A 72,089-nucleotide genomic window follows, 5' to 3' on the forward strand; every position below is an offset into this window, starting at 1 on the left:
TCCAGCTGTGGTCATAAATCCACTGAACTGTCCTTTAGTTTTTGGATGTAAAACCAAGTCTTAAATAGCAAACATTCAAGTAGGTAGGGGTTATTAGTCATGTATGACGCATGACCATGTCAATGCCACCAACTCTGCTGCAGACTATGAGAACCTCTTCTTGTGTCAGGTCAAAGAGTTTGCCCAACAATAAACCTCTTTTTTTCTTCTCTGGTTGCATTTAATTCAACTGACTGATTATTTATTTTACGTTTCAACCTGAGCAGACAGCGTAGTTTTAATCAAGAAGCAGAAAGTATCTATCGACCATAGCTCTTATTGAAATTAAATCCGAGACAGAACAAGGAATGTTTCAAACACAGCTGCAAAATATGTGGCGCTCATTCAAGTGATGAAGAGCAGGCCTTAAGGAGCTGCACACTGCACCGCTCTCTGCTGTCAAAAGTTGGCTTATTTAAAATGAATGGGATGTCAAAAAGTGATTTCTGTGTGACTAATGTGGAGCGAATATTTGTTTTGAAAACCACAAAGAAGCAGTTAAGAAGGGAGTCAGCATTTACGACTGACATCATTCTACTGCATCCTATTTCTTGACACCATATTACAAGGAGAATTTTCACAGCTGCAAGTCTATGATGTGTCTCTACTCCTCATATGCTGACACCATACCACTCAGAGATAGACAGAAGCACAGCACTATTCTCAAACTATTTTTCTACACAACTGGGTAGGAATATACAAAGGTATCATCACTCCTGAGTACATGTAGGTTAAGGTCTAGACTTGCCCGTCTATGTGATTTATGAGAGGTTGAACATTTACACCTTGGCTTTCCCTTACTGTCTGACCAAGTCATTCATCAGGCTCCATATAATGAATGGACTTGTTCTTTGCGCTGGAGCTAACAAGACGGTGAGGTCCTTAGAGTTCAGTAAAACGAGATTACAACCACTGGTCAAGCCCAGGAAAAGAGAGCAACTCCTTCTGGAGTTGGAGAAGGAGCATGAGGCCGCTGAGGGGGGAGAGATTGGTGATGAAGGCAGCATTACTCTGAGTTTCTGCCACAAAGTCCCAGAAATGGCAATGCAAGATCGCAAAACGCTATTGTTAGCAGAGCAAAATGTCAAAGCCCATGATAGATGAATTGGCATGCAAAATAACCATAGTCTGCTACATTATTCATTTATATGAGAATATTTCATTTCATATCTTTTCACTGGGGCCTCTCCCAGGGAAGTCAGTGGTGGGTAACTGTGGACCTGTTGCAAAAAGCAGATAGCCCTGCCTATTCTATCAGATTGACACCTCCTGGGAGGGAAAGACTCAACACGTGTGGCCCCCAGTTATCAGCCCCTGTTTGCCAAAATTATATTATATGCAGAGTAGTCTGACAAGACGACGAGATTAGCCTGCAATTAAACAAACAAAAACTGATTTGAATTGGCAAAAAAAACAAAAACTCTCTTTGTGACTTTAAAACACAGATTTATGTCAAGTCGAGCAAAGGAATACAACTGCAAAGAAAGTATACAGATATTTTTAAAATGTATGCAGTAGTTGAATTGGTTGTCAAAAGACTGTAGAGGGCAAACAGGCAGACTTAAAAAAAAAAAAAACACAGAGCTGTGTTGACTCTAGTAGATGACATAAAGCAAAGAAAGAAAAAAAACAACAAGATTGAAGAATAGAAGAAAGTTATTCAAAATGATCACAGCTCTGACATTGGATAATATAATATATTGTGACAGATTTGGTCTGTACAAAGTCCTAAATATGCTAACAGTGCATTTTAAAAGTAATTTATTTATTTATTTTTTGGTTTACATTTACATTTTTTGCTCGGGTTTGGCCAATCCTCAGACAGTAATGCAGAGTTATTCATTACCGGCTACATCCCGTTAACAATATATCTGACTCCCTCCTCAGTCGCTTTACCTTTATGGGGCCACGATTAAGCAGACAGGTATCCATTACCTCGAAGCAGAGCAGTACACACTAGCTCTAGGCTTTATGTCACACACGATAATATATACAAAGCCCTGCGAATCTACCCTCTTGAAATCCCCCATGCCCTTTATCTGCCAATCCTATGACTTTCATTGGCTGACTTGAAGGATGATATCCCTAATGTTCATGACAAATTAATCCACAGGGGGAAAGCCAATGACAGTGAGCTGCCAGTGGGTCATCCCTTTGGCTAAGTCTGTCATTTCACATTTGCAGGGACTCATGTGCAGGACTGCATAACTAAGCAGCATATTTGTACAACCTGAATGGGGAAGCTGGTGCCTGTACATATGTACAGACACCCAGTAAGGAGTCCTAGAAGAGAAATTTAATTGGGCCTGGGTGTTCCACTTCAGAAGCAATAAGGATTTCTGAATGAAATGCGGCGGTGTACCTGTAAAGGCTATACAAGATCATTGCATGTAATACGACTGCATGGCTGCCCATTACATGTGTGTTATTAGGACACACCACGTTATTCACAAAATCCGTAACAAACGAACATAATAGGGCTGTATGAGCTAAACAACAGAGGTTTAGACACACTAATGTAACCAGCTCATCTTAAATTTTTGAATTCCTTGCAGAATAACAACCAATTTATTCTTGCCAGTTTATCACACAGAATTGTAAATAGAATAACCAAAGCATGAATGATACTTATTGTGGTGATTGTTTGCTGGAACATTGATCATGCTGGTACATGGTGGTGTTCTGTATAATTCTGGCTGGCTTGACAGCTGGATCCTTTTAAAAAATTCCCCGAACATTGTGCATTATCCAGAATTAAATTGGATGCTGTCCGTGTAGAAATGACAAGGACCATGACCAAGGCATGCTTTTATATTATGGCAAAAATAACATTCATGAATATAGTTTCATTTATAATAACTGTTACCGTTTTCCACTTCGAGCAGTTGCATGTATGGTAAACACACAGTAAATTAAGGCCATAACAACATCTGTGATTTCCAATTAGCCATGAACATGGTTATAAAATGACCTCTGGATACCTGAGCTTTCTCAATTTCAGACATATGGGCTGTGTCTGTCTGCAACATGGCTGAATTGCCAGAGGAACTGAAATATCAGATTGTGAGACTTCAAAAAGATGGGAAGGGATACAGCAAGATGAGTGACCAAATGAAAATCAATTAAAACACAGTAGCAGCAGTAATCAGGAAGTACAGAACGACCCATGATATTAGAGCTATAGTGGCCGTGCTCCTGAAATGACAGCGTGTTACTGAAAACCCAAAAATTGAGTTCTTATACAACTGAACTGTATTCTCATTTATATTTTGGAAGAAATATCTCTTGTCCCTGAAATGTAAATGTAAGAGATAGTAGGAAATCCTTGTCTGCAAAGTCAAGGATTTAGAGATGTAAGTCTGCAACATGACGTCCAACCAAGACACACACACACACACACACACACACACAAACATACAGCACCCTCCATAATCATTGGCACCCCTGGTTAAGATGTGTTAAAAGCCTTAAAATAAATTCAGTTTTTATTGCAGAAGCGTACTCTCACACTGAAAATTGTAGAAAAATGTAACCTTCAACTCAAATGAATTGTTGGCAAAAGGGGGCTGTACAAGTATTAACATCAATAACATCATTAATAATTGTGGCACACATGATTTGATGTAAAATAATTATTTTTTTAATGTGGGATTTTTTTTCACACTGAATAAATGCACTTGAATTAAAGGTTGAATTTTCCTTTTTTTCATTGTGGTCCTATATTATTTAGAAAAAAAACTGAATTTACTGGACGCTAAAGAACACATCCTAACTAATAATTATGGAGGGCGCTGTATGTGTATATAAGCGCTATATAAATCTGATCAATTATTAATTATTATTATTATTATAAAGGAATTATTTTATTTAAAAAACAAAAAAAACAACAAGTTCTAAACATCTCATTTTGATTCACAGATATGACTTTTCAGGTGTTTAATCTATACCTTGAGAGGAACTTTCAGTTTCATTTCCTTCAGTCAATGTTTAGTCACACTTTTACCCGTTGATTGGTTAGGTTTAGACACCAACACTATTTGGTTAGGTTAAGGAAAATCTGAAGGAAAATGTCGTACTTTTGGCTAAAACAGACCCTTTTATTACAACTTTCACAAAAAGCAATTTACTGCAACTTAGAAGTTTGGTTAGGTTGGGGAAAATATCATGGTTTGGCTTAAAATTCACTCCTTTCCCATCCCATATCTCACATAGGCAGACCTATCTCCACAGTGTTGTGTCAGTGCTGGAGAACAGTCTGGCTGCACCCCATTATCATTTCCAAAGCCTAAGCCCAGGAGCAATGGTACCACTACAAAAAATAGGAACAGGAGGAATTGTTTTGGTGGAACATTGGCATGCCAGAAGGCTAGGAGAAAGCCATGTGCCATGTCAACGTCAACCTCTATGGAAGTCATGCAAGAAAACCCCTTTGCTCTTGGGCACAAACTGCAAGGCTTTGCTAAACTTTAACTTTGAAACACATGAAGCCTGATGAATATTGAGCTCATTCTTTGGTCAGATGAGAAATTTAGAAATGTATTTATCTTGGTTCAGCATGCTTGGTGTGAACCTAGCCTAAGCTATCATAGTGAACGCATAGTCCCGACAGTGAAGCACAGAGTGTATTTGACCAAAAATGTATGATGTTCAGCATTAGAAAACAGTTTATTATCACTGTAGTTTAGCTTAAGAATGTCAAAAAATGAATATGGCCTTTACTTTTGTGATGCAGTTAATTGCCTCTTTCTTCACCATTTAAGTGAGATTTGCTTGAATGAAAGTCTCACATACCCTGTGTTCCCAGAGGTGAGAGTAGCAATATGCTGTCGTCTGTTGAGTGCTGAAAGAGCAAGAGACTACATGAAGCATACAGACACAGATGGAAGCACAGAAAGCGCATTTAGACTCATACACTATATGTCGACAGTAGCAGACAACAAACATTTTTACTTGCCTGAGCTTTGCCAAGCAGCATGTTGCGGTGAAACAGTTAAGAGCAACTGCCAGTCCTTGAAATTAATGCATCAGAGAAGCCGTGTAATGTGAACTATATAATTTCTAAGCAAAGCTAGTGGAAGTCAGTGGGGCCTACAAACAGTTCTAGCAGGTCTGATTCGAACTGTGGCCACTTCTTTTCACATATCCAAAATTTAAACAAGACCTCATAAAAGTCGACTGCTCAGGCCAAACAGGAAAGCTCCTATTTTGCTCAATTTTTTTTCAATTTCAGCTTATTGCTAGTGGTGCTGCATAGAAAGTGAATGCAGGGGGAATTTTGTGACTAATGTTGCATGGCAGAGACACTGTTTGATTTAAAACAAATCTGCCACCAAACATTGTTCACTAATCATAAACCATTTATAACAACAAAGGGTGATGCAGTTATGTTTGGCATTCATTGCTCTGCATTAAGCTGTTCCCTGCTTATCCAGCAACCATGCTGTTGGTATAGCAGAGGCATAATGAGCAGCAGCAGGGTAGCAACACTGTGCCGTGTTATCATTTTAAGAGCTACCATTGGCTCAAGTAGATAGGCTGGCACAGGTGGAGGCTGGGTAGGTGGAGATAAAGCTTTAACAAGCAACAGAGTGTGCAGCAGCAGTTGGTGTAGCAAGGATGTTTTTTTAGAATGGATGGTGGTTTGTGTACATAGTGATCAGCTGATAAATTAGCAGCACATAATATCTCTATCCTGCCTGAACAAACATAACGCTCCATGAAAATAAGAAAAGTACAACTGTCATTTGGCGCAAAGCGAAAGCACTTAGAGTTCATTAAACCATGAAACTGGAACCCCGAGTTGTTCATGATGATGTAGAAGAACTCTGTGATAGCTGAGTGTGGCTTTTATAATGATGTTAAACTGTGTGTGTGTGTGTGGAGGTACAAACAATTACTTTTTTAGTGCACATACTTATTGCTATATTTGTCATGAAAAACATTCAAAACAGTTCAACAGACCATATATTCTGGTAAAATATTCTCACATTTAAGCCATCTAATTCCTCCATACATCATCCGCACACCTACTTCGTCTTTAAAGTTTGGTTTCGTAAATGGAAGCGGTATAGTTTTTTGCTGTGTGATATTTTGCATGTGAGCTCTCCATTAATCCAGACACTAACGGCGCATATCTCTTACGTTCAAAATCTGGCTGCTCACTCACTGAGCAGTAACTACAAGCATGGATTGGTTTTGAACTTAGCTTTCAGGATTAATTATTCAGTGCATTTTTTTTGATGGACCTCTGAAACTGCTCCCCCTGTTGCAATATTAATTGCCTTGCCAAAATGTATTACAGATTTATTTTCAATCATTGAAGGGTGTCACCCCACCCCCACCCCACCACCTCACCACCCCCAACTGAAAAGGAGGAATGCAAACAGAGTGAGGAAAGTAAGGAGATTACTGACCCAATGATTGTGATTTCAAAAGACGAATGATGGAGGTGTCAACAAATTTATGAATTTGCGCTGGTGCCCATAAACATACACATCTCTCTCTCTCTCTCTCTCTCTCACTCACTCCCTTAGGCTAGAGTGGTACCAAGAGCACGAGGCTTAAAATGCATTTCAACCTGAGTCGCTGCCATTCCAAAACTCATTTTGAGTTCTTTATACGTCTTGCCGCCTGCTCTTTGTACAAAGATTGAGATTTCTTTATGTCCCTCCTTTTTGTTATTATTTCGCTTATATTATAAAGATATTGCTTTTATTTGACAGTCAAAAAATAGAGAGTGACATAAGAAGAAGAAACTGTAGACATCAGAGCTACATGCATCTTGTACCGCTGGAATATTTGATAACAAACGAGGTGTATTCCAATTAAAGACGCATTTTTCAGCAGGTGTAAGTAGGTTAAGACAAAGTAAGTTTAAAGTTTGTAAGATTTAGAAGTTGTTAGTGAAACCTGGTCTCCTCAGGGAGGTCATTCCAAAGCTTCATAGCCTTAATAGCCAAAGCAAGGTCACCCTGAGTTTTCAAATTAGATTTGGGTACAGCGAAGAGTGACCTTCCTGATGATCCCAGGCAGCAACTGCAGGCTCGTAGGGACTTAAAAGCTCAGTAATATAGCTGGAAGCGAGACCAGCGAGTGTGTTAAACATGAATAGTAGAATCTTAAAATCAACCCTGAACTCCAGATGCAGCCAGTGCAGCTCAGCCAGTGCATGTGTGATATGCCCTCTTTCCTCCTAAAAATAAGGATTCAAGCCGCAGCGTTCTGTAATTTAAGGCTGGTCCGGTTATGTTTCTTCGCACAGGTCTGTAATCAACCACAGTCATAAACAAGCAACGTAATAAAAGCTTAAAGAAGCTGTTTTGTGATCTCAGTTTGATGAAAACACAGAACACATAAAATGAAGAAGAAAAGCCAGTGCTGTTTGGGTCTTATGTGAAGCATAAAACACAGGATATTAAGAAGATCAATGGTATTTAGGTCATGCAAATGCACGACTGGAATATAAAATTTAACGGGCTAGAATGGAGCCCTGCGGAATCCCATGTCATCCCATCACAGGCTATGTGAATTTTTAAAACAGGAATAAAACCGGTTTAAAGCAGAATGTAGATGCACACATGCCATTTAACGATTTCATATAAAAATACATTTTAGTGATTCTTCTCTCCAGATTATACATTCACAAATTACATAGACGAGTGGGATATATTGATGGCTTCTTCAGGCATGGTTGAACAATTGACTTTTACAGTGAGTATGGTCAGTGCTTGATCTAAGCGAGCCATTAATACAGGTTAAGAGGTTGTAGGACAAGAATTCTAATACCTCTCAGAGGAAGCAAGCAAGGAGAGAGTCAAGTGGATGTGACAAGTGTTCTTTCTATATCAACATTATATCCGAGTGTAATGAATATATAGATATATGTATTTTCAAGGCAAATAAGTGACCTGAGATCAATTACAAAGCCATTCAGAAGAATGATCTATCCATAGAGGGTTGAATCACACTAAAAACAATCTTGTTTTTATGCCAGCTGTTTCCAGTTTGTTTGAAATGAAGCAATGGTAAATAACATCAGATCAAATGTGTGTTATGGGAATCGAGCATTAAAAAAAATAAAGAAATAAATAAAATCCTACTCACCTCTGACATTTGATGTAGCATGTTGAGAACAGCTTTCATTGAGACTATTTCTTAAGTAGAAAATGGTTTAAACTGTTCACAGCAAGGTCTGTGAATTAATGCTTTACTGAATTACTTATGAATGAAACACAAGATTCTGTCAGAGCAACAGATGTAGTATTACTGTGACTTTAGATGATTTGACAAAAATGTCTCCAACAGACTGCACAGTGCACCATCTGTCATGTTTTTCATCAGAGACTGGTAATTGCTTAACTTCAATTGTTTAAACTAATCTGTTCACAACTTTTGAAATAAGCAGTTTCCCTCAAATATTTAGTTAGAAAGGAGAGCAGAGCACATTTTCTAGTTATTTCTCTTCTGATACGTAGCCTGTATTTGTTTAAGTTACGTCTTTAATCTTTTTTTTCTTTTTTTTTATGGCACAACACAGATAGTGTTTAATAATTTCATACTTGATATAGATGCTACACACATATCCTTGGGGTGTTGTGGGTTGCAGGGAGGGGCATGCTTGTTTCACTGCAGATGTTTGCCTGAATTATGATCTGGGGAGTTTGTAGGCCGGGTCAGTGCTTTGGGCTCTTTGTCATGTTCCTCAAGCCGTTCCAGAGCAGTGTTTGTGGTGGGATGAACATGGACATGAATGCCAGAGGGTTTTCCAGTAGAATATTGGATTATAACGAGTGGATCAATGTTATTCACTCTATCAGCAGTTTTAATGTAGAGCCTGGTCCAAAAAAACAACAACAAAAAAGCCGGCTCATATCTGCAGCGTCCAGGAATATTAATAAGAAGAAATCGTTTATTAATGTAACAAACCGTCGCATTGTGATCCAGCTATCATTAGGCAGCCCAGGAATAGTGTCAACTACTCCAGTATTCTCCTGACAGAGGTCTTAAGTGTTTGGTTTCACGGCTGAGAAATACGGCGCATATATCGCCTGACCCTGACTGCACTGATGAATCATGCAGCACTGTAACAAAATGTACCCTGGGACCCATGTTAACAAGGAGAGTGAGGCCAACATGGAACACAAGTAACATAACCTTATGCTTAGCATTAACAATTAAATAACAAATGCCAATGGGACTTGCTCCTCCACTTCCCACACAACAATGAGCACAAGATAAAAAGAGGTAGATTATTATGAAAGAATGAAACTATGCCCCCAGTCTTTCATGCGGAATCAGGGAAATCTCAAGTTTTTTTTGTCATTGTTTCATGAACCATTAAGAGGTTCATAGGGGAGGGTAGTCGGTTTAGACTGTTAATTTGCTCTTTTTTGTTTTTTGTTTTTTTAAAATTCTGACTCAGTTGAATTTTTGTAAAAATTAAATGGAATTCATTTTTAAACCAGCAGCTGCTGACCCACTGATTAACTGAATGCTACAAGGAGGATGAATTAAACAGTTATATGAATATAAAAGCACAAGTGGTTCAAGATGTGTTGAATTTCAGATAATTGCACTTTATCTTTAAGTACAACATTTTGACATTTTGTACTTCACACTACGTGCGATAAGAAAGTTCTCGAGATCGCTGAAGTAAAACATTTATTGATTTGTTCAAGAAGTAAAACAAAAAACAAACAAACAAACAAAAAACAGCTCAACAGGATGCTGTGTTTCTTAAGATGTTAAAAAACACCATTTCATAGGGCACAGCTTGACAAGACCAATGTTTACTGGTGACCAAAGTTTTCTAGATGAAAACTAGAATGGAGAGGACTTAAACTACAGAGATTACAGCTAAAAATTACAATTATAATGACAATAAAAACAACTACTATGGACAAATCTAATTTACGGTGGTGTTTGTACGTTGTCATGGGAGCCGTATATTTTTTCCCTCTGCTTGTTGAAATTATTCACCTTTGGTAAAATCATAAAGATTTCAAATTCCAGTATCTGGTCCTACAGTGGAGGCTGATTACCATGAACATGGACTCAGCATCTTTTTTTTATTCAGAAAGACTGGTGAAAGAAATGCTGAATGGCAGATTGCACTGCATAACAAAGACACATGGCACAGCACACAGGCGGCTGTGGCTCAGACTTGATATCATGACTCCAGCTCTCCATATTTTTGAAGTGTGTGATGTGATGATGTGAACCTGCGTGACACTATCTAAATAATTCATGAACACATAAACTATATAGAATATGTATTTTAAAAATGTCAGTACAGCAAGACAAGATATACTGTAAATGATCTTAGAGGTGCTGTTTGGTGGATTTTCTTATCTTCGTACAGAGCCTGATGAGCTGTAACCCCGTTTCCTGTCTTTATGCTGACTGCCGAGGGTAGCTCCATATTTACTGCACAGGCATGAGTGTGCTATTAGTCTTCTCATCCAACTCTTGGTGAGAAAGTTTCCCAAATGGTTTTTGATTTCAGCAAATAAAAACAAGACCTCTCTTAGACTTCATCAAGCATTAAAAAAAAAAAGCATTCTGGGATTGTTAATGTGAATGTCAGCATACAGCGATACAGTATCTCCCCCCCTTCGTTTTCTTGCGTTCCAGCCTCCAGCTGTTGCGGTGAAGTGTTACACATGCTTCATAACATTGTGAGTGAATATCTGTGTATCTTTGTGTCAGTGTGATGGGGTGTGATTGTGCGCTTGGATAGTTATATTTGATTCACTGTGTAGGTCATGTCTGTATAACAGAGGATGTAACTGTCACAAGTCTGGTAAAGCAAGCCCCAAGTTGGTATGAGTGCGCCGTCTTATATGCAAAGCGCTGCAGAACTCGGCACGGTGTACAAATCAGTGAGCATATACAATAAGCACTGAGTACCTGAAACACTCTGCCTACCTTTCAGAGAGTAAAATGCTTTGACTTATTCCACAGGCTGCAGTGCAGTTACTGGGGGCTTACCTCTCTTTTCATGTAAATTACATTCTGCATTTTGACACAAAAAAATCAGCATTCGAATTACAGGGGAGCGGAGACTGGAAGATGGGGGGGCTTAACTTTTTTTTTTTTTTTTTTTTCTTAAGACCAGGGGTCAATTTAGGTTGCTGAGAACCGCAGTGGCTCCATGGAGTTTTTTTGATTAAATCTCTTTTCCCCCAATTATAAGTTTGCAAGATAATGCGGGGTTGTGTTTTGGAAACATTCTTTAGAGTAGCTTGACAAAGCTTCACCCCTGGCCTGCTCGGTCTACTCAATCATCATCACCTCATTACAAATGAACACAACATTGATACACAGCCATGGGTCCCGGAGACTCATGTTTCAGGATCTGATTAGCTTTGATGTTAATGAGAGCTTTGCCTCTATTGCTAACCCCCAAGGTATCTGGATGAAGCTCTCCATCATACTCTGCTGCATTCTGACACCCCTGCCCAGATGGTGGTGCAGTCTAACCCCCTCTATCTTTTTTTTTTTCCCACATGCTAAATACACCGTAGTGTTGCCCCTGGGCGTCGACAGTGCATATGGACACCATGAATACCTGCCTGATCTCATTATAGCAGACAAACACATAACTTCATAACAAAGGAGACAAAAAATGTTACGTGAACAGCTGGCTTGCCATCCTCACTTCATCTAAAACTTTGCTAATGGTTGGTTTAATTGATAGATTGATTTCTGCTTTCACAGCTGACCAAGAGCTGAAAGGAAACCGCGTCCATCCGTTCTGCTTTTCACATGAGCTAAATGCATTGCCTCACACTGAATTATTTTATCTAAGTTGGGTGATGATACAGTTGTTTGATGTTACTTTTTCCCAGCAGGAGTCAAAACCACGGAAAGCATATGGTACAGGAATAACAGCAGGTGAATGGAAACGTCCCCACAGGCTTTTGCCCATCACTTTGTAGTGCTCTAAGCTGGTTTCCTCTCTTCCTGCCACAGTTTCCTCATGTCCAGTACAAACAAGTGCATGACAGTCTAACGTAACAGATCTTGACCATAAAAAAAAACAAAAACAATTCAAAAATTTATAGGAAGGATCATGTGCTTATAAGTTAACTTTCCAAAATGGTGCTTACAAAGTTCTTCATATCTCTCTCTCTATATATATATAGATAGATAGATAGATAGATAGATAGATAGATAGATATAGACACAAAACGTTATGCAATAAATTTTCTAAGAAATGTCCAATAAAAAGGATACAAAAAAACAAACAAACAAAAAAAATGCAATCACGAGGCATACTAATAATTTATATAAGAAAAAAGGTATTCTATGCAAATGAGATGTTTTCTATTTGTGTCTTTTTCAGGTAGTCTATGAGCCTGTTCACACTGCAGCTTAATATTTCAAACATCTACAGTTCATTTCTAGACAGCTCAAACAGCACTGAACACTACGATCAAAAATGTGCCAGTTAACTTAAACAATTACTAAATAGACAGAGAATAGGTAGCATTTTTTTGGTTCATTTCTTTATCCTTCATGATAATGACTAGCTGCCCTATGGAGCATGTATAATTCAAGGTCAGAAAACATCTCTCTGTGAGATTGATCATTATGAGCGTATTTGACACACGGTCAGTACTTCTTAGCTACAGCCAAATCTCCTACCTATGCCAGTAAAACATGTATAAGCCATCCTTTCTAGGGTTTTGTATTAAGACTGTCTCGGCACTAATTCCCAGATACCTAATTCCCAGCCTTACCTTTGTAATATTCTTAATGAGCCCCTAAGCCCTGAGATCCCTCGTTCTGCTGTGTTCCACGTTCCCTTTGATCCTGACTATCCTTTTCCCAGCATCCTCGGGGGGTCTGTGCATAGTGTTACCTGACTGCGTGGTGCTAATACATAGAATATTCATCCATACCCTTCTGTCTGCACTATCTGTCCTCCACAACAGCAAAAGTCAAATACAGTTTTAGAATATTTCAGGGGGTGGCGTGGGGGGAATTCCACTTGCAGGCAGCGATAGCTCTCAAATAACATTAAACAATGATTACATGAGGTCAGTGAGATTCTTATTTTTCTTGGTTTCGGTAATGAGTGGTCCAGTTACATACTGCAGTTGCTGATAATAACTACATATTTATTTTTTTTACATTGTTACACTGGTAGACTGACAACAGCTCAGAGATCCCCTGAGCAAACAAACATAGTGCTTAGTCTAAGGAAGCCATTACTACCAACTGTATACAGAAACAGTACAGTTACCTTTTGTTTTTTAAATTTATTTATTTATGTAAGACCAACCAAGAATCGTTTTTCAATGCATATACTATGTCAGGGACTAAGGGCACAATGATAAGCTTACAACGTCACCAAGGTGAAAACAACTTACAGAAACCCCTAAACAGACTCAAGTCAGCAGAGGAGCAGATTGCCAGAGGAGGTGTGGGTTAAAACAGAAAAAACAAAAAACAGTATTGCATTACTAAAGTTACAGTTGAAATGAATACAAAAAAATAACTATACAGTTACAGCAATTTTACAAATTAATTGCATCTCCTAGTGTGCAACATGAAGTCTTGGTTTCACTCTGTCAGACTATAGAAATGGGTTTGAGAAAAAATATAATTAAAGTGATGTAAATGCAAGCAGGGTCATTTCATCAACTCTATCCATCTTTCCTGCTGTGATGTTTAAAAAAAAATAGCAAAACAAAAGTCTTTGGCCACAGTCCTGGCACTTCCATGCATCCACAAAATAGGAGGAGGAGATTATGAAGCCAGTTGCAGCTGGGGAATAGAAATCTACATGAAATGCTGATTTAAAGTGTTTTTAATGGAAGCATTATGCTAGCAGGCCAGTGTATTCCGTTTCATCCTCTGATTATATTCTTTCTAATTTGAAAATGTGGGACCTAGTAAATTACTGGCTGACTATAATACGATAAGCCTGAGTGTTATTGCTAAGGAAGAGTTAATGATACTCACTGGGACAAATTCCATGAACTCAACATTGGGAAACTGGTTTGATATAAATTGTACAACTTTTGTGAAAGGTTTTACAGTTTGGATTGTCCCTGCATTGTGTTGCATTGACCTGCTGCCACTCATTCAGCTTTTCATTTTGGAACACTTTATCCTGCTGAGTTTGTGTGTCTTTTACATTTTGATCTGTCCTGCACAAGTGCATCCGTGGTGTTTTTGTTTTGCATTGCCTTTTAGACCCTTGTGCTCCAGCACCTGCACTCGAGACATCCACGGTGAGTTTCCTGTCATGATTCGGCTCATTAGTGTTGGAGTATATTTGTCATTTGTTAGATTGTCTGGGTTGCTTTCGTTCCTCTTAGTGTTCTCACCTCTGAGGTTGCCTTGCCTGTTCTTGCCTGTTTCCTGCCTGCTTTCCTGTTACCAACCGTATGCCTGAACAATAAATAAGAGCAAAGTCTTTTAACCTCAGCTGTCCAACCGGCGACGCTTGGGTCCAATGTCTATCCACGATCGCTGCAGTGCAAATACTCAACCACAGGCACTGCAGCTAACCTTGTGCTGTGTGAGGCAGAGGTGCCTTTATCCCTGCACTGTACTGTATCATACCGGAGAGAAATGTCCCCCTCGCACTGCTGTTCAATCTGATATCTGACACTCAAGAGCACCGAAAGACAACAGGGAAATGGTCAGAACACCACTGGGACAAACTGACGTAAATCACATTTAACATTTACAACTGATCATCAAAGAATCATGGAAGTTCAGTGCTTTTTCAAGTTGCATAATTGAGGCTCTTTAAAGAGAAAATCAAAGAGCATCCCAGTATATGTCATCTAAATGCCACACTTATAGTCCATTTACAGCCATGTTTGGTGGCACCATTTGTGCAGTTTAATCATTTTGCAAGCTAATTTATTTTTAGTTATACAGATCACTATCACAAATTAAGCGGCTTTATAAACTTATAATGAAAAACTCCTCCCCCCAAAAACCATTTAAAAGGAAAAAAAAACAAAAAACACCTCAGGAACTTTTGAAAGACATGTGGTAGATGCCATGTGTGCAGACAAGCAACCCAGTAAGTTTACAATGTGGACAATCAAAATGGCTAAATTATTCTGAACGAACGGAGAATTTAATAAAGAGTACTGGTGATATAGTTCTTACCTAATAATCTTTTCCTGCTTTGTGGTCACTTAATCAAACTAATGATGTGTCTCTTGATATGTTAAATCCTAACATGATAAAGTCATTTTATCATATGAACTTCTGAAGTTGCCCTTTCACAGCAGGAGTCACCTTCTCACTAATAGAAATATTAGGTTCAGACAAGGAGTGGTGTCTGGGTAGAGCACGCAGATCGTACTGCTTCATTTAGAGCACATAGTCGGCTCATAATTTGGTAATAAGCAACTAAATCTCTTGCCATATCTTGAATTTGTGTGAATTGGCCCTCAGGTTAAATATTTTCACTTCCCTCTTTGTGTAAATGACATTACTGCTTCTCACCCTACGTTTGAATCCTTCTGGTTTTGTACGAGTCGCATTATAGAAACTTAATCTACACACTCGTTTGATCATTCTGTAAACAATGAGCTACTGCATCCACACATGGGCTCAACTGAGCATTGCTGCCAGGGTAGAGTCCATTTAATAGCAATGGATTCCGACATTTGCGTTTTCACATGCGGCTCCTCTGAGTGGTGTCAAGATAAGTTCACGGCTGCAGTGTATGTTTGAGAGCTCTATTAGTGCAGGCTTGCATTGTGTGGGGACACTGTAGTGACTTAAGGGAGCTATATTTTTTTATTTTTTTATTTATTTTTTGTTCTATTGTTCTTTAAACTTTAATTCCCACCCAACTTGCACTTTCTTACTCCTTGAGTTCTTTTTCTGACATAGTGTACTATTGGAGATGCTGCATCAAATCCACCAACAACAGGGGAAGACACAGCGAGAGGTGGAAAAAAGGTGTAAGCAAGGCAACAATTAGAAAAAAACACCTCAACGAAAATGAATCATGGCACTTTTGTAAGCTCACCTTCGAGCTGTTTAACTTCACTTTATTTTCACTGTTTCACTTTCTGTTGTTTTTGATTTACAATTTCAGAAAGTGACTAAATAAAAAGCAGTAAAATTGGTGGGTTGTACTGTTCATTTAACTCCTGCCTTAAATTACAGCATTAGTGAAAAGGATTTTCCTTTTTTTCAGTCTATCAGTTTTTAAATACTTCAAGGAGTCCCTTTTTTAAAAGCATGCAGAGTCATTTTTGTGAATTCTATGTGAACAAATATCATACGTTTTGTTTTTCCTCTGTTTGCAAAATCACTTGCCACTTAGGTGAATTTGAAGTTTCCTCAATATTCATCTTCCTTGCTTTATTTACATGGTTACGACTGGTGCATTTATCGTTCAAACAAACCTGAATATTCACTTGTCCTTGGCGGTTTTGTAGATTTAAATAACTGCAAAGTGCTTGCAGTGAATGCATGCAGGGACAAGCACAGCCCTTTGTGGCACCTTTTACATAAGCCTTTATACAAATGAGTTAAATACCAAATAGACACAGGTATCCCATAAACATTACCATCCTACTTTCTTTTCCCAGCTCATAATAGCCACAGAGATTTCTGCAGGAAGTGGAATGCAGCTGGGGAAATAGGTTGAGCTGAAGGAAAGTGTTTAGTTTGCATTGCGCCCAGTTGTAGCAGGAAGCTTCTCTGTTTCTTTTTTTTTTTTCTGTTGTGCAGTGTGAGGCTATCTACCCTCCCAGGCCTCTCTCCTCCACTCGTCTCCCTCATCACTAACGAACAAACTCTGCCAGGCCTTACCTCAGGCGGCCCCCTGTAATTATTCCCCAATGCCACAAACTGGTGAAATGGGTGTCCGTTACACACTGTGTGCCGAGCTAAGAAAAACAACAACTGTGGGGCCATTATTTGTCAATCAAACCCAGGGCCAAAACAAAATGCTGTCTGGTACACCCTGAGTCCTAGTTATCATCATTGAAAACTGTCAGACCAAAGAGCATTTTTATTGATTTCAGGATTTATTTATTTATTTTTATCATCCCGGCATTTTTCCCTGATCTCTGTTCAGCTTTGCCACTGAGTCTGTCCTACAATCGCATTGGCTTCTTTTGAACGGTACAGTGTGCAAAAGTTGTTGCTTTTATCAGTGTTGCAATACAAACAAAAACAAAAAAAACATTGCAAGTGGAGCTCGCGCACACACACACACACACAAACACACACACAAGCAGAGAAGAAGAACAATGACCAACTGTGATGTGTGACTGGAACACAAAGTTAAAAACATGGAAAGAAATTTTTTAAAATATTAATTTTACCCTTGGGCCACCACCGAGAGAAGCGTATAAATACATCTTTAAAAATCAATCAATCTCAAATCTGACAGTATATTTGCTCTTTCAGTGATTTCACACACGAGATGACACAAATTAGGAATGTGGTCATCAGGAAAAAAAGATTGAATGTATGTGTGTGTTTTTTTTTTTTTTAATTATTATTATTTTACCAGGACGAATCTTAACACAATCTTGAATCTCAACACAATAACTGTATCAGATCAGTTTCATCTGTCGTCCCTTGGCACAGGTCACTCATTTGCAAGCTGAAGATAAAGAAGAGCTGTCAGCGATGGTGAATTAAAACCTTCGCTTTGAAAAATAGAGATCGTAAAACATGGAATTCTGAAAAAAAAAATAAAAAATACAGAGTGTACCTTCAGTAATCTCAAAATCATTAAAAACAGATACTTTATCAGTAGAAGAAATTTCCAACCAGACACACTAATGTTTGCAGATATAATCAGTGAATCTTAGTTCTGTGACTGAAGATCTGAGTGTCCTTCAGTAATGTTCTCAAACTAGATTTACGAAGTGCTGTAGAAAAATGAACCGGCGGAATGACAGGGCTGCGCTAAACTTTTCTAACCAACACAACAAAGTTAGAATAAGTTCTGTGTTAAAACTTTGTGCAGAAATCAGAGAAAGGTTGTGGCTTTCTTCCCCCCTCTGTTTGTTCTGGGCTGAAGCACCTCAGCGATGGATGCATCAGGTCATGGCCCAAGTTGGATGAGCTGGATGGTTGATTCTGGTGTGGATGCAGCAGACTCGCTCAGCTCTAAAGCCGGTCCCAACAGGTTGATCTTTCCTGAGTTTGTCTAGTCTTTCAGACTGCTGTCGCTGATCAAACAGACTTTTGTCGTCATTTGCAAAGGTGGCAGATGTGCGGGTGATACAGGCACAGCAGGGGAGGTCATCACTTTGGCTGCAGGCAGAGTCTGTTAAAAGTTTCAGTAATGTGCTGCTTATGCACAAACACAGCTGCGGATGTTCTCCTTCGGTGGTTGTCAGAATCTTCTCCTTAGTCACAAGGCTGGGTGAGCAGATGTAGTTTTCGCAGGATTTCCGTATCACTTGTTCCAAAATTAAATACCTGGCTTTCAACCCTATTTAAACATCACAACGTTGTATCAATTAATACTCAAGAAATTGTATTGAATTAGTTTTGAAGTTTTGAAAAAAAATTTAATAAAAATGAAGTAAACATTTACTTTATATTTTTATGGCACATGTTTAGTATTGGGCTGCAGGGTGGCGCAGTTGGTAGCACTGTTGCCTCGCAGCAAGAAGGTTGCCAGTTCACGTCCCGGTGGGGGCACCGGAATCTTTCTGTGTGGAGTTTGCATGTTCTCCCCGTGCAGCGTGGGTTCTCTCCGGGTTCTCCGGCTTCCTCCCACACAGTCCAAAAACATGTTGAGGTTAATTGGTGATTCTAAATTGTCCGTAGGTGTGAATGTGAGTGTGCTTGGTTGTCTGTCTCTATTTGTAGCCCTGTGATAGACTGGTGACCTGTCCAGGGTGTCCCCTGCCTTCGCCCTAAGTCGACTGGGATAGGCTCCAGCTCCCCCACGACCCTAGTGAGGATTAAGCGGTGTATAGATGATGGATGGATGGATGTTTAGTATTTGTTTGGAAATATATACATTTAAAGAATACCCAGAAAGGAAACTAATTAAAATCTGTCATATATATTCAGATAATATTAAGTAGCTTCACTTTAACTTTAGCTAACTTAAATAGTATGTAAAAGTGTAGGGAGGCGGATTCCTTTGGTCTATCTCTAGCATTGTCTTTTAAGAATTGTTGCAACAGCATGTAAACCCATATGTGGATTATAGATGCTTGTTGTATGTTCATCTTGACGAGAAAGAACATTATTGAGTTTTTATGCCCGTTCAACTTTGTATGACATCACCCCAGTACGAGGTGAGGATTTGAATGACTATCGCAAACTACCACAATGTCTCCATGAACAGGAGGAGCCAAACGGCAGAAAGCAAAAGACAAAGATCACAGCAGCAACACGGGTTTAGAGCCAGGTCAGCCACAATTACATGTATCCTGCAAAACTTGTCAGTGACAACAGTCACACTAGTTTCAACTGTGCTTGATCATGTTGCTTTCCTTCAACCTCAGTGACACACACCACTATCCAAAATATATTCAATGAAAGGATTATTAGGCCAATAACACCAAACAAATGCAAAAAAAAACCTGCACTTTCACTTTTCATCTGAACACAAACTGAGCACAATGAGCTTGTTTCCAATTCTGCTGCTAAACTCACTATCCATAACACATTACCACATCAGAGAGGTAGCTTGTGGGACAAGCAGCTAATTAGAGCGACCCGTGAACATGTTCAGCCTAAACTTAAAAATACTACGCACACTTAACAAAGCTGTGCAAATGGCACCAAAGCAACGCTTCTAAAATATAAAAAGAGAAGCCTACCTCTTGAGATATTGCTTTTTTTTTTTTTTTTTTTTTAAGAAAGAAAGGGCTTGATGAATTTCTGTGATCCTTTTCTAAGGTTTTATGTCCTGTGATACATTTGTGGCAGTTTAACAATGAAACAAGATTGTGCTTCTGATTAACAACTCACCTTAACACAGGAAGTTTGCCAAGTTTTAACAGATTCACATAGTTCAGGTTTAATGAATCCCTGTGCTCCGTTTCATCCGCTCCACGAGCTTTAGGTGTAAAACATTGTGAACTGAACGTCTCATTGTTTACTCATGGTGTACATAATGAGGGAAATTGTGGGTTCTCACAAAGCTTGCAATTAAAGAATTAGTTATATCTGTCATTATAAACTGTGCAAACATTAAGTTGCAAAAACGTTGATATGTTATATAAAATGCATATGCTGCACCAGTCCAGGTTAGCACTTGAGGTATTTCTTAAACCTAATATATCTTTTTTTTCTGCAAATAAAATATGATTCCAATGAACCTTTAATACTGTTTTTTTCTTTCAATATAAAAATAACAGAATAAAGCTTTTTCATTGTGGATACCTTCACACATCGTCTTAGGCTTAAGGCTAAACAGAGACCTCATAAACTGTGACGGAAATGAGGGTGTAAAATCTCACAGTAAGACCTCACATTGCATGTATGGTATTCTGATAAAAGAGGAACATGTTGGAATATATTGAGATTTCAGATTGTGCAGATGTTCTGAAGTGCAATTAAAATTACTGATCACTAACACATCTTCACAGATGCACAGGTTAGAACATGGTGATTGAATTATCCATACAGATGTGAGGATGGATATGTTCTAAAGGGATGACAGGACTTGTTATTCATCAATAGGATTGATATAAAACTGTAACGCTCTAACAGCTGGTATGCTGTAGCAAGGAAATCCTCAATATATTCATATATATATGACACACTGAATCAACATTTCAAACATACTAATTGCATGATATATTTTCCGATGTTGCTTTGTTGGTGATAACCGCAACAGAGGCACAAATGTCTGTGAATTTTGGCCATCAGGTCACTAGAAAGAAGATTTTGGTGTAAAATCAAAATGCTGCTGTGTAAAGTAGATGTCATATGTCAGGAATGTGAGTCTATTTTCTTTTTTTTTTTCCCCTTGCCATATGTCCAGAAGTGTATGATTGTGTCTTTTATTAAGCTCTCGCTTGAACTAAATTATGCATATTAGTCTAGACTCCTTATCGACGAGCCCATGAGGAAGAATGTCCTCTTGCTGTATCTTTTGATTTGAGTTTGTCCTTTGCTTTTGTACATACTGTGTGTTCAGCATCTGCATGTTCTCCTTCAAATCCAACACTGCAAATGAAGTGATCATTGACCACCACGTACAAATCCACTCAGCTGGATTGAGACAGCATTTACGGTCATGTCCTTCACAAGAGAAAATAAAGAACGGCACATTTTGTTTAAAATGCTTGATTTAATAAAATGAAATAAGGATAACTTGCTTGTTTTTACAGTTTACACGTTCCTATACATTTGCTCTGAGCAATTTGTTTACAGAGAAATACCCAGTTGTCAATATATCATTACTTAGCACGATGTGTTTTCTTTGTGTGACAGCAGCACAGCAATGTCAGTATTTCCACACTGATTGGACTGAATGTATCTTTTAAAAACTTTTAAAAATCTCAAATATATTTATCCTAATAATGTAAATGTTGTTACTTGTTGTTTTGGAGATATTACTTGAAACTCTAACACTGATCCATGAAAATAATCAAGTAATTACATTTTGAAATGTGTTTGACGACTGCATATATAGTAAGGTATCCTATAGAAAACACATTTTGTTAATTTTTCTATCATGATGTGCTAATCGTACAGTGTCCTGACAACATGCATCACTATTGTTTTAAAGTAGTGACACATGATGTCATCGTGTGAAGCCGCAGTATCAACTTGAGCTACAAATGCATGGCAGTGGTAACTCTCTATTTTGTGTGTTAAATCAGGGAAAATTCAAACTTATGCTGATCACTTGAAATACTACAGTTAAAAGAGGAGCAAAAGACAGCTCAACAAAGACTAGAGAGTCCACAGGTCAACAGCTGTACCCCAACCTTCATCTAAAAGACCAAAATTGCTAACAGATGTTTAATAGCGAACACACAGCACATTTCGCACAATCAAAGGGGTCCTGAGACTGTACTGCTTTTACAAAAGAAACATCAAAGAACTGTTCAGCAGCTGATGTGGCAGAACGCGAGGGGAAGGTGGGGAATACATTATATCAGTATTCAGAGATGCTACTAGTGAAGGCAGCATTCTGCTAATAGAGGGTGTTTCTGACTAGCACATGTTCCATTGTGAAAACAAGCGATACCTTGTTTGACATCACTCATTAGGATGGCATGGATTTCAATTCACAACATTAAGTAGTAATTATCTCATAAGTCACAAGAATAAGACTAATTGTAGTTTAACTTTTAAACTGCACATTATGCTCCAATTTTTCTGTTTTAGATTCCCAGAAAATCTTTATATATAAATGTAATATATGTTTAAAAAAAACATTTGTTCTCTTTATAAATCCACTACCTGCACACGTCTGCCTTGGACACGTCATGCAACAATCTACATGACAGCAGGGAGATTGATGTTATAGTGCGCTCCAGCCAGGACACATAAGCCTACATCTACCCTGCTGAAGCCTTCTTGAACAGATTAGTTGATCTTTACCACCTCTGCATACAAAGCTGACCTTGGGTTCTGACCTCTCTGTGCAGGGACAAGTCGATAAACTATCATATTATTGTTTATTCCAGGAAGGTTGCTCTAATATTGTGATGGTCATATAACCTCAGAGCAACTGTAATCATCCCAATGAATGTATAAGAGACATCAGAGATGAGGTCAAGTCAAACGATTTGTTCATGGTAATCTTTTGTCACATCTGTCCCTCATCCCAGATCAAAATACACTCTAAAATTGTCAAAGGTATTATATTTTATTATCTTACATCTCTTAGGTTTCTGAGATGTATATAATTACATTCTTAATTTAAGAAATAATAAATTCCAAGCACATTTTGATAAATAATTCAAATATGATGCTGACCTAGTTAGTTGGATCTTTCTAGCAAGCAAACATAAATGCATTTCAAGGAGTCCTCTGCCCTCAATATGTGTGAAGCTGCAAAGCTATGCAGCAAGCTTAACACACTTAAAGTAAAGGTTAAAGACAGGTGAATGCCTTTGAAGTCTTTACTAGAAACAATTGTTCAACTACAAATCAGAAAATGTAAATTTTACAAATAATAGTTGTACCACACATTGTTGTAAGAAAATTAACTAGTGTTGTGGATTCATTAAAGTGTAGACTGTAAAATCAATTATATCAATCTTCATACAAGGAAGCAATAAAGTATCCAAAGAGAGGAAGGAAGTATATAACAGAAATTAATCTAATAAACACCGTCAGAGTAAAGAGTAGGCATGCAAGCCAGCAATAAGTCAACTTTTATTTTAAAATAGTTCAGTGGCTAGCATAGTCTGTGGTTAGCTGGTTACAGAAAAAACTAGTCTCGCTTTGCCAGCCGCTTCTGAAGTACAGAATGGTCTGACTACATCTCACTATCTATCAGCCCGGGGGTGGGAAATAAGCACAACCATGTTGCATGGAGCAAAGTGACAGATGCAGCTTCATTGTTACCTCAAAACAGAGATGTGGGGAATCGTTTTGGTGGAATAATAGCATGCAGGGAGACGAGAACTGTGATTAAAATGGATAATCTATGGAAAAAACACTAGCAGGGATGCCTTTCTGCATGATCCAAAATCAATCTGCAATATTTAAAATGTTTAGTGCGGTAGGTTGCTAACTCAGAGGATGTTGTTGTTTCCCCGCAGCAAAGTGGATTTTGAAATCTGCAACATGCAAAGAGTAGAAGTAGAGGAGAAAGCCAGCTGACAGGGCAGCAGCCAACAGCAGGCTTACACCAACACCCTACATCCACTGAGCAATACTACAGAAAAAAAGAAGTAATTCTACAAACTTATCAATCAACAAAACAACAACAACGACAACAACAACAAACTGCTGTAATAAAAATACTGTGCATTTGGAGAGCAGACCAAAGCTACCTGTCAATATTTGCTTTGACACATATCTGACAATAAGGTTGGTGAAGTTATATAATTAAACTGCTATAAAACTATATTTAGAGCCATCAACACAAGTGAAACCAGTCTGTGGTGGCAGAACAATGGGGTATTTTTTTTTAATTAAAAAGAAAGCAAATAATCCAAAAGGTGCTCTGATAAAACTGTTGAGTTCTTTCTCTTTTCGTCCTGTGATACTTTCTTTGTTAATTTTTTCTACATAACTGTAAATCACAGCCACCTTACACCTTTGTTTAAAGTTACTTTAGAGTTCAACATTTATATCACAATGCAGCATTCCCCAACCATGACAACTGTGTTTGTTAGCCACCTTCCTTTCTCTAACTGAAACAAATCCATCATCCGACACATAACACACAGGCATGGATATTCATGTCTGAGATATAAGGGAATTGTTTTGACCTACTCTGTGGTAGTTGTTACACAACAGATGAAATGTTCGAGGAAAGGAGCATTAAAAATAAGAGCGGCAATATGCGGTTATGGGAAGTTTCAGGTAATACAGATCGGAAATTAATGGATCTAATCAACATGGACATTAGTTAAGGAAGTTCTTACTTCTGCCATTTTAAGACACTGATTTTAAAATGAATGGGGGGACACAGTGTCCAATGTGGTTGATGTCCATGTAGGTGAATGTCACTCTTTCAGCAGTTAACTGAGAATTAGTGTTTACACAGATGGTCCATTTAGTTTAGAACAGAAGGAATAGGGTAGCATGGCTGTAACTGTGAAACATTTGTGGTAAATGGTGAATTAATGGTGCACAGTTTGTGATTTGATTGTTTAGAAACAACATCAAAGCACTGGTAAATGTGAAATGCTACCACATGGCTCAGGTGGTTCACTGGTCATGTTATCTGCGTGGAAATAACCATACGCTGTTGTTGCGATGTCAATAAAACAATGAGTATTACCTTTTTTTCCCCTAATCACTGAAATTAAACAACCCTGTCTCCTGGAAATGATGTTTCTCTGCAAGTAAATTGCAACAGAAAATGCATTTTGAACCATACTTGCTTCCTGGTAACACTTTCTGTAAACATAATGATTAAAACAGCATATTTGGTCACAAAGATAATGATGGTAAACATAAAAAAGAGGCCATAGTGATAAAACATGCACAGTTAGGCGAGACATTGGTGGTTATCCTACATGCTACTGAAAACTGAATTAAAACCCCAGCCCCTGGTGTGATGATCCAGTGCTTTTTTTGACCACCACCTACCCCCAACCACCTCCTACCAACTCTAATTCAGTTAAAAGTGTGCTTTTTAAAAAAATAAATAAAATAACAATAATAACTGAAAATCATCTCCCCAATTATACTGCACCTAAACATAACTGGGGAAATTGTGTAGTCGCCTTCTCAAGAAGGCAGGGTTGACTTTAAACCATAACACATTTCACAACTCTGATGTAAACTATGACTTTGGATTCCTAATAAAATCCAAAGTAGTAAAATCCACCACTGTGACTACACCAGAATTGTCGTGCGAGCAGCTTTTTAGCAGAGTAGCAGCAAAAGGTTATACACATCTGGCAGCACTATGAGCCAGACACATAATTTTTTGCAGTTGTGTGAAAATATACACGTGAGGTTGAGTTTGCGAGCATAAAGCACAAGTAACATCTAAGCCACGATGCCACCTTGGTATGTGGCTTGATTATTTAAATTACAAGTGTATTTATTCCATTAAACATACTTGAAATTACTGAAAAACAAGCGGGAAACACTTTCTGTAGACTTAACCCTGAGCACAGCCTCAATAACAACCTGAATCCTAAACTCGGGCCCTACAAATTCGCCCAGAATGAAGCGGGCCAAAGTCAGAACTCTTCAGCCCTCTCTGAGCAAGACATGTCCGATCTCTGTACATCAACATGGTTTTTCTGCTCACCATAGGTAAATAAATGTAGGCCTGTTGCCTTTTCAGCCAAGAAGATTACTCATGTAGCACAAGCACAGCAAAGTATGGGCCTAATTATCCTCCACTGCACCAAGCTGCAGTTGTCTTTGGCTGTAAACAGTGCAATCAGGAAGGCAGCAATGTGGAACGCATCAGAGGTTCCTCACTCACAGACTCCCAGGTGAGTTTGTATCTGTTTGTGATGGACATAAATGAAGAGAGGGGTAGGCAGAAAATAGAGCTGAGCAGTGGGGGTGGGGACTTGCAAATAGTATAATAGAAAATATGATTGAACTGTTTGCTGCCTATCCTTTGAAAACTGCATAGAAATCAATCCCAATCCTTAAGGGAACTGTCCAACAATTTGGGAAATGCTTGTTTGTTGATTTACCCAACCCTTAGATGAGATGATCCATAACAATTTCATCTCTTTTTTTGTCCAGGGCAGAGTTATGTCTGAGATGTGTGCATAGTTTAGCAAGATCTTAGAAGCAGGCGGAAACTGGAGAGCTAACTTAAAGCATGTTTCATTTAACTGGAACCAATACAGACTGAACCGTCTTTGGTTTGCTAAAGCCTGACAACACTGCGCAAACCTGGCAACCCCAACATGAGCATGGACTTTGTATTCACCATCAATACAACAACTTGTTGGTAAAGAGCTGCTCAAAAGACTAGCTCACTGTAAAAAGTGTATTTCAGCTGTACTTAAAGTACTATTTTGAACAAACGTCACCAATCTTTCTGCTTTGGTGATGGCAGTTTACTTTTGGAGATTCTATCAACTTAAATGTACACTTCTTCCCTTTAAGCTGATATTCTAATTTTAGTAAAAGCATGAAAATTAGGTTTACTGCTCCTTTCGCATTGTACATTTGATGCCATGACGTCCAAATATTTTTTATGTTCTTTTTTTTCTTCTGCTGTCACTCAACTGTAATTCTAACACACAACATTTCAATGCATTTTAGTTTCAGTTTTTGTGTTAAAAATACAAAATGTTCAGTGTTCATTTTGAGCTCCGTTATTGCTTCGTGCAATGATATAACAAACTGTTATGCGACTAACAGTCAGTCCTGCAAATCGTTTTTGAAACATCACTTATTTTGCTTTAGTTCTTCAAACATTGATGCTTTAATTTTAGCATCTGACCTGTCAATTGAACAAAACACTGTTTTTTTAATTTGCTATGGATCACATGTGTTTTGCGTTTGTTTTCTTTTCTGGCCTTTCATAAATGTGACTGCGAAGTTAAGCTCTGACAGCAGTCAGTCTATAATGTGGCAGCAGTTTTCTCGCAGATGATGCAGCATGGAGAGGGTTGCAACTTTTTGAAAAAAAAAACAACAGAAAAGAAAAGAAAAAAGTTTCAAAGTGCAGTTACATTTCCTAATCCATCCTATCTCTTCTTGGTGCTTGCTGTAAGTATCAGTTATAATGATACTGCTGTAAGTGTTGAATGAAGCTACTTCTGCTCTGAGTGAAACTGAGCACCATCTGGTTTCCCAAGACCTTGAACATCACATGGGACACCATAGTTATTCATACAAAGCGTACAGTTAGGTGATGTTAGGATACTTGAGCATCACAGTGTACTGAGATGTGTGATGTGTCTGCAGTTTTGGAATTGAGTCAGCCAGTCATTACTTAGCAAGAAACATAGGTAATGATTTATCTACTACCTACTAAATGTTAAAACACTTCCCTGACTGAGGGCTGAAGCAGGACGAGAGGACCTTCAAAAAACCAAAAGTAACACTGACAAATTGTATGACTGCCTGACGTTTCTGCTAATAGTTCATGTATATTACTGTGTTTGTCCAATGTTACAGAGCAACGATCCATGTGAAGATAAGAATAATCACTTTACCTAAAGTGACAATGGAGTTGGAACACATACTTGAGTGTAAAATACCTGTATCTCATGAAAACAAACAAAAAAATAAAAACACAGCATTAAAATGCTTGTTACCAATGTCTGTCATGCTAAACAAGGAGGTTAACTAACCAAGGCAGGCTTATGTGAGCACAACATCTCATATCATTGACCTGTCTGTCACATAAATATCACTATAGATCAGAGAACATACCAAAAATAAAGTGTTAAAATAAAATTAATTTGAAAAAGAAACTGTAACAATTTATTACCAGCCTCACAACATTTAAAAAAAACTTTTCTGCTCTTATTGTCAATGTCTATCCGAACTTCTTGAGACTCCACAGCCTTACATAGCTGTAAAAGACATTTATTCACCAATAAATTACCTATTCCAAGCATGTTGCAAGTCTTTCCAGGTTGATTATAATAGCTCCCTGAAATATACAGAAATCACTTCGGTTACACAAAAAGTATAAAGGAACAAACACTACGTTGATTTATACGCAATATATAAGACTTATTATAGAGGACTATGGGGTGAACCCCAGGAGGCTTTTAGTTGTTTTTTCTTCTGTGTTTTTTTTTTTTTTTACACAAGGTTGACCTTTTGCAAATCACACAGCCTTTAGACATTGAAGCATCAGTATGTAAAATAGCTTAGCAAATAAAATTCAATTACCGTAGTTATTTGAAAACATTTAATGAAAAGACTGATATTAAAAAATAAGAATAATAAAAAATCAGACCTCTGCAAAGGTTTGCAATTTAAACCTGCAGGGTGAAGCTATAGTCTCCCTTTTCTGAGTGAGAGTATTTACACAAACAGTGCTGATGCATTATATTGCTAAAGTATTCACTCACCCATCCAAATAATCAAAATCATGTGTTCCAATCACCTCCTTGGCCACAGGTGTATAAAATCAAGCACCAAGGCATGTAGACTGTTTCTACACACATTTATGAAAGAATGGGTCGCTCTCAGGAGCTCAGTGAATTCCAGCAAGGTATTGTCATAGGATGCCACCTGTGCAACAAGTCCAGTCGAGAAATTTCCTCGCTCCTAAATATTCCACAGTCAACTGTCAGTGGTATTATAACAAAGTAGAAGCGATTGGGAACGACAGCAACTCAGCCACAAAGTGGTAGGCCATGTAACATGACAGAGCGAGGTCGGCGGATGCTGAGGCACATACGGCGCGGAGGTCGCCAACTTTCTGCAGAGTCAGTCGGTACACACCTCCAAACTTCATGTGGCCTTCAGATTAGCTCAAGAACAGTGCATAGAGAGCTTCATGGAATGGGTTTTAAGAATGGGTTTCAATTATTAAGCTATTAATCACCAAGTGCAATGCAAAGTGTCAGATGCAGTGTTGGAAAGCACGCCACCACTGGACTCTAGAGCGGTGGAGACGCGTTCTCTGGAGTGACGAATCACGCGTCTCCATCTGGCAATCTGATGGACAAGTCTAGGTTTGGCGGTTGCCAGGAGAACGGTACTTGTCTGACTGCATTGTGCCAAGTGTAAAGTTTGGTGGAGGAGGGATTATGGTGTGGGGTTGTTTTTCAGGAGCTGGGCTTGGCCCCTTCGTCCCTGTGAAAGGAACTCTGAATGCTTCAGCAAACCAAGACACTTTGGACAATTCCATGTTCCCAACTTTGTGGGAACAGTTTGGAGATGGTCTCTTCCTCTTCCAGCATGAAGGTGCACCAGTGTACAAAGCAAGGTCCATAAAGCCATGGATGATAGAGTTTGGTGTGGAAGAACTTGACTGGCCTGCACAGAGTCCTGACCTCAACCCGATAGAACACGTTTGGGATGAATTAGAGTGGAGACTGAGAGCCAGGCCTTCTCGTCCAACATCAGTGTGTGACCTCACAAATGCGCTTTTGGAAAAATGGTCAAAAATCCCCATAAACACACTCCTAAACCTTGTGGACAGCCTTCCCAGACAAGTTGAAGCTGTTGTAGCTGCAAAGGGTAGACCAACGTCATATTAAACCCTATGGATTAAGAATAGGATGTCACTTAAGTTCATATGCGAGTCAAGGCAGGTGAGCGAATACTTTTGGCAATATAGTGTATGTGCCTATGATGTACGCCTCATTATCAGTCACTTTCTTTTTTTAAGCTGTAATCCCTTCTCTGTTTTCTTTTTTTTTATTTGAAGTATCAGGAACTTTGAATGGAGATTTGTATATTTTTACACTACAGGTTCTACTGTATGCTTTGTCTCTGTTGCTACAGTTGCTTCCCTCTTAGGATCTGACAAACCAATCATTGCTGGCTGATGAAAAAACACATCAGTACTGGTGCACCAGCATGAGAATGTTGCCACATGCGATTTAAAACTTCACTATACTGCAAAATACAGAAATTCACCTGGCACTGACAGATTCAATCAGCATGGTATAAACTTGTTTGGTACGGCCTTGAATGTGTATGTGTCCATTTATATGACAAAGTACAATACTCAAGCTTTAGCAATCGCATTACTTTATCCATACCATTTTCATTTAACACTTTTATGGAATCAGGTATAATGTAATAATGCTAATGAAAATCTTCCTGTTTTAGTGATTATAACAGGGCAGCCTGTTGTGTCCTTGACAATAATGTATATCCAGATAAAGCCTGCAGTTAAAAAAAACAACAACAAACCAACAACAACAGCAAAAAACCCTCTACTTCCCACACAGACTTTATCTCCCAGTAGTTTTCCATCAAACCAATTGATTCTAACCTAATTCTTATAAACTGCTCTGTTGATTGCTTTGCTCTACAAAGCTACTGACTGTACATTTTATTTGCCTTGATGCATGACTCTCAATATAGTCTTACGGGGCCAGTGGACACAAACAAATCAACTCCAAAGGCACCCAAATACAAAGTCTTTTCATCTGGGACTAAGACGCATTTTTAGATATTGTAGACAACAAAGATGCGTATTTTGCTTTTGTCTTTTTTCGTAATTGGCCAACTAATCCATGATGTGTGATTCTCTGATATTCTCACTAATTTTCCAATCTATCAAGCCGATGTGCCATGCTAGTGTAAGAAAAAAGAAGGAGATGGTGATGGCGTAGGGAGTAAAAGCAGAAACAGCGGGATGTGGCAAAATGAAACTACTGTTTGTGAATAAATTAAGAATTGGCAGCTCAAATGTTGTTGCTTGATTGACACGTAGAGCATAATTGGACTTTGTTATGAGAGTTCCTTAACTCATTTCGGTAATTAGGCTGGCCATTATGTGCGTGCAGGAGCAAGGTCAGTCAGTTACTGTACCTATGTTTGTTATTCTCTGAGCTGCTGGTAATATGGGATGCTGATTGCTTTGATGGGATGCTAATGCAGTCAGTAGTATCAGTTAGCAGTAAATTCAGCTTAGCTTGTGTAGGTGTTGGACAGATGTCCAGAGGAGCCTTTAAGTCCATTAGACCAACACATGTTGGACTGTTTAGGTGTTTGAATGTTACATAGAACCACTAGTGACTGAAAAAGTATTATAACACACAGTTCAAACTCCACCAATGGCCTCTCTTTGTTTGGAGCCCCCAGTATTTCTGGACTCAAAGTTCATGTCTTACACATACTCTAAGCTGCACGGCACATAGGCCACATCCAGGTATATGATATTAGTTTTTAAATGCGTTTTTATTTAGGGCGACAATGCTAGAACACGTATGTTTGGTACCACTGTACTCACATACATACGAGGTGTGATCAAAAAGGTCAGAGTCTGCCCCTTCTAAGTGACTCTTCTTGTGCAGCTATACAATGCTCCCAGTGCTTCTGGTATCTCTTCCACCGTGTCCAAAAAGCAAACCTTTAACTTGAATTTTATTTTGAGGGAGAGGAATTAGTCGCACCAACCCAAATCTGCCAAGTAGGGCAGATGGAGGCTACGTTGTAATGGCTGTTGTTTCTTTGGTCTCGAAGACTATGAGTTGTAACTGTGCAGACTCCTGTTTGGTCACTTGGTTGTAGTTGTGGACCCAACCCTTATCACAAGTGATGATCCATGATATGAAGGTTGGATCCCCAAATTTGCACCTACTATCTGCCACAAAAACACATCTAATACAGTTTCTGATGTGGATCATGTGAATTGTAGAGAAGTCCTGTCTCAAGAGAGTTACTGCTTGCACACATCTTGTTCATGACTGTGCCACGCTCCATTGGTGCACAACAGGTACAGGCTTTGTGATCAAATTTCAGAAAGGGAAAAAAAATCAGATATGAAGTTCCTCAATATAAGCAAGGGTTCGGGTTTTAGGGTGCATGTACCTATTAGCTGGCAGCATTTCAAGAATCAAAAGAAAGGCCAATTATTCAAAAGAAGCCATTGATGAAAACATAGAGAAATCCTCTTAAATGAGAGTAGTTTATGAGTTTGCCAAACAACAAAGTCAGCTCTTTTCCTTTGTACACAAAGAATATTTGTATTTGTTGGCAAATCTTGGTATGATCGTGGTATAATGCTTAAAAAACAAACAAACAAAAACAGTGCAGGCCTATAAAAAAACAGCCAAAGTGGAGAGACAGTAACACCTGCACACTTACTCCAAAGCCACAGTTCAAAATTTAATTCAGATAGACAATGTTTGTATCTAACATGGACCTTTGTCATTGCAAAATGTTAAACATGTAGCAAGTGTGTGGGCGTTCATCTTTTTTCCCATAATTGCAAAGATCACTTAGAAAAAATTTGAATTTGAGGACAGACATGCATTGTACCTGTCATACTGAAATAAGCAATGAGCTGACATATCCCTCCCCCCAAAAAAGTGCTGTAAGCCTGGCAGGGTGTGAATGCACTTTAACAAAAGGTTAAGGTGGTGAGGAGGGGAAAACATGTTTTTGAGAAACTTGCACTCGAGCTGCTCTGACCGACATACTACAAGGCAACAATATTCAAACATGATAAAACACAAGTACTCTGTGATGTTATGTCCAATGCCGAAGCTTTTTCCGACTGTTATTTTTGTGCCATTGCAATCCACTGAATTATTAATAATAAGCAGTGCCATTTTTTATTCCATGTCCATACTTCTTCTTGACTTGTGTATGACTTTACTCAGCACTCAGGTAGCATCTGACTAAAAGAGAATCTTGGCTTTTTGTGTGTGTGTGTGTGTGTGTGTGTGTGTTTTTCCTTGTCTTTTCCCATCATATATGTCCAGCACTTCCTGCGTCCTTTTGATGTTTTTCCTCAAACTCTCAGCCACATCTCAACCGTACCCACCTTCTGTCATTGCAGTTGTCTATCCCCTAATAGGTTGACAGGTTTATGGCAGAAAATGCTGGTTGATTTATTGGGTGCTCCACGTTCTAGTGGTGCATGTCTGACTTGCATCTTCTTAGACAGACATTTAGCCCTTTTTCGTATCTCTCAAGTGTCCTCTCGCACAAGCTCTGTGTCTACAACAGTGATGAATTGCATTTTTTTTTTTATTATTGTAAATATAATGAATAAGTACATCAACTACTCAGAAATTGGCACATAGCACTATTCAAAATACTATAAAAGTCAGGCATGCACTCTTACAAGCACTGCATCTTATATGTCAGACATTCATTATTAAAACTTAATATTACATTTTCAAATAAATGAATATTTCAAGAAAGTGGACATTTTTCTACAGGAATACACAGTTAGGAGAACCCTGTGATACAAAGGAAGAGAAAGCAAGCAACTCAAGCCTAAGTATGTGCTGATGGCTGAAGACCCTGTCTCTTCTCATTCAAAAACCCACTGGTTGGAACCAGCATTCCAAGTCAACGGCATCTTTTTCGACAGAAACCTGACATTGCGGGGAAGCTTAAGTGCTGCTCTGCGTTTTCTGGTTTTCATGCACAATGACTCCTTAGGGCCCTTGCACTAAAAGCCATTAGCGCTCCCAGTGGTGTAAAACTTGCATGAATCTATAAATCTTTCAAGGCAGTGGATTGAATTTGTACTCCTGATAAAGGATAGGCTTTAGATGAACAGTGCCACAGCTAAGTCAAGTTGCTAACAGTACAGGCTCTGATGTTTATGAAAGCAGTGAGAGAACATGAAAACTTCATTCTCTAAGGATTTGTTATTCAAACACTGCAAAAGTCTCTTCAATGGATGGATCTTTAGCAGAGACAGGAATCTATCCATTGTATCTTTTAAAATATTTAGATGTCACATTTTCATTTGCATAGAGTAAGGAGAGGAGAAGAGAGCTGACTAGCAAGTTCAACAGAATCAGAAAATGTAGCGATCAACCACTCGTGCCTATTTCACTTCATAAAATGTCCCACATATTGGCCTAAGTATGTGAATTTTATCAAAAATGTTCATCTTTATTTAGCAGCTCTGCCAAAAAAAACGACAAGAAAATAAGCCCATGCAGGCGGTCTTAACTTCTGCTGTTTCTCTATTGTATCCATGTACTGTACTTTTAAGGTTACCTCCTGTATCAAAGAGAGGTTGAGAGAGAGACAGCACAATGTTTATGCCAAACTGTGAAGGACAGTAGGAGGGGCAGACAAATAGGGAGGTGGGAATCCAATCGCCCAGCACAAGGGCGAATTATCTGACCAAGGTGCTGAGAGTGGGGTGTCTTCAGCCACTAATTGATAAGAGCCTTCTATCTTTAGTAAGCAGCAGTGTTTGGCTCTGAACATCAAAACCTTGGCTGTGGCTGAAAGGCTTGTTGTGTCCCACTCCCTCCTCATCCCGGGCTATCTAGGGAGGGTAAAAGTCAGGATGTCACCTTGCCGGGGGGTCACTTCTGTACTTTTACTGCCTGAAATGTTGGACTTGCTGCCACTGATGTGAATTTGGGCCTTTCTACTTCTTTGTGTTATTTTCATAATAGAAATGGGTAATAGTGCCTGGCAGGCAGGGGCTTTTAGTTTTACTTTATTAACTCTCAAGAGAATTAACTGGCAAAAATAAATGTAACCAGTCCAAACCAATCAAGTGATAGTGTTTAAAAACAACAACAACAAAAAAGGATAATTCACAAATTAGCCTGACCCTGAAAAGAATTTCAATGCTTATTGGAATTCAGAATTTAAATTATATAAAATATCATTTCAAAAGCAAGGTCAGCTTTTTTCAGAGGCAAAGTGCTGTCATACTCTTGAGCTCAAAATCTCCAGAGCGGACAAGGTTGACACAGATGTAAAGAACAAATATGCAAATGAAAAATCATAAAAGTCACACCTCAGTGAGATAAGAAGAATAAAAAAAACTAAGTGGAATGTTGGTGCCCTGGTCCAGCAAGTCAAAACAAAACCACTCTGTACAGTTTAAAACCATTTGTAGATGTTCTCAATAACAAAGGATGAATAGATCTGTCTTTTATAAACCCAAATAAAAACTCAAATCATTTAGGATTTTGTCATTGTGTAAGGCTATGCCCACCATGCAAAAACAGTAACATGCAGATTGCAGGAAAAGGGAGAAAGCAGCGGCCTCCCTTTGGTTAGTCACACTTGATGGTTATTAATGCTAATGGCTACCATCCAGCTAATGACGGTGGTAAATGTCTTTTCCTATTGTCAGACTGTCTGTCAAACTTAAAAAGAACAGACTGAAATGTGCTTGAAGACGATACCTTCACTGACCATCTCCACTACATACCAAAAAGTGACCTTTGCACACAACATGTTCTCTTATCGATCTAACGGGCAGATAAAGCAGAACGCAACAAGACTTTGTTGGATGCTCCAAAAGGGAGCCCTTCAAATTTTAATGACGGCCCCGGCCATTAATCAAGCACTACCCTCAGGACAAATGTGTTGCTTTTATCCCCACTCTACGAGGGCTCAGAGACGATTGCATGTTGTTTACCACAAACAAAGTTGCCACCTTTCTTCAGTGTCCCTACCTCCTGCATCATCTTACACACTGCATGCGCCTTTCAACATTATCATTCGCTGGAACGCAGCAAAGCCTGAGAGGCTGCTCAGGCCTCCCAGCTAGAGTCCGCTGCTGGACTCAGATGACATACGCTTCTGACTGCAACACATATTCAACAAGCTCTTTTAACCATAGCGTTGTACTTAAGCCATCAATACCCAGCTCATTTATCCGCTAAATGCCTGCTGCACACTGGTGACCCGGAAGCCATACCACCGCTTACTGCCGCTGCTTTAAAAACAAAACCCAACTCCATCCCAGAACCCACATGAGTCTAGCCTCCCCCTAGAGAGGAAAATACTACCGTCGCTCTGGGGGCTCTGTGCCTCCATGTGGGGAGTTTTGAGGTCAGGGCTAATGCTGCATGTATTCTATATTTATGTATTGCACATCAGTCGGCTGCCTGAAACAAAAAATAAAATCCTGGTTTTGGAGACACACCTTTATATCTAGTCACTATTTGTCTGCAGAAATATTTGTGGTGCATGTGAAGGCTGTGTTATGTGCAGTGTGTATGTGTGATTGTACACAACTACGAGTCTAGCACAGAAAAGGAGAAATTGGGCCACTGTTATTCATGGTAGGTTCATGGCCTAGGTTGGTCATTTTATAAGACTGTTAGCTCGTGACACATCCAATGAGCCCACAACCTCGCCAGCCTCACAGCTCCTGTTGGCTCTCCTCATTTATAATTCCTTTTATGGAAAATGTTGCACATCATGGGTTGCTGTCATAATTTTTATTATAACCGTTTAATCAAATTTTATTTGCTTTCATATTGTGAAAAAAAAAAAAAAAAAGTGAAAAAACATACATTTGCAGTCCTGCATACATTTCCAGCAATGATGCAATCTTTTCTTTGATAATACACTGGATGTATATTATGTTTGCATTTATTTTACTCAAAATGAGGGGTTATGAGGAGTTTCTTTGAAAATAATAAGATCACTGTTTTTTTTTTAGACTATCTTACGATGTGTGAAAGCCTTACCAATCCTTTTAATTATTAACATCAGCTGCATACATGCCATATGTGTATTTCTACACTGAAAAAATCCAACATTTATGTATTTAAACTACTCCTAGTGTTTAATTGTACCCAGTGTTCCATCAGCGATAAAAGGGAAAATGCAAGCCACTGTTTGGACTCTGCTAATTGCTGCAAAAACAGGCTCATTTCTCCGAGGTCATGGCATTGATTAGCTACAGATGCCCTGGAGCCCAGAAGCGAGGCAGGTTGCAAGATGACCTGAATTAGACTGTAAAGACAACATCCGAGCCAGTTCAATTAGCAAATTCTAATCCACACTGATTACTCTAAAGCCAAATCGCTACTGATGGCTGACTCCCCTCTTGAGTGACAGACTCCCAGAGTGCACTTGGAAATGCTTTACCTTTTGATGGGTTAAAGATCTAGAATTGAGTTGGGTTTTTGTGTTGCTGTTTTCTGTCTAATTATATAAATGGCATACAGTAGGTGCAGTGGCATAAACATCTAAAACTAGAATTAAAAAAAAAAAAAGCCAACTTGATGCTTCTCACAAGCCAAAATAGTAGAATAGCAGAAGTGTCAGGGATCAAAAGAAGATGGGTGCTATGTTAACGATGCATTACCAAAAAGCTGTTTAACATTATCACATGTCTGTATGAAGTTGCAACTAAAATGGTAAAATAGGAACATTTTTGCTTGACTTGTAAAATACCAACAATGGGGTCAACACATCTTGCACTATATCTTGCTAAACTGACTCAGTTTGTTTTAGTCTTGTCTGAAACATGTTCTGGATAAAAGCATCCTAAGAGCTTCACTTGAAGACAACTGGACTTCTATTTTTGATTCTTGAGTACATTTTACCCCTCATCCAACACTCTTCAAAATCAGAATCAACTTTATTGGCCAAGTAAGCAAACACATCCAAGAAAATTTGACTCTGGTGTCTTCTAGGTCTCAAAGTACTTCCACAAAACAAAACACAAGTGCGTTTAAACTGCAGCAAGCAGGTCATCCAAAGAAAATGAGTGCTTAACTACCGTGTACACTTACAAATATGTGTGAAAGAGCACGTTTAAAGAGTTCTGTTGCAAAATTACAGTGAACCAAAGTTCAGTGCAAATTCAGTTATTACCAATAAATGCAGTTATTGACACCATATACACATGAGGTAGGCTGATGATAGTGTAGTTGCCTTATACTAAAGCTCTTAGGATTACCATGACCTGTATGACTTAGAATATGCACAGACACATATGAACATCCCTTTCCCCTTTCTAGTTAAAAAAACTGCTTTGAATTAAAATTTTTTGACAAGTCCAACCAAATGTAGAGGTCGTTCTCGTCACTGAATTTGTCGACGCTTTACACAACTCAGGCTGTCGGTAGCTGGTTAATGATTGATTAATTACTCATCAAAGGTGCCCAGCAGAGAGCACTTCTTCTCTATACCAAAATAATTCACATCTCTTAAGAAGTGAGGATTCAAGCCAAGATGTAAGCAATTAAGCAGTAGGGGGAGAAGGAACTGTCATTGGGTGACATTTCCAGGAATGTTGGCATTAACTTAATGTTGCATTCATAGGGGTGAAAAAAAAAATTATATAATTAGGCATCACATGCATGTGCATCTGGTCACATGCAGGGACATGTTGCAACACAATATCTGTTCCAGCAATGAGTCCACCCTGTTTCACAACTTATATCACAATAGAGCTAAAAATCAGGAACATGCTCATATTGTTGAAGCATGAGCTACAAGGACAGCCAATACCTGCAATAGCAAAGGAATCGTTTAATCAGAAAAAAATAAAGAATGCTGAATAATTCCTACACATAACTGACAACTGATTGATATATATATTTTTTTGCTTTGGCCAACAGTTTCTTTTTTTCCTCTTTTCTTGCTTATTGTTTGATTGGATTTTTTTTAGGAGGGCAGCATCAGAACTGCTTTTTGTGTTGTTTAGTTTCAAGTAGTAAGTTGATGTGTAAAACCAGCATTTTATAAATTAAACACATTGTTATATAATGCAGCATACTGTAGTGTAAGATTTTGGACACACGCAAGAACAGAGGAGTTTAACTAAGGATCTGATTTGATCTCTTGGTTACTTTATTGTATTTAATTTATTGCTTTGTTCATCAAACAGCTTGGTTTCTTACAGGGGGTATTCAGCTCTGCTTTTTTTGTTCTACATGGGATCTTTAAACAATTGCATTTTTTTTTTTTTTTTTTGTCAAAACAAAAACAAAATCTACAAATATTTCCCATTGATTTTCTCTCCCTTTTGTGCATGATGAATGGCCTCCATTGTTTATCATTACAATGCGAATGGCCCCTGTAAGTCCTCTAATGGACACTCAGCTGATGGCAGCAGACAATAAGGTATACTCATGATGCCTGTAAATTCTGACTTGTTCTGACATCAGCTAACACGCACAGCAAATCACTAGACGGGCAGATCTCAATCCTCCCTTATCCTTCACTGCACTCCCACCTCTTTCTGCTACTCCACTATGATTAATGCCCCACCACCGTCAACAGCGTGCACCACAAGTTGCATATCTAATGTAAAAACATTCAATGAGCCTTCTCAGGTGGGTTTGAGGGTCAGACGGAGTTTAAGACCTCCCATCACCACAAATCCTCTCAGTGTCCTTCTGAGGCTGCTCGCAGCATAGTAGAAGAAGAATAAATTACAGACTGAATAGAGCCATAGGTTTAGTTTTAACATTGAATTCCAGCCTTTTGTATCACTATTATTTTGTAGCCTTCTCCTGTGTTTCACACTCACAAACCCCAGCTTTAGTTTTACAATCACCTCACTCGCTCAAAAGCACGCTGAAATGAATGTGACCCAAGCAGCCTAACTTTCTCGCACGACGTGAAACCGAAAACTCGAGTAAAACACACGAGAAACCTCATGGAGTTAAGTTCACCTTTGAAACCTGTCTTTTTTCATAACTTGATAGAAAATCACTAGCACACAAATACTGCTACAATTTTCCCAGATGCTTGCATTAGTATTCTGCAGGGATGAATCCCAGTGACATGTAATACATCATAGTCACCAGGAGGCATTTCCACTGCAGGGTTGACGTGCAAATGGGCAGAGCATGTTTCAGTGTTTCGTGCCATACTATTGTCCTCTGAAGTTTTCGGGATAGAGTTGTGTGCATGCATGTGTGTGCAAGCATATGCTATAATAATGCTTACTCACACAGCGGTATCGTAAATGCATTCCACACAACACTAACCCCCCACCTGCCGGTACTCACACACACACCACGTTGCACATCAGGGTCACAGAGTCTTCACATCATGGGATATTTGTAAAATGTGATATGAAGAGGGGGGTTGGCTATATGAGTGCGTGAGTGTGTGTGTTTAGGGACAGGAGTGTTCTCACCTCGAACAGTGAGCCAGGCAGGAAGGCTGAATGCCCTTGACTAACCTTGTAGGTTTTACTGTGCTTTCATGAGAGGGTATAAATCATCATGATTTTTTCTTCTTTTTTTTTTTTTCTTTTAATGCTGCTGTTTTATAATGTGCAGCCAGATTGACAAGGCAAATGTGCACTCCTATAACAAAGCCTATTACAAATACTGTCTGCAATACACTGGGCACTGAAATTCAATACAGCTCTGAATAATGAAAGGATGTATGTGTTGTCCTATGTCAGTCAGAACGGAGAAACAATGAGGAATATTTTCAGTGGACACATTAAAATGAATTACTCTTGTGGGGAACATAAACACAGCACACTGCTGTACTTTCAGGTGAATGGAAAATACACAAATTATCATATTGATTGCTTTTCACCTCAATGAGGAGATTTCCATCTTTATTTCATAAAATCTGTACATACAAACAAAGGTTGGAAGGAAGAGAGGCTTAATGGCATTCACTGAGAGAGACTCTTCGTCTAGACGCGTAGTTTTCAACAGAAACCATGCAAGAGCAGCTCTCCTCAACTGCTCTCTACAATGTAAACAGCTCAGGCCCAAACCTCTCCACTCAACAACACATTTGCTCGCTAAGGCTCCCACTCATATATTCATGTATTCATGTGTTTATCAGAACTTGGCGGCTTGCGTTGCCATTTTCTCCTTATAATGATGAGCGAATGCACTTCCATAGTGGAATGGAAATAATCATGGATCCCATGAAAACCGAGTCACACATTTTGGTTTTTTGTAGTAAGATAGAGAATAGGCAGAGGAAGTGATGAGAACTGCAGAGAGACGGGCCAAATTTAGCCTGTTTGCCATACCTGCCTTGAAACATCTCACAAGCAACTGTAGTGTAATTATCATCCTTAGTGGTGTGCTGAGATGAGATACATATGTGCTGTGTAGCTTTATCCAGTTGAGACAAGTTTGTTTTTGAAAGTAATCATACCAAAGCTGCAGTCTGGACAAGGAGATTGCATTTAAACTAAACACAAAGAGGTAGTTCATTACCTTAGTGATGTCCACATGCATCCACCTGACCTCATCACTGTACTTTCGTATCAACAGGAAAATATCGTTGTTGTCCTTCTGGACCGTCAGCACCTGATACTGCAGGACTCTGTACCTTTCTCCCTCATACATCTCCATCTCCAACACTAGTGGGCAGTCACATTCCACAGAGGCTGATTCTGCGCTATACCTTGATACCAGCGTGTTGCACACACACCCATCTTCATGCAGATCCTAGTACTCATCTTCTTTTTTTCTTTTTCTTTTTTTTGTCTTCCTCCCACTGTCTCCTTCTTTGTCTTTTCCTCAGCTCTTCCCCAACTCAGCTGAGTTGTACAGGAGAAGAACAGCTGCAGCCACTGCTCTGCCAAGCAGAGCAATCAACAAACTGGTGAGGGAAAATGTCATCCTGGTGAGGAGCGAGAAAATGGCTTTTTAATTAATGTTTTGATTTTGGGTAGTATATTACTCTTGAGGAAAATGACTGAGCTGAGTGGCATTTAAATGAGAGGGTTACAACAACTAAATGACCATTCAAAGTCATCCTGGAGTTGGATTGGATATTAATTAGGAGATGATGAGGAGGAGGAAACAGACTAACGCCCTCCCAAAAAGTGAGACAACAGACAGAGAGAGAGGAAACACAAGGATTAAATGAGGTTAATGTAGTTTGGAATTTGAGTAATGCGTACACCAAGACATTTAGACATGTTTTTAAAATGTTTGCAATTCATGGTAGTTGCCTGCAATCAATACTGTCATTTGTAAATTAACATTTGAGCAAGCTGGAGGAAGATGTTGGTTTGGAAATCTGGACAAAGATGCAGATATTTGAAGAAAAAAATGTTCTGAAATATATTTTTTAAGTAACTCATGAATGCAAAGACTATCCAAGTTACATATAAAAGTAATGTGCTGTATGTTTTAGTCTAAGGGTCATAGTTGGATGTTGCTCACCAAGAAGAAAACCCAGAAGCAGACAACCCGCATTCGGTCCTGGAGGCTGGGATCGTGATGGAAGGTCAACTGGGTTGCGTTGACTCATTCTGACTCAGGGTGAGTTTGACCCATGTCACTTTGTCTATACTGGATACTGATGTAGCATTTGTGTGTAATTTAGGGCTAAAAGGCAACCTTATTTATTAAGTTTCTAAGGAGTAAATGTGGAAAAGGAAGTGGCCAACTAACAGCCAGCGGGGTATGACAATGCATGTAACACTTACAATTTATCGAAGCTACCGAAAATAAAGAAGTCTTTGTTCACAAAAAACCCCACATATAATTAATAAAATAAAATGTGTCCTCAGTGTCTCATTTGTTTCTAAATGTCTCTCCCTCTGGGTAGGGTAAATAACCATGCTCTGTTTTTTTTTTTTTTTGTTAGTTTTTTTCTTGTCTGCCACTTACCTGCTTATTTGTTGTCAGTTCAGTAGAATGGAATGGAAAAGCAGCTGGCCACACTGCTTTCTGATTTCCCACAGGATGCTTCACCAGTGGGACTGGCTTGCCATCAAGTTCCAGCAAAGAGTTAACTCCAGGCTATAAATTCAGTGTCATCAAAAAACCAATCTGTACATACAGTACAGAATAAATGAGATAAATCACCAAAAGGCTGATCCTTTTAATGAAATCTCACATCTTTTCCCTTAAAACTCAAGCCAATAGTCTTACGGTGTTCTTCTAAAATTACCAACTTCATCAGGTGTGTCTAGGGAAGGTGTTACCACTATAAATAATAAATGTTGGCATCTCTCAAAATCAAATTTAAATTGAAAATGCATTTTAATGCCTAAAGAAATCAAAAGTCAAAGCCTTACTTTAAACATGCATCACTATGAATACAAAAAGTAAAAATAAGCTAGCCAATTTAACTAGCATGACGCTGTCTTGTTACCTTACTTCTGCAGGTATTTAAATTCCCAGACTGTCTATGACAATAAATAAAAACTAAGCAAAGAAAAGATAGCCATGGGTAGATTTAAATATCCAATAGGCAGTGGTAATGCATCCTAAATCTGATTTCCCAACTGCCAAAACATTCAAAAGGGTAAAAAAAAAAAGAAGCAGGTAAACTGGGTCTTGACTCATTTCTCTCTTCTGAACCACCTTGTTTCCTCTGTCTCCTGTCCTCCTGCTTGTGACCTGGAAATTGATGTCAGCACACCATCTTGAAAGATTTCTCATCTCCAGAAAGCAGAGGAGAGAGGAGCGATGAGAGAGGAGGCTTGCTGGTGAAGCAATGAGTGAGGATGGACTGGTGTAACCTTTGCGGAAGTCTCTTTAGAACAGTATAGAATGGGGTGGAGCAAGGATGTCTCAATTTGTTAAATGTCTGTTGTCTTGACTCCTCTCTCCTTGGCTGTGTCTTGCCTCCTAAACTCACATTTTAATTTGGGGACTATTAAGATGCAAGGGGACATGAAGAGAGAAAAGGAATCAAGGATGTACAAACAGACATAGAAAGAGCAAAAGGAGATGACACAGATGAATACCACTGTGACTGATTTTGTACTGAACTTCTGGCGTTGAATTATGCTATTGTGCATTTGAACTACAGCGTTGGAGCTCATGGTTATGTCCTTAAGAGGTTAAACATCCCATATTGGGTCCCTTTTAAGCAAATTAAAATTGGCAATGTCCTCAAAATGCATTTTTAAAATTTTCTGCTACAAAGACAGAAAGATGGTTTATTTAGGATGACTGTATGACACCTAACAGTTTTAGCCTGTTCTAAATACGCTGAGCCGCTGCTGTCCATGCACCCTTTAGGAAGAAGACTCTCAATGTGAATTGACGGCTCAGCAGCTGACATAGACGTGAATAAGGTGAGAGTTTCAGACTTTGACTTTGAGAAGCCTTTGTCTGGAAGTGTTTTACTGGGGCTGCTTGGAGATTGCTCTAAAGTGATTGCTGGTTAATATGCAGTCTTAATAGACTGTGTTTCAGTCACTATGTTGTGCTCATCCCGTTGTCTAATAACAAAAACAGATACATGAGAATATACTTAAGGCAACTTTGGCTGTATTAAAATGCAGCATATTTGTGCAGGAAAGTAGCAAACAGATGCAAACATCACCTGAGTTTCGACTTTACTGAAGCACAACAGTCAACATAAAAGCACAGTAACCTCTTTATTGGTTTTAAACCAGCCTTAAAGTTTTCACTATTTCAGATTGTCCCTTAGCATTACAATTTCTAACATGTGGGGAAATAATCATGTTCGCCACACAATGTTCTAACTCTCGTGATTTCCCTTTTTACTCTTAGACATTGTCATCCAAAAATGTCTATAAGCCACTGGGTCTTTAGTTCCTTTGATGCTGGAAGTGCATGGCAACTCATGTGTTAACTCTTGCAGCCAACAGCAGCAGACTTGGTATGTTTTGCTGAGACATTTTTAGAGATAGCAGAAGCAGCTCTAGAAAGCAGATAAACTGTGAGGTGGCTGCTTATTCTAAATGTCTCACCTTGGAAACAGCAGACAGTGAAGGGACAGAATTGTGCACATATTTAGCTAAACTACTACTATCGGTTTACCAGGTACTAATTAACAACTGAATAAAAGTCCTACTAGCTTGTAAAGCTGGGAGGCCATCTAGTTGTAGTCGTAAGGGTCCTCATATTCTTACAGTTTTAAATTTTACACCCCCAAGTTTTTAAGATATACAAAACACCAACCTTTAACAAAACTCTCTTACATCCTGAATTCATTCTGTGTTCATTTGTAAATGGAGTAATTCATTTTTCAACGAATAAAATAAGTTAAAAACTAGCGAACAAACAAAACAACAATAGGTTCCAACAACAGAGACTAATGGAGAAGAAGATATAAGCTATACCTTCTACCATCATGGGCAATGTGAGATCACTGAACAATAAAACGGATGAGCTAACGGCCCCAGTGAGGGATGGAGGGGAATGCCGTGAGTATAGTGTTATGTGTTTCACACAGGCATGGCTGCAGGAATTACTCCAGAGCCATTGTTACCATTGACGGCTTCCAGACAGTTCCGGCAGACGGAAATAAATCTGAGAGTAGCAAAGTAAAGAGGCGGGCGGATTGCTGCTTTTATTACCAACAAATGGTGCCACCTTGGTCACATTATTGTGAAGGAACGTTTCTGCACCCAAGACGTTGAACTGTTAGCTGTGAGGCTACATCTCAGTTGTTGTTTACCTCCTTCCCTTTCCTACTCCAGCAGCCTTGGTGCTTTACTGCGACTCTGCAACTCAATACGTTGTTTCATTATCGTTGCATTCTACTTCATTTGTATTCTTGTATAGTTTTACAACTTCCGCATGCATGAGAAATTGTTACAAAGCAGTTTCGCTCCACCACCCCACTTTAAAAGTATTTTTCTATAAACTGTGTCTTTGCAGATGTTTGCTTTAAATTTGACGGAAACATTGTAAGTCTTTGAGATAAATGCTTTCAGATTATCCTCTATATGACTTTCTCAATGCATGTTTTTTTATCTTTTTTTTTTTTTCTTCTTTTCACTTTGATCTTGCTCTCTTTGTCTGTATCAAAGTGATTCAAGGAAAATGGACTGTTGCATGCATTGCATGTAGGGCGATAAAACGTTAGGGCACCAATTTATGGATGGATTCCAACTTTTGATGTGACCTTTTCCCCCCTCACTTTCATGCTTGCCTACAGCTCATTTCACAGGGTCATGCAACATGTATGATGCAGATCTTGTTTATTGCAGAGACTGGATTTGCACATGTTCACATTCTGTTATTATTATTCATTTCAGGATTTTTCCCTGTTATCTGCCATTCTGTATCCCCCTTACATTGCCATACATCCGGATCAAATTTTTGTTTTCAATCAATACCCTTTACAATCTGCTTTTCAATTCTTTATATGGATTTAAGCATCAGATACAGTTAGGTGACAACTGATTTTATTATTGTCCTTAAAACGTTCTATAATTTTAGCTAATAAGCATAGCCAGTCAAGTATATTCTAAAACATCCTCACGAGTGCACTTCGCAGTCTCTGAGAACAACATTGTATCGTACAGCCGTCATGCTTGGGCTCTGTCTACACTGCTTCATCTGATGGTGAGGTGAAAGGAATGTACTTCACCAGCCATGTTGATGACAATTTCTCACCCAGTGCAAAACTATGTCCTACTCGGTTATTGGAATAAGTTCTGTAGCAGAGAAATATAAGCTACACTAGACCTGTGCAGCTGTGGCTACACTATATATAGATCCTGAAATCCTACAGTGGCAAGTTTCTATGTGTTTTCTTTGGTACCTTGTGGGAGGAGTACTGCTTTCTGGTCTGTAAGGCGATGATAAATCACTAGTCAGGTGAAGATGAAAGCCTGTGGGCCAAACTGATTCAAAGTGTGGCCTTCATGAGTTGCCAGCTTATCTTGAAACGACTGAACAGTCTTCAAAAACCAGACTGTTCTGAGTTGGTGTGATTGAGTTTCAGTTGTGCTTCAGCTTGCGTTTTGTAGTGTATTTCTGTCTCAAATGACAAATATTCCCTTCCTCTTATGTCATCTGAAGAAATCTATTCTATCAATAAATTATGTCTTACTGGTACAGACAGATGCATAACTGGGCAACTATGTTTGATTCTAGCCTTCATTTTTTCCTGCAGTACTTGGTGTTCTGTCTTGACTCTCTGTTTACTCCAGAAACATATGCTTAATATAACATTCACAAAATCCCTCCCCTAACCAGTAATCCTGCAGTCATAATGTAGCTTTTAGAGATTGTGTATCATTTCTATAATATATGTACATTGCTACCGTGGTATGGTTAAGGTTTGGAGAAAAGCGCAATTAAGTTTTTCAAAAAATGCGACTATTGACAGATCTGTACGTAAAGAGATCGTATTCACAGCAGATATTTCAACCTCTCAAAGTAGAAAAAGCACCGATGGAACTGATATCAATGATGCTTGCCTTCCACTTAGGCGAGCCAGTGCTCTGGTGTTGTACGTGCTCACTCACTGACATGGCTTACTTGGATGCTGGGAGCCATTGTTAATGTCATTGTTTACACGTGTGCTTTTCCAGCTTTGACAAATCCAAATGTCTGCAGTGAAAAGAGTCTATTACGAGGTGCAGACTCATCCAGTATGGGCTTAAATCCCCAGGGTCTTGGGCTGAAATCAGGATTTGAATAGGAGTGGTTAGACCTACCTAACTTGCAACAATGGGAAAGTATATTAATGTTATTACGCAGTGCACAGCTATGGTTCTATCTCTATTCTTATTTTATTCTATTTATTTTATCTAACACAGCAGGAGGAACACTGGTTGTTCATTGCATCCATTGCACATCATATCCTGCAAGTTACTGCCATGAAAGCTGGATGAATGATGAGTTTTTCTGCATTTTAAAAATTGCTCTTAGATGAAGAAAACAGGAATAAAGTGGCAACTTTCCATCTATCTTCTCTAAAGTATTCTGGCACAGAGAACAATAAAATCTATGTTCCAGGAAAAAAGAAGACAAAAATTTCATTTCATGGTGTATGGGCGCACGGGTGAGCAAAAATGTAAACTCTCTGTGAAGGTAGTAAGGCAATGAAAAGGCAAAATGTGTCTATTTCTCTCCACCTTATCACACTTTTCACTCTAACAGGCGTTGAGGGTTCTTCTTGTCACTGAAGACAGATCGGACTCTGGTTGAAAAGCCAAGCAAGGTGAACAACAAAAGCACCTGTATGGCAAAAATGGAAGTGGACACAATGCAAGTTGTTGAGCAGGTACTGTACGTTAGATGATCAGATGATCAGGAGCACAAAGATATGTTTAAAACCACAGCATCTTACTATTGGCATGTCTGTATTCATTTGAACTGACTCCAGTGCTTGAAGGTTGTTATAAATATTATTCAAATTATCTATTTTTATTTTATTTTATTTCATTTTTTAAGTCAAACTGTCAATATAACACAATATCATCTCATGCTACTGTTGGACATATGATGCTAATGCTGTTCATTCACAGCACACTATGACTGCCTTGTGCTTCATTCAAGTCAATACTATTGCATTGACAGCTGATTGCTGTTATAGCAATAGATTAGCCTAATGGCAAATGCAGAAAGATATATGGAGTCTGTACATGCTCTCCACAGAAATGGTACACAAATGCTGGCATACATAAAATATATTAGTGAGGGAAATTAAATAATAGCCAGTGCTTTAAGAAAATATATTGTGATGTTTGTGCATGCATGTTGCAGTATATTATAATACAACATGCATAATAATATACTGCAATAAATAATATATTACCATTTTTCAAAATAGTGTCCAAGACTCACAATGTGACTTTTGAGCTCATTTTCTTAAGAGTTTTTGATGGTAGCTGCAAAGGTGCAGGAATGCAAAAGACCCTGAAGCATGTGCAGGAAAGATGGCAAAGTTTTGGCTAAAAATGCACCCAAGTCAAAGTTTAAAACAACATTGCTTACAGCCAACTGATAAGACCTAATGGCCTGACTTTATTATCCTAGCACATGAGAGAAGCGTAATTGTTCTGGCTAAAAACCATTAATCGTTTAATGGTGTAAAGACAAGATCTGGACCAACACCAAAATCTAATCAACTCACACTTGGGCTCGCCTGGTTCTATCTTTAGCTTCCAGTTTTGGCAGCAAAATATTAGTTTGTGGTTCTAACAGGCAGGTCAAGGCTGTAGCAAACCACTGACTTTTCTCAGAAAAACACGTTTAAATCAACTCCAACCTAGTAATCTTAGTTTTACAATGAAGAACATGCTGGTGCCAGTATAATGTGACACTAATATGAGATCATATTCCGTTAGTGTCACCTTACACTTACTTTTGCAATCATTTATTTTTCCTCCTCTGTTTATAAGAGGGAGGTTTGGTTTAAGTGAGTGCATCAAAATTACATTCATCATCAAATACTCTCAGAGTGCATTGAACAAATAGTTATCTCAGAGTATAAGAGATTACAAGGGTGTATTTTTTGTCTTAATTAGGACATTTATAAAGACCTCTTCTCAAAAGGTTGAATGCTCTTGTCTCCCTTTCTTTCCCACTGAATTGCCTGGCAGACCATGAATGACCCAGCTCATTTTCTTTTAGGGAGTAAATGAGCTTTTAATGAACAGATTGGATGTTTTCATCATTGAGCTTATACCTTGTTCATTTATCACTTTTTTCCAAGTCAGAATTAACAGTCTTGTGTTTTTCTGCCTGTTTTTTTTTTTTTTCCCTTTGCATGTTTTATTTTTTAGCATTTTATAAAAGGTCTCCAAATACAACATCATTTCTACAGCGGACAAATTCAACCCACAATCAATTCATCTCTGACACATCCTCAACAATTGATTTATAAACAACAAATGTTTTTTTGGCTATTGCATAAAAATGCATTTACAAATGTTTTGTTATGTCCGCTGACTGTAAGTCGATGTGACATCCACAAAACCTAAATGTCTGTGCCTGTCAGTACGCGAGACTCCACTTCTTGAGAGGCAGAAAGCAACAGACAGCTAGCAAACATAGGTATCAATATGTGTTGTAATCTGGAATCTTTGGGATTCGTGGACAGTTTTTGGCATTTATTTTGACAGAAATGGTTGGATTTGGGAAGGCATGCATGCAGTGCACATACATTTATTTAGGCAACTGCACTCTTACACACTGTAACACATGTTCATGTTTTGTTTTTGTTTTTTTACTACAAAAAAACCCTAATTTTCATACCAAATATTCAACTTGTGCTACCACACTTGTATTATTATTTAAGAAGTGGAATACCCACTCCCAGTAAGTACACATAATGATGTGTAAAGAGCATTATTTTGTCATTATAATTACACACTGCAATTTGAATTTCTATCACGTTGCAGAAACAACTGATTTGCTTTGTGGTGCTGCTAGTAACATAAGCCTTGTGGGATATTAACAGAGGCTGATTTTGGCTCTTAAAGTGGGTCACGAAGATCAGGTTTAAAGCGACTGACTCACGCATTACTCATGGTAACTAAATATCACAAACACGGCAGAAGATAAACAATGATCTGAAGTGTGAATCCTTGAAATCATTTGAAGTGTGCAGACATGTGCTTTTGTGTGCTGCTGATGGTGTAAGCCACCAGTGGTTTGGGCCACCCCTGTGGGCTTGCATGAGATATGAAAGGTTTTAAAGTGATTATACAAGCTCAAAAGACAAAATCAAATATGAGAATAAAACCAGGGTATTTGTAATATCGTCTCTTTGGGCATAGAGAGCAGTGTGAATGTGAGGGGTGAGGCAGAATTCATAATTAAAGTACAAGGGTGACTAAAAAATGATGATCATAAACTGCATTGCTTTTCATTCACAGCCAAAACTAATGTGATGAAATAAACATTGAATCAATGGCTTTTGACAGCCTGAGCTTTTTTTTCCCCTTTCTGTTTGGCTACTGAAAAAACTCCATTATTCCATGTTTTTATTAACAGCCTGGCTTCAGTTTTGACTTGTTTTCAAACATTTTATTGGTAATCTTTTTTTGTGGTTTTTCTCTACCTTTTATTAATTAGATGTGAAAAGAGACCCGGCATGCTATTCAGCGTTCGCGTTTGTGTGTGCGTGCATGTGTGCGTGTGTGTGTGTGTGTGTGTAGGGTGGAAGTTAAGCTGTACTTTCTTTGGCAGCATTATTCAACATAAATCATGTACAATTCAGGTATTCTATATGTCTGAATAATGAAATACACTGATAAGCCACAACATTAAAATCAAGTGTCTAATATTGTGTCTAATATTGTGCACGTCCCCGTTTGTGCCACCAAAACAGCTCCGAACTATCTGGCCATGGACATAGGACCTGTGAAGTGGGTTTGTGTTGATCTCCAATGATTGTGGAATGTGTCAAAGTGGCGCTTTCATGAATGAGAGTCAAGGTTTTCCACCACTCCATAGCATAATGGTCAACATCATACACCTCACCTGTCAGTGGTTTTAATGTTGTGACTAATTTGGTGCAGGAAGCCTTTAAGTGTCATGTATGACGACTCTAAATATGACAAGTTGACATTAAAAGACTAATTCTTAAAGACTGTGACGACATATAAGGGTGTGTATGTTAGGGATGCATTGCCACAATGGATAAAAGAAACAAAAACTGACTGGACAAGAGAGATTTGAGTTGTAGTTTTTCTGCTTTGCCGTCCAAACCGTGAACAGCAACGTCATGTCAACTTTTCCACGAAGAAAACAGCTATTACTCTTAACAGCTGCGTGAGGTAGCTTGTCAGGAAAGCATCATGAGTGGCGTTTGAACACTGCTGAGAAAATAACTAATACCGCTGGTATTCTGGGGAGAATGGTCTCGTAAAGACCGCTCTGCTAAGACAAGCGACAGCATCAGTCATTTCATCAAGTGTCCCAAAACAACAGGGGGCTGTTGCTTTGTAATTTACATTCTGACTTGCCATTATCAGTTTTAGAGACCAGCTACACTGGAGTCTTAAAAGCAGGTACATGCTGAACTACACCAGAATACTAGCATTCCCTTCTACTAAACACTTTCTTCATATACAGATATATTTACCTTTGCTTCATTTTCATTACAGGTTGGGCATATGCAATTTAATAAAAATGCAATACAGAACGTCCAACCCAACCTCATTGCAATATTAGAGCTGTTTCAAAATGTTTGCTAAGAAAACATCTACATTTCTGTGTGACCGTTTGCCATGTACAACAAGTCAATCGATGATATTTATTATTTATTTGTGGCATTTCACGTGTGGCCTGACACTCTTGCCCCTTCTCTAATCCACGTTCATGAATGGAAGAGCGGCCCCTCTATCTCCATCTGGCTTTTCAATAATTGTTGAATCATTTGGTAAATCACGAGCAGCATCCGTCTCTGCCTGGGAAGGTGCCACCAAAAAAGCTATGAAGTCATTACGGACTCAGATCCCTTGAAAGGTTTCCAGCGCTTTGTTGAAATCATTCCTCAGAGTTCAGGATGTTCTAAGAGGAAAATGTGTTTGTGTCTGTTGGATGAGGCACTGAGGGGGCACCTGGCACTCAGTGCTCCTAATAAATCCTCACTTAGAGGAAACAGTGGTTTTGATGTTGTACTTTAATCCTTTTTTTTTCAGGTTGATTTTTTTTTCTTTTCTTTTTTGTTTATACAGATACAACCGATGTCTGTCTACAAACTTGTGAAACTCAAGATTGATTGAAAAGTAAGAATCCAGATCTCCTTTTCCTCTCTGGTGATTGGGTGTGCATGTGCTGCAAATCTGGTACTGGAGGTTTAGCCGCTGTCCACAAACACACTGTGTCAGGGTCACTTAGTTACCGTACTACACAATAAGAGAAATGAGAAATGTAACAAGAGCAATTCAAGCACTTCAAATAAGACATGATATTGGTCTTCTACCACTGCTGCAACTATCAAGACACAATAACATCTCCAGACACCATTACCTAACTATAACCAATGTTCATCCGTGAGCTCAAGAGCAGATATTGAAGAATCTGTTTAGGATGAGAGTACATATAATGCTGCCATTGCTGTGCTAAAACATTGGAATAAACAGCAAAGAAATGCTTTCAGATACAAACAATATGGTGAATCAAATGTTGGTGCTGTTGTACTTAGTCTGGGATGATTTTTGTTTCAACATTAGTGTTAATCCTCTATTGTGCTTCACATATTTAAATAATGTAAACATGCATGAATTCACAAGACACACAATTATAATACTGGTAAAATGAAGGCTGTGAGGCACTGTTCTTTCACAGACATACAGCAACGCAACAGCACTGGTGTGTGAAATACTTTGGACTGCAGCATGTAAGAAAATACAACATCCCTGTGTGACGGCAGCTTACATGGTGATTAAAACAGAAGAAACACTGCAAATTCAGTTCTTAAATAAAACAATATTAAGATTTTCATTTTTTTAAAAAAATAGCTGCGACATAGTTTGGAAGTTTGCTGCAGAGGAGGGATTGACATCACGGAATCAAAAAGATAAAACAAAGAAATGACTTGCGCCGAACAAACATCACACTGTTTCATGAGAGGCGCGAATAAGCCCCTATGTATTTTCTGTTTCATCAATAAATAACAATGTTATGTAATATGATTCGAAATAAGTAAAGAGAATTATTAATTTTTGTAGGAACTGTCATTTTTGACTATTTCTGCTTCTTTCTGCTTCATTTGTTATTCCATGAGGGTATCGTCCAATCAGACTTGTTAAATTGCTGCTACAGGACAAACTGCTGCAATACACAGTGTTAGAAAACATGCCTTGTTTTACCAGGCTCTTTCCTGATGCAAAGACACTGTACGGGACTGACCTAAAGATTTAAATTAGTCAAGTACATTTGTACTGTTAATCTTCATGTGAAATTGAAAAGCACTTTAGGTCAAGTTCTGTTGTTTGAGATGTGCTAAATCAATAAGGGTGACTTGGCTAATTTTAATTATTTTAGACAGACTGCTGGAGTCGTGGTACATGTGCGTGCATGTGGATGATGCGATGCACATTTCTGCTGACAACAGAGGAGTTAACACAAGTGTGTTGTGCATAAAAGCCCTTTAACTCAAGGAAGAGGAAGAAAAACAAGTGAAACTAAATACAGATAAGTGAAATGGGGGCTCTCGGTTTCATATTATTCTGCTGACTGATAGTTTGTGGAGGTAACTAATAATAATAATGTTGCACTAAAAGGTCGGGAAGAAAAAGGAGGCTGTTGACTGATGTAAACACGGATGTAAACAATTCAGGTATCAAAATATTCATGAGTTCGGCTTTGCTAATGTTTCTCGAGGAAGGAAATCTATTTTCCACATGTGTTTGGCCTAAATGGCGCACAGCACATTTTGGAAAGTAAACACATCTGTATTTATTTCAGTTTTTTGTTTTTTTCTGTGCTATACATCATGTGATTATTTATTCGTTCATTCATTTTTTCATGAGTTCATATGCATCAGCTTCCCTTTTGTTTACGTGGATCAGTCTTGCCAAAAGGCCACTCTTTCAACACACAAAATGGAACAAATTCTTCACATTAACAGCGCTGCTTTGCATAGCCCTGGTGTAGCATGTTTTCAAGTTAATCCCCTTAAGCCTGTTATTTGATTCCTTCTGAACTCCAAAGGTATCCTGACATTCCTTCTATTATCACATGAAAGTCAAACTGTCAACCCTTTAAAGAATATGCACTTTTACTTGAATCACATACAGCTAGCATGCAGGCACTTTATTTATTTCTTTTTTGGGTGGTGGTGAAAATATAAAAAGCTAACCTAAATTGCGTCACTGTTTCTTGACATATGAGTCACATTTATTCACCTGGAGTCCATAAAGAACCTGTTTATTTGCCCACACTAAAACCATTTCAAATTCATTTAAGTGGTTCACTTCCAAGTGTTATCTATTGTGAACAGGGTGTTTTGGGTGTCAGTTCAGTTAAGCAGTTTCTCTGCTGCTGAGCTGCTGTTCCACTTTTTTAAACTGTGCTAAAGCAGGGTTACATTCAGGGTTGATTGGTCAGCTTCAAATGCTCTATTTACATGGACGCTAGAACGTAACCAGAGTTGCTTCCAAAAATAGTGTTTTTACAGTCATTGACTCAGGAGAATGGCATAAGTATTGTAGTGTGAGTCACAAACTGGACCCTTCCTTGCAAGTAGTTGTGGTGGAAAACAAATAGAATCATAACAGTATTAATAGATATGTCTTTTAAAATTCAAAATAGCATTAAGTGAGTTTCCAAAACAACAAAGAGAGCCTCGAGATCCTGTATCGGACATGAGAGTATTGGCAAAAACAACAAAAAAAACACCTAATGCCTAGATAGAAACATCCATCAAGTCTGGGATTCTCACAATATTCTAAACAGTTCCAGTACTAGGCCATATTTTCCCTTCTTGCAGTGGAGCATTTGGCAACATGCCTGATCTTAACTAGTTTGATGCTGAAACTGATCTGGACAGGTAAAGACTGATGAGGTGCGTATAGCCTGTGGCAACTGTTTCAAGTTGTGTAAGTGTGGAACAACCCTGCCTGTCACCAGCAATGATCCTCAGCAAAAGAGGATGGCGACATCAAGATTTTTCCATCTTAATCGCTCCTTCATCTGTCAGCTCCACCCTTAGGGGGGAACCGGTGGTGTTATTTACCAATGCAAAGCCCACCTCCTTGGGTAATTAATATATGGAAGACCTGTTGTAAACACTTGTGATATTAAGATGTTTGTTTTTCCTGTTTTCATTTGGGAAAAACCAATTTGCATTATACATTCTTAGAGCCGTTTTCTGCTCTATTTTGTCAGCTCCCTCTATCTTCACAGCTTGAAAAGGGGCTGTTCAGCAATTTAAAAAAAACAAAAAAAAAACATTTTAAATAGGCTTTAATAAATTTTCTATTACCATAAGCTCATATGACTGCGCATATGTTAAAGGGTAACTCATTGGGACAGAACCACAGGTAAATAGTGTCACCTGACTGTGATGTTCCCCTCAGCTACATGGAGCTTTATGATCTTTAATGTCAGTATTTTGGTATTCTGGACCAAAACTTTACTGTTTTGCTTCACTCTCATAGCTCTCACAGTGCCATTTTCAGCTGCACCAGGCAGCTGTTTTAAGCTAAAAGCTCTAAAAACCCAATATACACTACCTGCTCATCACTAAACAGCCAAAGGACAAAGTGGATGATATTTCAGGTGGGTGGTATCAAATATTTTTGCTCAGAACACGTTGGGGACCAAAAACACAAGTAAACAGAATGAAAAAAGGAGAGTAAATATTGGCTCTCATCCATTGACCAAAAAAACATCACTCTGAATTAATTATTATGTTTCCCTTTGTTCTTTTAGTTGTACAAAAGCAGCTTACAAGCACGTCATGTTTACATTCTGACTCCACTTCCAAGAGGCCACAAAAAACAGTTATTGAATGTATAAGAATGATCATGACAAAATAATGAAGAATTCCTGCTTTTATATAAAAATATATATATTTAAAAATATATTTTAGATTTATTATTTTGTGTTACTGTGTAACATAACTTGGTCAGAATTCTGCTTGGAATATTACAAAAACAAAAAAAGGGGGGTTTAATAATTCAACTATAATTACAAATTCTGACAATGTTTGTTTTCAGTATTGAAGCAACTCAACCCTGTTGGCAAGTGATCATTTGCTAAAAGGATTCTCACGTTTATTAAAATCTGCAGGACTATTTTTAAAGAAATGTTTGGCACTGACAATGTTTTTAGTAAAGCAGATCAAAATTGGCAGAGGCAAATCATGATTTTGATTGGATATGGCAGAAATTTCACATGCTATTGGCCCAAAGGTCAGTTAAACAGATTTCATTGTGAAGCAGGGGTTCCTGCCAGTAGTCATGTGTGTAGCTACATATTGTAATTAGATGCGTATGGTCCTAAGACAGCCACCCTACCTGTGCCCTGTGGAGTAGAGTTTAGGGTTGAACAGAGGCAGATCCCAGGTTGACAGCCAAAACATTGCCAGATGTGGTAACAGGGTTGCGGTGACAGTTGCCAGGAGGATGATCACTGGACTGAAGAAACAAGCTGGACTGCTCAGGGGTCTGTCTGGGCACCAGCGACTGGCAGGGCAGAACTACGCAGGAACTGGGAATATTGGAGGGACACCTCAGGAAGGCAGCCAGGGGACAGCAGAGACTACTCAGGAGCGGGGCCCAGATGCTGGAGAGACGGATGGAAACACTTAGGATGATGGCTCGGGGAAACAGACAGGATCACAAAAGTCAACGAATCCACACAGCCCAACCAAAAATCAAGCTGCCGGGGGAGAACAAGATCATTAAACTCTGAGGGGCTGGGAAGACGAATGAAGATTCATTGATATGGGCCAGATTCTGCGGGGGGAACAGACTTGAGCAGTGGCTTACAACGGCTAAGAGACAGAAAAGACAGGCTCAGAACAAGACTAAGATTTCACTATGGGTAGTAAAATGGGATGGCTCAGACAGAATCATTAACAAATAGGGGTTTTTTGAGTTTTGTGGAAGCAAATCAGGCATTAAAATGGTCTCTGCCAACAGGTATCAAGGTCCAGGACATAATGCACATATTGAAAGAATAACTGCTAAATAAGAATATGGCCTGGGGAAATCATTCATTCTACACTTGGTATACATTATTGGATAGGTTATAAAATTCTTGTGACAAAACAAACAAACAGACTTACAAAATGTTTGATGCTATGGGAGTTTCCTTGGCAAAATGCCCAGCAGAGAATCATGTGAGTGATTTGGTTTGATTTCACATCCTGTATCTTCAACGTGCTTGAGTGCAGAGCCAAAACAAAACTGTCCTAATAACTGATCTGTAGTGCTGCTCTCTGATGTTCTACATTATCAACTCAATATATTCAGTCACGGCTTTACCCATCCTGAAAATAACAGGTTTCCAGTCAGAATTCCCAATTATACTGATGCATTCTCTCTGTGTGAATGAGCCTTGCAATTTGGCAGGTTGGCCTGGTTATATGAGTGAACACTGCTCTGATTGGCATTGCTAATAGCGCCTTTAGTCATGAGTTTGGCTGCCGTATACACCCCCATTTGTGACAGATTATGTTACTGAACTGATTAATGTGCCATCCCCTCCGCAGGGTGTTGAATTATGTGGCTCACCCCCATGACCTCTGCTCCGTATGAGACACAGCCAGACCCCAATCTGACCCTGAATCTCTTTTTTCTGGCATACATCACGGGCAAAGCATCCACCACGCTCCCAGTAAATCCACTGGACTTTAAATGAAACCACCCCCCCCCACCACCCCCGCCCCTCACCTGAGAGGTAAGTAACTGTAATCACTATATTTATCACTTTGCTCAATAGTGGCTCTGTGATATTGTGAAATATGCAAAGCAGAACACAAAATCCACAAAAACACATGGGAAAGCACTGTCAGAGCGCTTTTACCTATTAACACTATCTTATTGAAACATCTAATGAAACAAAGGGCACAACAAATTTTGCTCCCGGTGTAAAAGCTAATCATCAGAGCCATGTCTCACAGTGGGGTCAGAGTATGAAACCACTTGTGGAAATACTTCTATTTTGCATTAAGGATATCTTAGTATTTGGTACGCCCCCCTATTGCTGTAACGACAGCGTGCACTTGAGCTGGCACGGACTCCGCAAGTTTGTGCAAAACCCAATAACCCGTGTTATCGCCCAATGTTTTGAAAGCGTTCCAAAGATCTTCTTGTATCATTCTGTGTAGCGTTCGACTCCTTACATACACGCTTCTGTTCCTGCCATGAATCTCAAACTTCATTAGTAAATAGGACTTCTCCCCCCCCAGTCATCTACTGTGAGATTCTGGCATGTTTTAGCACACCCAACGTGTTGGCCTCGTTTCCCCTCCTGAGTAGTGGTTTAGAGATCGCTAGTTGTCCTCCGAGACCGCTACAAGACAGCCTTATTTTTGCAGATTTCAAAAGACTTGTGATCTTTATTTAGCAAATTCAGTCTCTGCGACGGAGCAGCTTTTCTGTCTCTTGGCAAACAAAGCCTGATGTGCTGATGTGATCTTCTGATGGCGTGGTCACTTTTGGTTTTGGTCTCAGTAAAGCATTTTAGCGCGCCACGCACTACACCTCAAGAAACATTTAGTCTAGACGTGCCTTGACACCGTGTTTATCGTAGGTGAACCATGGCTGCAGGCTGATTTACTTGAATGAGCCACCGATGAGTAGATCAAATCCACAATCTGAATTCATGTTTGAAAGAGAATCTGTCCTTTTATAGAAGTAAGTCAACACAGTCCATGCCACAAATTTAGTTATATTTGATTTTTGACCTTGAAAGAGTGCAGAATCTTCGTCTTCATTTTACATCTCATGACCTCTTGCGTTTGTTAAATGTTTCTAAATCCAAAGGTTTTCTCCAGGTTTATGTGAAAATACGACTTATTTTTAGATGTGGTTTCAGGCTTTTGACTCACACAGGTAGTGTGCTGTAGAAATGTTACTTTTTGATTTAATTTGCACACAAACACATTTCATTCCCTATTTGTTTTAGAATGATGCATATCAAATTAATGTTTATGTAACACTTCACAAATTCTGCACTATGAAATGCATAAAACCTTTTCTTAAATTGTTACAGCTGTATGACTAATCCTGATACAAAAGTACCAGCATGTCAGAAATGATTTTTTTCGACCGTGAGCAGCACCCTTAAAGTTAATTTTCAACAAACATTGAAATTACATTCTGTCAGTAAACTTTGATATATTGTCGTCTTTTGTTCTGTAATTTCCACTTAACTCAGATGCCAATTTAATTGCATTAAAAATTAGTGTAATTAATGTAACTTTTTGTTAATTATATTGAAGATTGTCACTGATTCAGTGCAATAAAACTGACAAAAATTTTATTGCCCTTTAGTTGAGATGGTAATACTATTTGTGTAATGACATTCATTCAATGGCCCCTAATGTACGATTCACTCTATTACCCTCGTATTTTTGAAATTTAGTTATTAAATTATTATTCCATTTTCATGTTAATCATCCAACAACATTTTTAAAGCTTCATTAGTTTGTTGTACTAATTTGACATAGAGATGAGCTTCAGTGATTGACCGCATTGATGAATTTTTCATACTCTGCAGGATTAAACAAAGTCTCGCAACACAAAGTCAAAGCAGACTCCTTCGAGTCCCCTTCAATATGACTAAAACTGCACAGAAAAATAAATGAAGAGACGGTGATGTGCTAAATGGGTTCAAATGTATGTCGCAGTTAACCATTACAAGGTCACTGATACATTTAAATGCTCCAGAGGAGAGAGAAAGAGCGAAAGGATTGATTGAACAGATTCAGCGTCCTGCTCTCCTCATTAGACTCATTTCTCAGCTGCCTGGGGTTAATTACCACACACACACCTCACGCTGTTGTTCCACTTACATCATAATTACTGTGGCTAAGATCGAGAACAATCTAAAGCTGGTGATATGAGGCCTTCCGCCGTCAGCCAGCCACACATGCGTGCATATATTATTCACACATATATATACATGAGCACACACGCTCACATCGCAGCAGCGTCGTCATCAATATTCTCTGCCTGAACCTCCCCGTATATTCCCAAATCCCCCTCCCTCCCCAGGAGCCAGCTGTTTTTGGGATTGATTTCATTTATTTAATGACGGCTGTGCTAATGACCCTTCGCACATGGCTGATGGTGTCACAGACACCACAACATCTCAGGAATGAGGATTGGACGAGGGCCTGGAGAGTAAGGGGTGGGTGATATCGGAGAGGGCAGGATAAAAAAAGGGGGAGCAAAGCAGAAGGATGAGGGGAGCTGCAGACACCATGTACGCAGGCGATCATTGTCTTTCTCAAACAAACAAGGGCACCGGATACAGGATAGGAATTAATAACAACTCTATGGACTAATTTTTACACTGTGGCACAGATGAAAGAGACCTATCCACCTCTCATCAGAGACTGGTGGCTGGTTAACTTGGCTCTAGTGGATATTTGTTTTTCTGAAACTATGGCAGCTCTGGAGCAAACCCCAGGTATACAAATTGAATTTTTTGCAATTACTACTGTCTTGGGGAAAAGAAAAAAAAAGACATCTCATTTTTTAAAAGGTGTCAGAAGCAAATGGAAAAGCCTTCGGGTTAACATGAGGGATCTAAAAAAAGAAAGAAAGAAAGAAAAAGGAACGACTACAAAGCAGTTATTATGAGCAAGTTTTATGACATCTTACAAAAAAAAACACACAAAAAAACCCCCCACAAAAACCTACCAAGTTATGTTTTGTTCTACTTTGATAGCGTGTAAACTAAGAATGGTGGTGATTAATAAGTGATCAGTTATTTGATGTTAAGAATTTGGTCAAGAACACATTATAAGGAAGTGGTGCTACAATAATGAATCTGTGTGACATCGGTCTTATTTGTGCACAATTTCTTTTCAGGTTAATACAAGAGGCCTTTTTCACACAAGACATTTTGACATGTCACAGTAGTAGTAAAATGTCTGATGTATTAACAGTCAAAAAAAAAAAAAGAAAAGGCTTTTCCAAATGCCACTCAGCGCACTAGTTATATCACTGTGATATTATAAGGATTTTTAATCAATGCCTGTAGCCAAGGTAGAGAATGTTAAAAATAAAGCATATTGCAAAGTTCTGCTTTTATTAAGGACATATTATTACTATTTGCAAAACTCATAGTATACCACAGGCCACATGTGTGTGTGTGTGTGTGTGTGTGTATATATATATATATATATAGTGCACATTTACTCACTTGGACAATATTTATGCCAAAACAGGCTATACATAGACCAGAATCTTGTTTAAAAAATCAAAATCAAAAACATTTGGCAATTACAATAAGTGGTGATGGTATTACACGTATACATAACATATTTCAAATTTAATTAAAAAATAATTATGACTACACGCTGTGTAGAAACCCCCAATACTCAATATTCCAACTAAAATTCTGCTGCTTGTATTCCTGTGTATGTAGATGCACCAGCCAGTAAGAGCTCTTGATCATAGGTTCATTGGACACATTGCGGGGGGCATGGAAAGCATTACATCACTCTCGCTGGACTTGTCAGACTATTTATCTGGGCAACACAGCAATGCGAAGTTAGTAGGACCCATCCCACCAGGGCTGTAGTACTCGTCACTCTGACTCTCACACTGATTCTCACCCAGGCTCTCGACCAAATGTTCACGTCTCTTGCCCAGACCCTCAGTCTGTATCTTAGCCCGGATCTGGTGTAAGCTGTTACAACGTTAATCACACAGACACTAATATGGGATCTCACACTAAACCTGAGAACATAGCATGCTTGCTGTTACATATACTTCCAGGAATTGTTGAGTGAGCAACACAATCTGGATGCTTTGAAGTTGAACCTCTTGAAGAAGGCAGCATTGAGTAATATACATGAGGACTGTATATCATGTGTAATGTATTCATTTGGAAGAATACTTTCCATGCACTGAAAGACAGTATGTTCAGGGGAAGGGAGAAGTGGTATATTTGACATTTAATGTACACCTTTACGTGGAAAAAAATGGATGTGCAACAAATCATCTAAATAAAGTAGCTTCTTAACAGTATTATGACATTAATTCAGCAGCTATTATTTTAACTCTTACAGGATAACTTCATAAAAGCCTACAAGAGTTCATGTCCTCTACAGCAGCAACGACTGTTCGGTCAGAATGGTTAGAGGCTTGGTATGAGGAGGAAACAAACACTATTTTACACTCCAGCTGGAAAAGTGACATGGCGTAATAGATAACGCAAGGCAGCAAATTCCCGCATTTATACATATAGCTTTTTATCTTTTCACATATTACTTCATGTTTTTGTTTTCTTGTTTTTCCTTTAAAGCGAAGATGATTGCATGAGACAAAAACTCGACTGCTGTAGGAATTTTCCTCAGTACATGTCAAGTGAAGCTTGTAGGTTATTTCCATTGTGGATGCTGATAGTTTGATGTATTCTGTTTAAATAGCACATGCAATGTAATCAGCCAGATAATATACTGAGACTAAGAGCTTTGGCTCTATTTCCCGTCTCTGACTCCATAACACCAACTGTGTGCCCTCATGTGGAAAGTGCATCTAACAACCTTAGACTCGAGTCATAGATACTATCGCTGCATTAAATGTCCTCACTACCTTTTTTTTTTTCTTTTTTTTTTAACAGATAATCCTGCAAGGCGCAGCTGCAGAGCATGCAGTCTTTAAATCATCTGCCTGTAGCTGTGCAGAACATAAGGCAATGTGCAAGCAGCCACGCTTGAGACTGCACACTACCGATAAATGGAGATCCACTGCATTCCACCACCTCTGGCCTGTGCAAATGCTTTTCCATAAGCTGCACTGGCTGCATATGGATGAAAGCATTACATGTGCTAATGTGTATAGTTGTCCTTTAGAATTTATTCACACTGCTAGAATCAAGACTAGAATCTTGATCAGTAAGTGGTCTGTTTGTTGTTTTGGTTTAGAAGTTCAATCAGCATTGAGCTATATGATGGCTTCCTTATACACCTCCCTTCTAAAGACACATTTACATCAAGCACTGAATGGAAAACACTCTCACCTGTGTACATTTTCACGGTATGCAAGCTCAGATGTGAACAGCAAAGATTATATGAATGTAAATGAACAATGCAATGCAAAGAAGTTCAGAAAAAAAATAGCAGTAGTGTAATTTTATTGTATTATTTGTCATTGGAAGTGGGTTGCAGGCTCTAATCTTGCAATATAAGTAATTGCAGGATTACAAAACAGCAAGGTTGTGGACAGACACATTGCCGTCAGCATCCGTCTTTACACGGTGGATTATTTAACATTTAAAACTGTGTAAAGCTAGAATATAAGCAGCTGTCAGTTTGTGAAATTCCACCTGCACACAACCTTGACATGGTCCATCATGCATGGAGAATGCTGTGCTAATGGGCAAGAAAAACCCCCAGATAGGTTCATTCCTACAAATTCAGTAGAGTCAATGTGGCGACTGTGGTTTTTGGTTTTCTCCTCCTTTTCTTTTTGATGCTGATTATTGGCTTTGGTCAAATCAAAGCTTTACAGTGGTGACACTGGGCAACAGACAATCCAGTGATAACGTCAATAAATCAATGCTACACTTGTCAAAACTATTGGTTGGAGAATTGACTCAAACAAAAATTAATAAACCACAAGGTCACATACATACACAAGAAGGCAGACACCATGCAGGAAAAACAAAGACCCTCTCGGCCAGACAGAAGGTCACTGTTATTCACCATGTACATGTTTAAAAATGGCCATTAAAACTAACACCGAACCCCCTTTCGAATTCCTCCCCAAAGCTTGTTTGGTCATCAATCAATATGTGTTCTGCTCTCATCACAGTAAAAAAAAAAAATGTAAATCCGTCCCTTGAAATAATCCAAGTTTCGCTTCTTCACTTTGAATTTCAATCTAGGGTGACAGTTTCATTAAACAGTCATTTTTCTGTTAAGCACTTCTCCTCTACCACTTAAGTTTGCTCTAAGAAAAGGACCCTAATTGAAATGTCCCACTGCTGTGACCTTGGAATGGTAATTTTAAAGAGAGACATTTATCTCTGCCGTCGTCGTCAGTTTAACTTATGCCCTCCTCTGTTGGGAGAGTCAAGCTTGCATCAGGCTGATTGCTGTCAAGCAAACGTAATTTATACAAGATAACACAAGATGTTAATGTTAATTCAAACTGCATTATTTAATGAACTTAAAAACATTTATCAGACATCGAAGAAGACAATGTAATAAACAAATGTTGTATCAGCTTGGTCTTTGTAAAGTACGTAGTCTACAAATCATGTTGCTGACCACTCTTACTATGTATGCATAATAATGCAGCTTGTTTAGATGAAGGTCAACAGAAACTGATCTTTATTCTTTATTTGCTGCAGCATCTTCACCTTACTTTATGCTCAAAGATGCCAAACAAAGATATGAAAATGCATATGTGCTTTAGTGGTTTGTTCTGTCTTTATTTAATTGTACTTGAAAGGACATATTTAAGTGGTTCAATCACCCATTTTAATAAGCTGGCAACATTGGTCTGTCAGTACATCAACCACTTCGGTCCACACCAAAATTTCTCTACAACTGTTTGATGGCTTGACATGGAATTTCATCGACATTTTCGGTCAACAGAAGTTGAGTTCTGCAGATTCCGGTGATCCCATGACATTTAGGGTAGGGGTGAGGTTGAAATTTGCAAGTTTTGAGTAAAATTCTCACTTGACGACAGTCAGATGGCTTTCCAATATTATTATTTTTTGTTTTTTTGCATTATCTGTCACTTTCCACATGCAGTTACTTGTAAAAGCCTTGGTTGTCCCATAACCTTTCATTTAGTCATGGTCCTGAGTTTGGTTCAGTTACCTCCCATTTTATTTTGGTATCATCCCTGTTCTTGTGTGTCTCTTGTAGTTATACCACCTCTCTTTATCTCTGTTTCTGTCCTTTATCTCCATTTCTTGCCCTCATTACTTTTACCTGTGTCTTGTGACTCAACTCACCTGTGCCTTATCTTCTCAATTAGTTCTCTCTGTATATATAGTCCTGTGTCTTCTCCTGTATTTTGTTGGCCCTCCTGTTTCTTATATTTATGTACCTTCCCCAGATTCTTCTCCTTGCTCCTCTGATTTGTGTTTTTGTTCTTTTGATTTCTGTGGGCTTTTGGATTTAGTTTTCTTTGGATTACCTTCTTTGTTTTTGGATGTATAGCCCTGCTCTTTGTTGTTTCACTGCCAGCCTGTGTTACACCTTTGAGGTGGGTTATTAAAGTTTTTCTTTGTCACCTTCACCTGCCTACCTCATACCTCTGCATCCTCTCCTGATTTTAGCTTGACAGCAACATCATCAGGTCTAAATTAATACTTCAGTTCTTGATCAAATACCATAAAAATGACAATGCTATGGCTGAACTACATTATCATTTAGCTCAAACAATAACTGTGCAGCCCTATAGAGTCACTGGAATGGCCGTAAGCTCTTGGCATAGATTAGTAATGTTTCTGCGACAGTGACACCGACTGCTGACTGTCAATACAACACGGTAGAGATGTATTGTGTGCAACACAAGCCCTCATACATTGATGAGCGAGGTACATTCAGGAGTACATCCAGAGATAAAAACTTGGGCTGATGACTGTTGGCTGCAGGCAGGGATTGATTAGAAATGAAGAAGTCATGGCCTTTGGACTCAGACCAGCCAATAAAAACCAACTCAGCATTACAGGACAATTGACAGTCCTTACAGTCCAAAGCACACAGCTGATGAGTAGTAAATTCCACGATAAACAGACACAATTAATAATGTAAGAGAAATATACAAGTGCATCTAAGTAATGAAATAAATAAACTGATTAAACACTGTAGTGTGAACAGTTTCTCCTCCAGATCAAAAGGCATACTAGAACACACATTGCAAACACTTGCATCACTTTATTTATTGGTGATCACAATGGATGACCAACTCCACACAGAAAGAGTTCTCTCTTTGAAGAATACAGCTCTTCTTATGTGTAGCTTTCTGAATTACTAGAGATAAGAGATAAGGATTCATGAGCAGAAGCAAAAAAGCTACAGGAATATCCGCCTGCATGTCGTCTAGGTATTGTTTCATTGTTTGTTTCATTGTTTGTTTCATTCTTTCTTACTATCAAGCTACACATCAGGCCTAATTTTCTAACTTAAACTTATTCCTCACTATCAAGAATATTCAGGATATTCACATTTCATATATTCAAGTAATAATGGGATCAAAATAATGTACCCATGTTAAAAGCAATGACATGGACTGTCAAATACAACATTTCAAAATATAATTATTTCTCTGCCATACGTTTTAAACAAATCTTTCCACAAACTTCCTTTCTAACTAAATTGCATTCTCATTCACGTTTTGAAACAAGTGTATTTTCTTAGCTGTAGAAAAGGCTACTGGCTTAAAAAAGCAGATAATCTAACTCACTAAATGAAGGCTACAGGTATAAACCTGCCACTGGTCGCTTATTTCAGGCGGCTTTGTCCTTGGTTAATGCTATTATCATATTACCATTTTCACAATACAACCTTTGCACTACATGTTTGAAGCTTTTCCTCCATTTTCTGGGTTACCCGGGCGACAAATCCTGTCCCATCTAATATACAATCGGTTGGTTGAAACGGAGTGACAATAAATCAATTAAATAAATGGCAAGGCGTATTGATTTGACACATATTTGTGATATCTCAGAAACAAACATAACCTGGCAGAAAATATTTTCCCCCAAAAACATAATTAAGAATACAAAATCAGTTGTATAGAAATGTAATTTTTTGAAAACAGGGTTGGTTTTAAATCAGCAACTCAAAAGAATTATTTGCATCTTTGCATTTGTCATATTTTGCACCCAAGAAACATTTAGGTTTTGCATTTTAGAAAAAGACTACACAGGCTTCATTACTTTAACTTGCTTAACTGATTGTGTATACAATGTATATACTGCATGCTATACCTGTTTTTTTGTCTATACACACTTGCAGTATGACTGTAATTCCTCTAAGAATAAAATTTCTGGCTGCTTAGTCTGTTAGTCGATCAGTCCAACACTTAAGTCCAGAGGGAAATATTTAAAATTGTAGTGAGGATCGTAATGTTTGCTTACAGCTTAAAGAACTTGACCTATGGATGTTGAGAGACCCTGCTGGCCCGCTTGATTGATTATTTTCTTGTGTGCTCAGATTTATTTATGTGCTGCAATTTGCACATTGAAAATCTAAGGATCAAGAAAGGCATGTGCCGAATTCTTGGGTTTCCTTTACAGCCAAAAATGCTTTATATGCACCTGTCAAAAAGACTTCACAGTGCACAAGAACTCTGAGCAAATTGTTACAGACTGGAGTGAAATTAAATGTCGTACAGGCATTCATAATCCACCGAAAATAAATCCCAGGGACTTTTGTGGTCTTTATTTTTCACCCGACACCAATTGCAGAAACGTTCCCCAACATGTAGTTCATGACAAATTACTATAAAATTGAGTTATCTGAATGTAAGGGCAAAAATTCAAACCATATATAATGTACCATACTTCAAAGCCCAAACTGTGATGCATTCTTACATGTAGTGAACACATTTGGCATCCCTTAGGAACTTAATATTCCATTCTATAACCAATGGGAAAAAAAAGTCATTATTGCGTGTGATGTTTTAAGGTAACATCATAGGTTTCCCAATAGCTGCTACATCTCAACATCTCCCAGGTCTTATCTTTCACAAAATGATCTGTATTACTGGCAAACTTGCACACTGGAAATGAAAACTGACTTACTTGACTGTCTCGACTCACTTACTTGCTGGTAATACCTGGGGACACTACTCGTTTTAGGGCTACCCCGTACATACTTAGATTGCACTGCTGGTGAGACGGCAGATTACTACTGATCCTGTTTTCTGGGACCTCGACTCAAATTACAGAAGTACCAGATACAGCTCATGTCAGCGCCTGGGGTTTCGTTGAAAGATTCTGGATAATCAGTGCTCACCGACTGACAGCTAATTTCTCATCACCTAGTGCAAGTCATCCATGAATACGTACTCAACCAGGGCGTACAATGTAGGAGGACATTAGTATTTTTTTGAATATTATATGGTTTAAAGTGGACAGAGATTACCACACTGAGTGGGTGCTGCCTGAGGTCTACAGTCAATTAGGTTTTAAAACTTCTACACTTTTACAAAGCAATACAGACATATGAATACACAGTAACACAGTACAAAAGAGTTGTATATTCCTCCCCAACATGCCACGGAAGGAGCAAAGAAATGACAACACAAATAAATTTTTTTTAAAAAATGACTCCCATCCTCCCAAGATATTTATCTGATGTAACCTCCAGTAATTTTCCAAGTTTTCCCAAAACATATTGGGTGTCAGAGGCAGTGGGACACAATCATAATTATGCCAGTTTTTAAAATATATGTGGGTTTTTTTGTCTAGAGTTTGTGTTGTTATGTATGGACTGTGTGCTTTAGTAGATTGACGTCATGCATAGCTGTTCATGTTCTGTGTATTTCTTCGACGATCACATTGGGAGAGATGATGATCAGCGTATTATTTCTCTCAGCACTGTCACACAACACGCAGTCAAAACAACAAGCCATTAAATCGTCCAAGCCCAAGCATCGCCACCTCTTCCTCTTTTTTTTTCTTTCTCCTTTGGGCAAAAGATTCTACCACATTATTAAAATCCAGGACTATAAGTGGATCTGCTTCAATTCCCACATGACGTGCAGCCGAAGCACCTGGGTTGTTGGTATGTTCTTTATATGTCCCAACATGGAAAACAATCGCTCTCATACACAGTTTGTGGCTGGCCAGTGCACACTTTCAATTCAAAAGAAGAAGGATATTTATAGTGTTAGTTAGGGTACTTTAGACATTGACATATTACAGCCACAAGCCACTGGGCACCAGTTGCATCAGCCTGAATCACTGTCTTTAAGAAGTAGTGCAAAAATACAAGTAGCAAAGCCTTTTAATATACACAGCTATCCAATCGGAATCTTAATGTGTATACAAAACAGATCGTTTAAACACCTGAAATCACCAGATGCGTATATATTTGTGCTAGAAAACACGTTTCCCTTTTGTGATATCGACTATGTCCGCTCATCATTTTTACAGTTAACCTGCTCACAACCCCTCCTAAAACTTCTGTCGCCACTTGCTCTCTGCAGTACCGTTGTCTGTTTCCTGCCACCGGCCTGTGTGCACATCTCAAAACGGCACCGCTGGGAAAGTCCTTTATTGATTCCAAGTTGGAGGCTACTCGATGTGCTGTGTGATATTTTTCGTGACTCTGCGGTAAGCTGTAAACCTGAATGATTGCAAAAGGTTAAACATTGCAACATTGCATCCAGAAAGAAACACTGCACTAGCTTAAAAAAAGAAGGAGAAGAAGAAAAAAAAAAAGGACATTACAAAGATATCATGCTTGCTGGACATTTTGGTTTACTTGCAATGAGGCTGTTTTAGCCACAAGGAAAGACACATACCCGCTGTTCTTAAACAGTAGGCATGCTATTTTCCATCTAATGCTATGTTCCCTTTTAAATTAAAGTTTAATAACCCTAAATACACCATTGTGCTGAAGACGGGTGAGTAATATGTGAATTACAGATGTTTGTGGGTGCTTAAAAATGCACTAACCATTTAAATGTTGAATAGCTGTAGAAGAAGAGGCTTTCATGTTTTGGTTGCCTATAATATCCTGTAGCCCATTACGGTGGCACTAATGGGGTATTTTGAGTAGCGAGAAATGCCATGATGGTCTTTAATTCTTTTTATTTTTTTCCAATTTTTTTCAGGATAACAAGCAGAATAATTCACAGAATCTGAGTGTGTGGACATTGTAAGTGTAGTGTAAGATAATTTAATTCTAAATTTCCACATGCCTTGCCATGCTCTCTGGGGCTTTTTTTTTTTTTTTTTCACAATTAACGTAACTTTATGTTCAAAAGCTAAGTAAGGACATTGTCAAGATATTTCACTTGGTATGCGCTAAAAACTCTTGACAGTAGTTCTCAACCCTGCTCTTTAGCCGTTTAGATATTCTGACATTTGTGCTGTTTAACTACGCAGAGTGCCTACATGGAAAGATTGATGTGGATGTTAAAGTGAGCTAGGGAGGCCGGAATAGCTCTGCATGGTGCACGGGTGTAGGAAGCAGAAGTGGTGCAATGAGTAAATGTAAGACTAAAGAGTGTTAACCTGCAAATTGTAGCATATAGGATGTGTTATATAAAATCCTCTTTAGGAATTGGCAGAGATCAAAGAATATGCATTCACGAAGCACAAGAAAATGACAGCATTAGGAACTGAACACTGGATGTACACTGAGATGAAGTGTTTTTTTTTTTTTCAATCATGTCACAGTTTTTTCCCCCCATTTTTTTTTCTAATTTAGTCATGTTTTCCTTTCTGCAAAGGCCTTTGATTGTGCAATATTATCGTTTTAACTCAACAGAAATCCAGTCTAAGCGAAAAGGGCCACCCTGGTGAGTTCATCAATACTGTCAGAAGATTTCAGAAATGCTGATCCAGTAATGTACTCAAAGCAGCCTCGCAAGGCCAGTGTATTGTCATTTCATGTCTGAACATGTGTTTTTTTCACCCTCACTTTGTGTCGAAGGTTTATATGTCAGCAACACAGATTTAAAGGTGTCTATAATAGATCTGTAGCAGTGGTCGGGTGTGCTAAGTCTCATATTGATAAAAAAAATTGCTTCTTTCGTACAAAGATTAACATTTCCCAGAGCGATGCAGTATTGGGCGCCTCAGGGAAAGTTAATACAAGTTATGAACACTGACATTAACATCAATAGCAATCTTTTCGTGAGTTTAAGGATTTATATACTGCAGTGATATGTAATAATAGAACCTCTCTGGGAAGGTAGAACGGCCTTAATGAAACAGAAAGCAGCTGCGTGTTGCATTGACAAAGACTATCCAGTTTCCTGACATCCGTATACCATCTTTGATTCGGGCTTAGACATATTCCTCCTCCCTGCATTTTCAAAGCAAAGAGGAGCTTTGAATCCGACGTTCTCCAGTGTCGTATCTAAATTCATGGAAGTGAGTCAGGTCTCTGCAAATGCCAGTAAGCAGGCACACTCATAGTCACGAAGATGACAGACGTCGGTGCATGCCTCCCCTCCAGCCCCCTTTTTTCTTCCTGTTCGAAGGCCTTTGAGAGCTGCTCTCTGCCTAAAATCACAGTACTCATTATCACGATCATGGAAAATATCCTCCACAGAATGATTCAGTCGGCACTCATGGCCTCATTGTCTATTTTAATATCTGAGACTGACTGATGCCACTGGAGTCCAAGCAGAAACTCGCGCATGTAGCATATGTTGTTTGTCGGAGTGTGGCGAGTAAAGGCCGCGTTTACCGAGTTCACCAAACAATGGAAAAGAAGGAAAAAAAAAAGCTTCATTGCACTAATAGTTCTCACATGGAGATTCAAGAAATTGGTTGGATGAATCCTGCAGCTAAAATATATAATTAAAAGCAAGAGACTAAAACAGCAAAACATCGGGTACACGCAAACACACACGAGCGGCAGCTTCTCCCACCCTGTCAGAGTTCATTTGTCAATAGCCTTTACAGCTCCGCTACATTATGGGAGCTCTCAAAAGAAAATTCATGTAAATTCCTGTGATTATATATGTCCTCATTTTTCAGTTAAGTTTCTTGTCAAATTCTCTCTATTATGCATGTATCGTTCACTGTAAAATAATTGCTTAGACACAGCATGCAGTCCATTAACTTGTGGTAAGCTTCCCATTAAACTTGCATAACGGTAGATGGGTAGCATGACAAGCT

The 72,089-nt window shown here is 38.7% G+C and overlaps 1 long non-coding RNA gene across 1 annotated transcript; it reads left to right on the plus strand.

The window, feature by feature from the left end:
* Nucleotides 1-29,727: 29,727 nt before the first annotated feature.
* Nucleotides 29,728-43,994, plus strand: LOC103352843 (uncharacterized). Its single transcript, XR_519978.1, has 3 exons — nucleotides 29,728-29,897; nucleotides 32,038-32,044; nucleotides 43,985-43,994. It is a non-coding gene; the product is annotated as an uncharacterized LOC103352843 (long non-coding RNA).
* The last annotated feature ends 28,095 nt before the right edge of the window (nucleotides 43,995-72,089 follow it).

Source organism: Stegastes partitus, unplaced genomic scaffold, assembly GCF_000690725.1.
Source record: "Stegastes partitus isolate 25-593 unplaced genomic scaffold, Stegastes_partitus-1.0.2 Scaffold54, whole genome shotgun sequence".
Taxonomy (NCBI): domain Eukaryota; kingdom Metazoa; phylum Chordata; class Actinopteri; family Pomacentridae; genus Stegastes; species Stegastes partitus.